Genomic DNA, 61,458 nt, shown 5'->3' with positions numbered 1-61,458 from the left:
TCTCTTCTTCTTGTGTCATAATAACTCGCTGCCATCTGCCTCCGTCACACACCGTCGCTTGTTTGCTCTGCCACAGAGGTCATGAAGGAAAAACAAAAAAAACGCTACAGTGCCCCCACCCCAACCCCCATCTCCATAACTCTCCTCGTGCCCTTATTCATCAATAAAAAGGCAAAGAACGAAGTATTTCCGAGACGTGGGACTTGCAGCAGTGTTCCGTCCCCTGCGACTTCATGTCACTGCATGGTTCTCATTGACGTGTCTCCTGCATCCAGGAGTGGCTTTACTGTTGCTGTAGCTCCTGCTGTGTAATCTTGTGTTTTGGTAGTCGCAGTAGTCTAGGCAGACGTCGGTCGTAGGCTACATGTGGAAACATTCATTTTCTTTATACGGACAGCTGCAAATGCTTTAAAAAAACAAAAAACAAACACACGACATGTCCTGTACTTACAACCAGATTGCATCTTCGGTGTGGCCTCATATCTTTCTGTTACTGTTTTATATTAAAGGAATAACTGACGACTGAATTTGATGTCGTGTTTATTTCGGTTTCCTAGCGGTACTAAAGCGGTGCTTTTTCAGAATCAAAAATGTGAGGAAAGGATCTGAAATAAATCTAGAGAAATGTCAATGACATCAGACATCAGTAAACTCATTAAAATGTTGCCTGACTAAAAAACAAAAAGTTCTTAGAAAGAACTGGGGAACAATAAAACTAGGCTTTCAAGTCTGTGTGAAAAGACACGTCTTCTTAAAGGTCCCATATTGTAGAAAGTGAGGTTTCCACGTCTTGTTTGATTATAAAGCAGCTCTAGGTGCTGTATAAATACTGTGAAAGTATCAAAACGCAGAAACTGCGCCTTTAAACGAGCTGTCAGGACTTCCTGTAAGGTTGTGATGTCACAACTACACAGTCACTATTCCTCCACAGCTACTCGGCAAGGAAACACAACAAAGGAATGTTTCACTTCACTTCCCATGACGCTCATAGAATGACTCTTATTCCATTAATAACATTAGCGGCTGTTTCCTGTTTCGCTTTGATTACTTCTCTCCTGTCTCAGGCTCAGATCCCCCCAACCCTCAGGGTGCTTCAAGCACATTCTGATGTGTACTCCCAGGGGTCCGTCTCAGATCCCAGAGATGATTTCTTTCAACGTTGTGTCGTCTGCATCAGGTTTTACTTTGATGACATTCAGAAATAAACAAATACAAGTTCTCTGTAACAATATTTTACTGCCCACACAATATACCAACTTGGATTTTCTCCCATACAGAACAAACAACAGTGTATGTAGGGTTCATTTAAAACTTAGGACTTCTCATAAATTAAAAGTGATGTGAAGGATCAGGGGAGGAGTCGCTCTACAATGTTCTCTCTGCAGCTCTCTCTCTGAGGGAAGAGCAGGTCCGACCACAACTGTCTCCGGGTGGGGGGGGGGGGGTCTGCTCTCAAGAGGTTTGGTGGTCCATCAGAACAGGGACTAGAACGGTCTCTGGAAGGTGATGGGGGGGGGGCGAACCCACGCTGCTCGGGCTGCGGAGGTTCGAGTCGTAGGAGCTGGGCGTCATTCCCACGATGCCATCGGTCTGGGGCGTCTCCGCACACAGGAAGTCGTCCTCGTCCTCCCTCGAGCACTGACAGACAAACGGTGAGCCACAACCACAGTTTTAAGTGACCATGACAGTCCAGATCCATGTCAGCGAGTACACAAGACTCCCATTTCATATTTCCATGTCTTCTTTTCATACATCAAAAACAAAATGAAGCGAAACTGACGTCCCTATTTTGGACTATTTCCTGACATTTTATAGACAAAATGCACTTCTTGAACATTGTTCAACCCCCTCTGTCATCTCACCTGTTGGCCTGATTTGGCGGGAAGCAGCTCTGTGTCTGCTAGTTCCTCCCAGACCTGGTGGAGTGGCTCAATCAGCTGACCAGACCTGCACACACACACACACAAACAGACCTGTGAGATCCTGCTTGTTTTGTTCGTGCAGTTTTGCTGCTCTGTCCGTCAAGTGTTCTCTGGACTGGACAGTCATTTCAGAACTTTTCACAAGTTAATGACAAAAATCCGGAGTCATGGAACGGTAACCTCCTGAATGTAATGTTAAAGTTAATGCAAACGGATCTGCGGCCACTGAGCTTGACCCTGTGGTGAGACTGTTTTGGCAGCCACTCTTTCACATTAGGTTTAACATTAATCTCACAGATTACAGTTCCAACGCGTTGGTCTTTCTAGAGGTTTGAGAGGTTCGGGTAAAGGCTGAACCGAGCCCGCCAGTGTACCTCTTGAGCAGGTAGGGGTCGAAGGGGAAGAAGCTGTCCAGAGGGTTGGTGTTGGTGGTCACGCTGTCTCCCCCTGCAGAGCTCCGGACCACCGGCAGTACGTGGCAGTTGTTCCTCTCTATGATGGTGTAGCAGAACACCACCTGATACTTCCTGCAACAACAACAATTTTTAATAATTGGCTGTGGGGGTAAAAGGTAACAGGACATGTTTTAAGTTAGCTAGACTATATGCCTATGTGCAATATCTCGACAGATAAAATGATGAAGCCTATATTAATGTGATTGCTAACCTAATTTGGTACAGAAAATGTAGTTATTACTGTCACTGAAAAATAACTGTTACTTTAAATTCTCATGTCGTCATTTACCTCAACTGCAGAGGGTACCGGGCCTTTATTTGAAGCAGGCCTATATTAGAGACAGGCCTTTTATTTCTCACTCGCTCTGTTGGATGACTATATATTTGGTCATATTTTTGTACGAAGCTTCCTTCTTTTCTGATCCGCTCCAGTCTGTCGTTATAAAGGGCCGGGAGAAGAGAAAATTAAAAAAATTTGCATTTCATTTGAATTAACTGGAAACAAAGCAGCATTACTAGTTTCACTAATTAGCACAGATTATGGACCCCAAAAAAAACTGAAAATCCAAACTGGATTGGATTTGACTCCGGAGCAATGATCCAGACATCTCCTGTTTTAAATGAGCTCTGTGACTTTACAACAAGAAACGTGAACCGTCGCTTCAAACAACGAGCTCGGACCCCTTGGCCCGGTTAACCCTTTCAGTAATCCATCCAGTGGTTCCCGACCTTTTTAGCTTGTGACCCATTAAACGATGCCGTGTCTCCTTGAGACCCCTCTTCACAGGTTTGTGCTGGTTGTCACTAACTGAACTGAGTGACTTTTCTTTTCATTGTTTTACTGAATAATTATTCAAAGTTGCATTATGTAGTAATTCACACAGCAAAGATTAGAGGAAAGTCCAAATGGAATATGATTTGGTGTAGCAGATATAATTAATCATGTAGTGACCCCTCAGATTCATCTTGGGAACCCCTTTGTGGGGGTCCCAACCCCCAAGTTGGGGACCGCTGATCTAGCCTATTCGAGCCTATTAAAGTCATTGTTTTAATGGACATTTCCATCATTCTGTGGTAGAAGAAGCTTGAAGAGCAATGGGAAAGTCCCAACTCAAGCAAACATGGAAGGTTTGGTTTTGTGAGGTCTGCGGGCGCAGGTGCCTCTGCAAACAAAAGATGCCGTCTGAGCCGGAGGAAAACCAGAACCCAACAGGGTGAACTGACGCCTGATGAAAACTGCTTGTCCCACCGTGAAAATAGGCCCCATCAGAGTTGGAATCACAGGTACTGGAGAGTCCCGGTGGCCTTGTGTTTAAGATATATGCCATGTTACTGTCTCCTCTCTCTTCCCCTTCATTACCTGTCTGCATCTCTACTGTAACCTATCCAATAAAGAGAATATACTGAGAAGGGACAGGGAATAACATGTCCAATTTAACAAACTACAACAAGAGAAGAGGGTTCGATTTCAAAAATCAGCTTCTACTCCAAACTGATGGCTACAGGCCGACAACAACTGGTGAAAAAAAGTTCTGTATTTGAGGTTTCAGTCCCATTTGTTTGTGTATTTGTTACCACGACACCTAAAAACTTGTCAACGGACTGCAGTGAAATCTGGAGGGATGGGCAACAGAGCAAGGAATGGACGGATTAGGTTTTTGTGCAGATCCAGGATTTTATTACATGTATAATTAGACCTTAATGACATTCATCAACACAGTTTCAGATTTTCTGCAAACCCTGCTTGGGTAGGCATGCTGGTGCAGTGGTTAGCACTGTCGCGCGGAAGGTGCTGGGTGTTCGATCCCTGGCTTCCACATGTCGGAGTGTCCTTGAGCAAGACACTGAACCCTGAAGTTGCGGACCCCTGGATCGGTGTAAACGTGCCGTGGACCGCTCGGCGGCCCGATCCTAAAGTTACAAACCGGTTGACTGAAGCTTTGATGCTGATTCTGCACAGCGCCTCCGCTCTCGTAAAAGGTCAAAGGTCAACGCGAGACTCTTGCGTCTCCTAACGTCAGCGTCATGTTGCTTGCGGAGGTAAAAACAAAACATCCAAGGAAATTCACACACACTGCAGTAAACATTTAGACTGCCACCTCGAGCTTCTAAGAGTCAGCTGCAGCTCTTTCTAAATTGAACGTGAGGCACAGTGTGGACAGTAAGAGGCATGCTGTAGCTGCACAACCAGAAGACAAATACCAGGTGTTTCCGTCTAATGTGCATGGCGAAATTTGCAGACGACACCACAGTGCTGGGACGAATCACTAGCAACGATGAGTCTGTATATAGGAGGGAGGTACAGAATTTGGCAGCCTGGTATACCGACCACAACCTGAGCCTCAACATCAAGAAGACCAAGGAGGTCAGTGTGGACTTCTGCAGGGAAAAGGTTCCGATCCATCCGAGCAAGAACAACCGGGACACATCCCACATGCCATAAGACTTCTTAACAACCAACCCCCCCCCATCAAGTGAAATGAACTGATTTAGCACCAAAGCCACTTTTTGCATTGTTGCACCCATTTAACTGCCTGATGTGCCTCGAAATTACAAATGATTACTTATTAACTTATTACTATTTATTGCTTTATTACTTTTAGATTGTTATTTATTTATTGACTACGGCTCTGGGGATGCTGTGCTGTCTCGTTGTTGTTATGACAATGACAATAAAGAACATTGAACTTTGAACTTCAACTTATTGGCTATTAATAGCATTGATAATGGGGATTGTGAGCTGTGACGTGCAGCAAAGCATAGCAAAGTGCCTGGTCAGCATTCACAGGATGAGAGAGAGATTAAAAAGGTCTGTCAGTGTTGAGAACTTCAACCACTGGAGGTCAGCAGATACATGATTTTCAGTTGACTGTAATTCCATTTTTACAGTGGGTGTGTCGGCCCCCTTCCCAGTGGCTGTGGTGCAGCTCATTTGTAGTGAGTGTTTGTGGATCATGAATATCTTCACTTTGTTTTTAACACGGCCTTCTCTGGTGTCGTGGCTGCATGTTTCATCCAGCCAGGTGTACCAGGACCACGATCCACAGGAACCTGTGAGACGACAAAGCATAAAGAAACTCCGGGGGAACAAATAAAGTTAGTAACATGCATTGGAGGGACATGAATGTGTAAAGATGGAGAGAGAGAGGAGGACAGCTCAGTGCATCATGGGACGTCCCCCAGCAGTCTAGGCCTATAGCAGCATAACTAGGGGGCTGGTCCAGGCAGGCCTGAGCCAGCCCCCAACTATAAGCGTTATCAAAAAGTTTTAAGCCTCCTCTTAAAAGTAGAGAGTGTGTCTGCCCCCCTGGACCCAAACTGGGAGCCGATTCCACAGGAGAGGAGCTTGATACCTGAAGGCTCTGGCTCCTGTTCTGCTTTTTTTTGGAAAGTAACAAATACATGGACTAGTTTGCTAGACTTAGTTGCATCTGGTTGAGACGGGATCTGCCTGATTTTTGCAATGTTACGTATGTATCAATACGTAACATTGCAAATCCTTCGATACTGTGTTTCTGAGGCATTCAGGGCCAAGAACAATAACTTCTGTCTTGTCCGAGTTCAACATCAGATAATTGCAGGTCATCCAGGTTTGCATGCTTGGAGCTTAGCTAACTGATGAGGTTCTTCTGGCTTGATCGACAGATATAACTGGGTCATCATCTCCATAACAATGAAAGTTTATGGAGTGTTTTCTAATAATATCGCCTAAAGGAAGCATATATAAGGTGAATAGAATTGGTCCAAGCACAGAACCTTGTGGAGCTCCATGACTGACTTTGGCGTGCATGGAGGATTCATCGTTAACGTGTACAAACTGAGGTCGATCTGTAGCACTTAAATAGGACCAGCTTAGTAAATGGTAAATGGTCTCACTTATTTAGCACTTTTCAACTTTTATGGTTCACAAAGTGCTTTACAGTCAAGTCACATTCACCCATTCACACACCGATGGCGACCGAGCTGCCATGCAAGGTGCTGGTTCAGTGTCTTGCTCAAGGACACTTCGACATGACGGGGGGAGTCGGAGATCGAACCCCAGTCTCTGTAGTAGGATTGAAAGCAGCACTAAGATCTAACCTAACAAGTACAGAGACAAGTCCCTTGTCTGATGCAGTTAGAAGGTCATTTGTAACTTTCACCAGTGCTGTCTCTGTGCTATGATGAGCTCTGAAACCTGGCTGAAAGTCCTCAAGCAACTTATTGTCATGTAGAAAATCACACAGCTGGTTGGCGACTGCTTTCTCAAGAATCTTGGAGAGAAAGGGAAGGTTAGATATAGGTCTATAGTTGGCTAAAACCTCTGGATCAAGAGTGGGCTTTTTAAGAAGAGGTTTAATTACAGCTACTTTAAAGGACTGTGGTACGTAGCCTGTTAATAAAGACAGATTGATCATGTCTAGTAAACAAGTGCTGACTAAAGGTAAAACCTCTTTAAGCAGCCAAGTTGGGATGGGGTCTAAGAGACAAGTTGATGGCTTAGATGAAGAAATGGTTATTTGGTGAAGGTCGATGGGAGAAAAGCAATCTAAATATACATCAGGTTTTACAGCCGTTTCCTGTTGAGATTCCTGTGTTTGAAGGTAAGATACCACCTGAAGACAGGAGGTGATCAATTCTGTCTCTAATACTTGTTATTAACTTACTTACTTAATTGTATTGTGTTTTCTTCTATTAATGATAAGTAATAGTATACTTTTTTACATTAAAAGAAAGAAACATATGATAAACACAACACATTGTTAAAGATTAAACCAGAGATTTGCAACCTTTGTGGATTGTGACCAGGAACTGGTCAGGGAGAGACCAGAGAGACATTTCCCCTCTAAGCCTCTCACTGTTTGATGCTCACAGAGGTTAAATGATGCAATATTAAAAAAAAAAAAAAAAAAAAAAAAGAGCAAATATTAGAAAAGGTCTAAATATGACTCCAGATTTGTGTATCAGAACTTTTTTCCTTCTTTCCCCTCCCATCAATCGTCTCACGACCCCTCGGATTTATCCTGTGACCCTTTGGAGGGTCGGGAACCACTGGACTAAACTATCTATCTGTACATAAAGTGGCTCAAACTATCTCCGCCTCCATCAACTGCAACAGTAAAATGCTGCTCTAACGCTGATGCTTCAGTATTAACAATCTAATAGTGTCATGCGGAGTACTTTTACTTTTGATACTTTTATTTTGAAGGCAGGACTTTTACTTGCAAGTGTTTTTAGATTGTCGTATTGGTACTTTTACTCAAGTAAGTAAAGGATCTGTGCTCTTCTTCTTCACCACTGGTTTTAACCTCCAGCATATTTCACTTTTTTCTTAAATTAGTACAAATTTTTTTAACCTACTTTTTTTTAATTTTTATTATTATTATGTAAGAATGTTACTAATCCTCCGGCAGGTGGATTAGTGCGATGCTGTGAGTCTGGATGGCGGGTGATGGGTGAGCTCGGTGGGTGTGGCTCTGATGAGAGCAGTTGTCCAGCAGCAGTCAGCCTGCTGTGGTCGGCGTCGGTCCAACGGGAGGCTTCAGGTAAGATGGAGATGACCATATAACATTTTATCGTTTAACACTTGTTTTATGTTGCTGATAAAATGACACTGATTTAGACAATGGTTCACACTATGGATCCGCTGCTTGTCAGACTTCAGAGTTCAGGCCTCTTGCACGTATTCTATTTTGATTTTGCAGATTTTGCAGGAAGGTTAAGTAACGAGAAGAGAAAACTGTATTTTAGAGTTAAAGGAAGAAAAGTATATTTTCAGTGCGTATAATCATAAAATAATAAGTAATAGTGGCATTATTCTATGTTTTTCTTATTGTCAACAAATCCCATGAAAAGACCGAAACCAACGATGAATATATTCTAACTAACAAGTATTGTGTGTGTGTGTGTGTGTGTGTGTGTGTGCCAAAGAGCTCCACTGACCTTTTTCCACAGCAGACATGTTGACACAGGTTCTATTGAATTGTCCCAGTCGTGAGAGTGTGACAGTGAGCTAACATGAGCAATGTCAGGACACCGAAACTGAAGCAGCTAAATGGAATTCAGACATCATTCATGTAATTATTTACCAGATTATGAGCCGCCCCTGAGCTGTTTCTACTGTCACATGTCAAATGCCTGTGGTGACATTTTATTTTTTCTTTTCATTTTGTTCACTATTTTGACTCAATCCCACATACACTGTCCTGCAGCCTCTAATAGAGTTGTTGCAGGGGTGACATGTTTTTGTAGGCAAACCTGGAAGTTAGCATCTCGTCTTCCCTCGACTGAAAGCTGATGGGATTGTTCCACGGGATTTTGGATTATTGCAGAAAATAAGCTCTGTGGCAAAACAAACAGTTTATGATACTCACACATTTTGTTCAGCAAGATAATCTTCACTAATGAACGCCACTTTTATGGTTTTGGAAGCGTAAATGGAATTGCCAGAAGTAAAAAGCTAACGTTACGGCTATAAAGGAACGACACCATGGTCGGGTCAAAACGTGGAAATTAACCACCGACCTTATTTCAGGCATCTAACCAAAACCCCATTCAAAAAAAACCCATCGACTTTCAGACGAGGGGACCGGAAGTGTAGAAATGCGGACTCATTTCTGGGTTTTAGGACTCATTCCTGCAGCACTCTATACTCACTAGGGCTTGCCTAGGTCCAGATCTTTGAATCCACCCACTCCACCGAGTCTGGCCTGAAAGAAACATGCTAATGTTTTACATAAACCTTGACTTGAGGTGGAATGTGTTATGGATATCGCTGGTACGGCCTGTATGCCTCTCTTCTTGTACCATTTCCCTTGTGTGATTGTGTGTGTGTGTGTGTGTGTGTGTGTGTTCTAACACGTGATATATATTTTTTTATGTGAAACTGCTTGTGCTGCTGTCTTGACCAGGACTCCCTGGAAGAAGAGATTTGGCAAAATAAATAAATAATAATAAAAAGAATAATGTCAGAATTTTCCTTTCAGACTTTGTTGTCAGTTGTATCCTGACCTGTGGCGTTATCTGTGATATGGTGCAACGTACTTCAACAGTGTCCCCTAGTGTGTCCGCAGCAGTCACTGTATCAACCATGGATCCTTCCTCCCAACATGGGGTGGGCACTGAGGTCTCCACAACACTCAAACCTCTCCAGGACGGGGAGTCGCCTCGCTGTCGTGGCTGTCTGGCTCTATCCTGCTGGCTCCTCTACTTCAAGCCAATCGTGACCATCAGCGTGGGCACACTGCTGTTTGGATCCGGCACAGCCCTGTCCCTGCTCTACTTCACCCGGGCGGGCAATGTTCCCTACCTGCTGGGGCCGCTGTTCCTCTCTGCGGGTCTGGTGTTCCTGGTTGCCGGCCTGGTCTGGATCCCCATGCTCAAACGGAGCCTGGAGCGCAAGGCGCTCACCGAGGTCAACCACGGCAAGGGGCACCAAGTGGAGCACAAACGTCACTGATGCGGAACCACCCGGGACCCCATGAACCACCTGCTTTGTGACAATCGCACCATGGGACACATCTTTGATTGAAATGACCACACAGGTGTGTTTTTGGAGCTGGACCCAGACCGACGACTAAAAAGTCAGGACACCTCTACCTCTGCCGCTGCTTCAATTTTGAGCATTCTTTATCTTCACTCCATCGTGCAGTCCGACACCACGTTTACGTCAAGCGGTTTCCTGTTGGTGGGCTAATCAGTCCACGCCATTTCCAGCCGGGGCCATAGCCAGCATTTTAGAAATGTCATCAAGTCCCCCCCCCCTCCTCCCCGAGACAAATCTGACCTCCCACCAAAAACGAAAGTCTCAAAATGCTTTTCATTATTTTGATTTTTTTGGTTATTTATTGAGACTATTCTGTCGTCTCCCGACACGAAGGTCTGTGTCCGGTGAAAAGCAAGTTTCCTTGTGGTTGCCACGGGGAGACCAACGTGGCAAGACCCTTTTATTTTGCCTTTCTATGCAATATCATAGCCATGTATGACTGCCCTCCACTTACTTACTTTCTTTCTCCATTTAAACTTGAATAAATAATGTCCCACCCAATTCAAACTACTACTGTTATTTATTTATTTTTATTGATATGAGGGGTTTTTAGTAGATCAGTATGTAAGTTATATTATCCACCACCTCCGACTAAGTTTATTACAACATTTTCACATTCTTAACATCTTGGGACACCAGATTTGAACCTGTTAGGACGTTAAAACTTGCTGGCATGTAATGACATAAAGACCGTGTGTGATGAATTAAACCTTCTTAATACCACCTACAAAGCTCTGATTGGCCACTTGTATCTCCAGTGAGCGCGACGATAGGCCTAACTTTAACCGCTGGGGGAAAAAAACAGTTAAGACGTGGCCAGTGATTCAGAGTTCTGGAGCCAGGCTGAAGGCGAGAATGAGGCTCGAAACCCCCCCTCTACATATGAAAACCATGCAGGTGAATGTGTGTTGTATATATATGTATCTCCTGTGGGCCTTTTCTCTATTTTATTTGATGACTATGTCAAACTCGTTAAAAAAAAAAAAAAAAAGGTTGGAATTTGTGTTTTGCCCATCTGTCTCCTTGTTGCTCTCTCATTATTTATTTATTCTCTGCTCACTGCGGCTGCTGGTGGGCCCGTGTAAGTCTTTCAGAACGGGATTACCGAGGCAGAGAAGTGCTGCTGGACACATCCATCATCTCTGATTGTTCCGGAGCTCCCAAACTCCACCCCTACACACACACACACACACACACACACACACACACACACACACACACAAAACTGACCTGAACTGACCTGACCTAATCTAACCTGCAGCGTGTCCATCTGTCTGTGTGCACTATGCAGATACAACAGAAAGCGTTGTAAAATATACTGAATGCACGTACTAATCTGCTCCACAACGAAAGAGGATTTATATTAGATTGGATTCGATTCAACTTGTTATTACACTGAGTGCCAGCGCAACAAAACGCACATACAGATAGATAGAATATGAAGTGCTCCACCTCAGCCGACTACAACAGCAAAAACTGCACTTGGACACTGAAGCATTAGTGATAATAATTCAATCTATAGAAAAGTATAACATTTTGCGTATGTTACTTAGATCACAGGCAGCTTAGAAAAGGAGACGGCTCAACTCAAGAGTCGCTTCCTGTATCAAGGCGTCACGTGGGTTTGACCACTGCCCCGCCCCCTTTCAGGAGACCAGCGACAGGTCTATTCGCTCCAATGGGAGAAGTGAACGTGAAGGGCAACCGGTCCGTGGCTGAGGCGAGAGGTTTTCTCAGACATCTCAGGCACTGTGGCGGAGTTGGTTCAGGCTCTTGATGATGCAGCGGTAGGAGCTGACGTGGATCCCAAGATATATATATATACGCTTGTGCCTTCTTGACCAGGGGGTCACGCTCGACAGGCCCTCAGAGATGTGGACGGACGGGAAATGAAAGCCCTCAGCTCTGCTAAAGTCTCGTTTGACTATAATGCCAGTCTGGGTGCTGTATAAATACTGTGAGAGGATCAGAACACAGAGAAATGAAACACAGCCCCGTATTCAGACCTTATTTAACACTGAAAGGGAATGAGGTCCTGTTACTTTGGCACGTGTCAATGCACAAGGTTGACGGTCGTTTAAACTACTTCCTGTTTCACGTCGGAACAGACTGTTACAGGCACGCCTCGCACTTTGGCACGCTGCTGCTTCCCTTTTTCCCCTCACCACACCTCACCAACCCCGGCCTCGGAAATGAATCAGCGGCCCCACAGCCTCTGCCACGGCTTGTGTGTGTGTGTGTGTTGTGTTGTCTCTCGGGGCTGGAGGCCGTAAGGAGTCTGGAGACTGGCAGCCTCTGTTTACCCTGCCAGTGTCGTTACACTTGTTAAAACAGATGAATCTCAGTTCATTAATAAGGTGTTTGCGTCCCTTATCTGCTGTGGTCCCACACATTCAACACTCACTTTACACGGGCAGTCAAGTCTGGGTTACCACTGGCACCGACGAATCAAATAGTCCATTCCAAGAACAGCAGGTGGTGCTTACAGCCCCTCCTCCAGCGGGGCACCACGCCCCCTCCCTCTTGCAGTCTGAGGGAGGCGACCTGAGCGGGGGCTGAGCGCCTCACCTGGCTCACCTTCCAGCCGCCCTGAAACCCGATGCCGCGGCACAAAGGCACTGGGAAATAAGCGGCGGGTACTGCCAGAGACCTCCGCGTCTCTTCGGGGGGCCACGGGCTACAACTGCACGTTGACATGGAACCAGTCTACCGGGGCCTGGGTCGCTGCGTGTGCTGTTTCTGGCTCGCAGTCGCCTTTGACATTGCGGGCCTGGCCGTCCTTCTCATCGGGGTGTTCGCGAACGTGTTCTTCTATGACCTGCTCATCTACGCGGGCGCCATCGTCATCTTCCTCAGCCTCATCTGGTGGGTGTTCTGGTACTCCGGGAACATCGAGGTGCCCCCGGCGGAGCTGGAGGACGACGTCGGGCTCCTGAAGAAGGACAAGGGCGGCTTGAGCGGCATCAGCGGCGCGGTGAGGCGCCTCTCCAGCCGCGTGTCCAGCGGCATCAGGAGCTCGCTGCGCAGGAACGGCGGGCCGTCCGGCGCACGCACGGACCGCGCGCCGAGGCCCGCCGGCGGGCCGCAGGTGGCCGTTGCTATGACAACGGTGACCCCGCGGGAGGATACCCCGAGCGCGGTCTCCTCTGTGGCGGGTGAGATGCCGCACACAACAACAGAGACTTCACCTACATAGCGCAGGGCGACAGGTGAGTCGGAATGACACGCGCTTCCTTGTGACCCCCCCCATCCCATCCCATGACGAGACAAATATTTTCTGCTTTCTTTTACATTGCCTGTCTTTTGAACACGTTCTGTAAATCTTACTGTCCCTTAGTGATGACCGAAAGGTTGTTTTAAAGGCCTCTTCACACTGAAAAAAAAATACAAATCCTTTTGTATTTGAATTTACTTTTCATTCATTTGTGTTTTACCCTAAACACTCTCAAATCCTAGAGATAAAAAAACAAACACAAAAACAGAAATACAATAAATATGACAAGCGTACTGTAAAAAACAAACAAAAAAACAACCATGTGTCATGTGTGTGTTTTTTCGTAGAATGTAAAATCCCCCTCAAGCCATTAAACCCCAGAAATAATATAATAAATGGGAATAATCCACATATGTGAATATCCACATGTCAGCAAAGTGAGGTTACTGTGTTGCATTTGTGTGTTCGATGTTAGATCAATATGAAACATAAAACAAAACACGTCTAAGACGTATCCTTGGGGGTTGTGGACACAAAAGGAATCATGTGTCCTGTTTTAAATGTATTCATTTTAAGAGGGTTTAACAGGATTACATTGTATAAATGATCCTTATATTGTACTATAACGTTGTAGAGTAGCAGAGTACAACTTCATTTTCTTTCGGTGTGATGTAGTTTAAATGAGGAACTGAAAGGACTACCTGTGGCAGTGAAACTTCTTATCACTGGATGAATCATTAACCGCGCTCCGCCGCTCGCTAAAAGACAAGCCCTTAGTTTAAACAATAGCCGGCCCACCTGAAACTTCCTCGAAACCCTCAGCAGCCACAGATTAAAGTAAAGGCCCGTGATGAGGATGCATGGAAAGGAAACTTTGTGATCACCTCAAAACCCTCTTCCGTTCTGCGTTCATGGTTTTAATAATGATGTTTCATCCACTTTCTACCCCACAGAGGCTCGACCGGAGCCGGCCCTTGCGGTGTCTTCAGCTGACTCCAGTTGATGCTCAACTTTTCTACTGTTTATGTGTGTGTGTGTGTTTTTTAATGAGAATTATTAATAATTGACGATGATAAGTGTTAGCAGTTGTTCAGTCTTTGTTAAATACTTTATTAAAATGTATATTTTCCTAATAAATGTTTTTAATCAGTATGGCGGCATGGATTGAGTCTGTTTTTAGATCAGCAGACATACTGTAGTTACAATTACGGACTTTCAGCAATTCACAGTGATGACCGAGCCCAGTCTGACAGGAAATCCATAGTTCAGAATATGAAACATGAATGGTATCTTTTTTTATCCTACTGTTTGTAGGAGGAGTCATAGAACTCAACCAGGGCAGTTTTTTGTAAATAAAAGAAACCAAAGCCCTAAAATCTGAACCAAAAGTAAACTGAAACTACAAAGGAGTGATGGCACTTTTTATGTGTCACACTGTAACCAATAGGGGGGTCGAATTGAAAGTACGAATCGAACAGACATGCAAAATGTGCTGCATAATTACGATCTCGTGGCTGCAAAACACATTTGCTTTCTTGTACCATGCATGCCGTGCATATTGCCTGCAAAACAAACTGAATTTAGAGCCACGCATTCCTCTGATGGATTTTTCCATTCAATTCCAGTCATATTTTAGATATTTTGAGTGATATTTGTGACTGTTTCAATTCGTGCATTTGTGTGTGCACATGGTGACTGCACCACTGCATTGTGATCCATTGAACAGTGAACATTATGTTATTTCAGTATCCAACAATATCTTACATCAGTGGGGTTGAATGACAAGGTATAGATTCACTGGCGGACAAGTTCCGCTTGAAAGAGATTTTGATTCATTTTTGCAATGCGCATACACATGATTTGTCTTGCGCCTCTCTAACGGGATGATTTCTGTCCACGCGGCGTCTTGCGGGGTTCCTCAAGGGTCCATCCTCGGTCCTATACTGTTTTCTAATTATACGCTGCCATTGGGTCGCATCATCAGCCAGAACAACGTTTCCTACCTTTTTTTCTATGCCGACAATATGCAATTTTACCTTTATTTGAATCCTGACAATCTGAACAGAGTATTGATTCCTCGTGACCGTGTTGTCATCCAGAGGTGGACGGACCAAAACGTCCTACAGTTGAATGTCAACAGAAACATTTTGTACAACGTTTTGTAACTTCCTGGTTAGAATACTGTAATACACCTTTCTCTAGCGAAGTCTAGAGACTAGCCAGTAAACGTAGAGGAGCATTTAGCAGCTGAAGAGTAAGATGTTTCCCTGACAGACTGAGCGGGGGGGGGGCAATCATCTGTGCTGACGTCAGGAAAAAACTTGGAAACTAAGTATTTACAGCAGTCCGAAGCCTGAGCTTTGGGCTCACAGGGATTACTTTTACATATATTATTTGAAGTTTTGCAACGTTTGGCATTGTAACATTACATATATGACAGAAAATAAGGGAAAGCATAATAGGTCCCCTTTAACTCATCCCACAAATGACTCTTGGTTGGGCAAATTTGGGGGGGGGGGTGGGGGTTTATTCACCTTGTCCACCTAATGTCATTTTTTCCCCCAAACTTATAAGTTGCTAAGAAGATTGTCTACCATCTGTTGAGTTTACATGTTTCAACATTCTTCTGTAACAAACGTATGAGCTGCCGAATGACTGAAATGTCCGGGTTGAGGGAGGTGGCCGTCCGGGACTGGATCAGGTCTAGGTTTATTACAACATGAATTACATCATGTGTTACTGAAAGGCAAACCATTTACTGCCATACTCAACCAGCTTAGGTATTCCATATTTTCATTAAACTGAATTATTGATGTCAATTCGTTGAATAAAGTCAATCATTCATGCACTGGAGGTGCACTGTGAGACAACCGCACAAAGCTGCCTGTGTGCCTGAAGCACAATGGAAACCGAAAGCCTACACCACTTTCCAAAACCCTGTAGAATTATTTTCTTTTTGCGGCCTAGAAATGAAAATCAATTTATTCAGACGTTCTTAAATGTTACGTGTCGCGAAATAACAACAGGTTATAAGCAGACACGCTCTTCGGGCAGTTCATAAAGCAGGTGCAGCTTCTGCTGTGATCAAGGGCGTAGGTTTTGTATCAACAATGAGGAGGCGGGGGGCACATATTAAGCGAGTGGTCTGAGGAAATTTTGAGCAAACAAACACTTCATTTGCTGCGTTCTGGTGGATTTTTTTGCTTTACATCTCTATGTAGAACTGGCATTGTGGTGCTGTATGCTCTCTTTCTTCCGTGTGTCTTGGATCAGGCTACCAGCTCATGTGGATTCAAGGTTTACGCTGTGACCCATTACCTTACCAAAGACTTATCATTTCTGTTAAGATACTATGTCACCGGTTACTTTGGACTCACTGATGCTTTCAGGGCACTCGTGCTTGTTGCAGCAGGGAGAACACAATGTAACTGTATAATGCGATCAATAAATGTGAGCGGATGACTTTTGGTATTGTTGTGAAATATAGAGGTGTAGGCGGCAGCAGGCTTCCTTGTTCCCACCCGTGTTGATAACACGTCTCAGTGTTCAACCTTTGGAACCAGTTGGCTTTTATTATTCTGCTGTTTCCTCTGACTGTAGCCATGCTTTGCTTCAATACGCTCTGCCTGCATTATGGATTCTGCAAAGAAGTCCATTCAACCACTTTATGCTGAAGGGGGATTAACAAATCTACTTTTAAATCCCTGGCTTAAGTTAACACATGAATAGAGTAGTGCATTAAATGTAACAAAAGGGTGTGCCACTTCTTTTTACTTTAATGACATCATCATGCTGTGTGGGGAAAAAACAAAACAAATAACTGAGCTAGAGAACGAGATGAGTTTTCCTGGTGAGTGGTGGGAGTTTTACGGGATGAAGCATACTGAATTTCATAGGGACTTTAATTATTTGTCGCTTACACTTACTATACTATACTTCATCAACAAGGGGAGGAGCGAGGAGCTGAAGGCAGCATGGACTGGGCCAACGAACTGAATCTGTTTTTTTTTTTTTAAACAGATTTGACCCTTGAGGAACTCCACATGATGACTTTTGTTCGCTCAAATTCACAATTACCAGCGGTCCCTAAAGTGGTCCCTATCTTGTCAATGTGATTGGAACCAATTAAGCACAGTGCGGCGTGCATTATTGTTATTTATATTAATAACCTTTTTTAGTTCCCAGTTATTGAAGTTTCTCTTTACAGATATCATAATGAACCTGGAGTTTTTACACTGGTCTTCATAGAGGCATTAATAACATTACAACTGAAATCATTGGCAGAAACTGAAGGTGGGGATGTAAGCGCCTGGGTGCTGGTGTCGGCAAAGGTGGTCATTTTAAAGAAGACACAGCAATGATCAGAAAGGGCAACGTTAAAAAAAGGGCAGATTCCCCAATATGGGGAATGTCCACAGGGTGGACAATCATTTAAGGGACACACACGAACTCTTCTTTTTTTTTATTAGATAAAAATATGATTTTTATCTTTTATTAACAAATGATCAATACACTTAAGTTGAGTGAAAATCTCATTTAACAAAATAATAATATGAAAACAATTTATATTTTATTATAAATATTACATTTTATGATTTTACTATATGTTAGTAGTGCATGGACCATAGCGAGATAGCATCCTCTTATACAGAGCATATTTTCTGGCTTGTGTTCATTGTTTCGTAACTCAAGCTTGTGGGAAGACTTTTTATGTTTATTCCTTTATTTATTTATTGAACAGTTTCTCATTCGCAAACATCGTGGCTTTGAGGACTTAAACTGAGACAAACAGGATCAGGTCCTCTTCAGTGGGTAGAGGAGGCTAAACCAATCAAAGTAGTGAAAGTACTACAAAGTATAAAATCAGGACAACCAATTTGAGAGGGTCCTTTAATTGAGGCATATATGATTTTATTGAATCTACAACATTTAGGAACAGATGTTCATTGCTGTTGGATACCAACCCATGTTGGAATAGGGGGAAATTAGGTTGCAGATACACTTGCTAAAAAAATGCATTAAAAATAATGCATAATATAATGATAATGATATTTTAGAAATTGGTTTTTTTGGGAGATCAGACACAAAATCAGTAATTCATTAGGGAATAATGACATCTTGGCAGGAATTTTGGAATAACGACACTAAGGGTAGAGATTATTACAAAATTCAAAAGTGAGTCAGAGTAAGAAGTAATAGAGGTGAATGCAGGAAATAAGAGGATATTTTTTTTCTAGGTTAAGATGAGGACACACAGGACTGAATTCTACTTTAGACATCATGAAAAAGACAGAGTAGGAGAAATGTGAAACTTACTAACTGTAAAGAAACTGTTGAACATGTGCTGATAGGTTGTGACTGAAGGGCAGAGTGGTAGATGGGGAGGGAGTGGAGCGTCAAAGGTCTGTTAGATACGGGGGAAAAAAACAAGTCCAGGTTCAAAGGGCTTTATTTATATATCTAAATGAAACAGGATTGATTTCCAGAGTATAACTTCTTTATAAATAATTGTATTTTTTTTTGTTGTTGTTGTTTATGTCCTTTTGGTTTGGTTTGTTTGAAAGGTTTTTGATGTTTTTAAGTCACGATGTTTACACCCCCCCGGTGCAGTAGGTGGCGACATGCAACATAAAATTGGTTTGTGGTCCGCCGGTAAAATAAAAGAAGAAGAAGAAGTATCCACTTCCGGAAGTGCGCAATTGTTTCCCTTCCTCCTGTGGAGATGGAGCCCACACATGCGTGTGCTTGTTTACAGCGTAGTCGGGCATTTCTTTACAAAACATTGTAGTAACTTTACAAAAACCACCAACATTATCGCTAAACATTCGGCTGTTTAACGAGCTTACGGAATAAAATGAGACCGCCGCGTCTTTTCCGGATCTTTTAGCGTGAAGACAGCTAACTTAGCTTTGCTAAAAACAAGCGTTGGCGTTTCTATGAGCGCAGTGAAATATGGAGGTAGACGGTCGGGACTTTTTGAACACTCCTCCTGTTAAGACCGTCAGGTTTGGAGGCAGCGTTGCGGAAACGTTAGCTAAGCATAAACAGGTGAGTGGCCGTTAACGTTAACCATTTGAACGCTGACCGAAGTGTTAATGATGAACACTAGCTCTTTGCTGCTAACTGTGAGCGCGTCTCTCCTTGTCCGAAGGGGGACTCGAGTGACTATGAACTGCTGAGGCATCAGCTGGCTGACCCCGAGATAAAGGTGCAGTGAAGCGTCAAGTTTGTTTTTGAGGTGACCCGAGATCTGGTGTAACTTTTTGTTCCTCGTTGAGCTCTCTCTCTCTCTCTCCGCTGACAGGACGCTCAGATCGTCAACTGGCTACAGGAGTTCAGGAGCTGTGTGACAGAGCTCACCAAGGACCACGAGCAGCTCATCTATACCATCCTGGTGAGTGCTTAGGTTCAACCGCAGGAGTGGACTAACCACCATGGGGACCTGTGCCATTAGCCCAAAACAGTCAGATTCTTGTAGAATAGTGTCTACAACGTTATATGTATATTGTATTATCCTGAAACTGCTCTCTGGTTGTGTGTGTTTTTTTTTTCTAGAGGCTTCCATGGGTGGGCCGGAGCCAGGCTGTGGTGGAGGAGTACATGGCCTTTCTCAGTAACCTGGTCTCAGCACAGACTGTCTACCTGTGTGCCTGCCTCAAGATGGTGGTCTCCCACTTCACTCCCAGTAGGTTTCCCCCAGACTGGTGTTTTAAAGTAATGAAATGATAATATGGTGCAAGTTTACCCCCAAAGGCAAAGGGGTGAACTTGGAGAAATAACTTGTGTGTGTGTGTGTGTTTTTCCAGAGAGAGTGACTATCTGTGAAGCAGGAGTCGACATCTCTGATTCAGATGACGAAGACGAGAGTAGGTGCCGTTCCTCTCATTTCAAATGAAATCAGCATATATGAAGTGCTTGTTTCAAACATAAGGGACTGTGAGTGTGTTTTTATGTCTGGCCGAGGTGTGTAAATTGGTGTTTTGCTGCTTGCTGATGTTTGGGGACGGTTCAGAGGGCAGTGAGAGGGTGTGAATACGAAGCAGGACGTCCTCCTTCTCAAAGTCTCTTTTTGAATACAAATTAACCCTCTACGGCCCCTTTTTTTTTTTTGCTTTGTTAAGACCTCCCCAGAAACTTCGATCAGTGTCACCAGGCGTTGCAGCTCATCACCAGATACGTCCCATCGTAAGTCGCTTATTATTCTGCCAGGTTTTTTTTTGTCGTCTCGTGTCTCGAAGAATTGGCTTCATACTCGGAGAGTGAAATGAACCAAACCAAATGAACCTTGTTTACTTCTTCAAATATGATACATGAGTCCATACCTGCTATATGCATGCTGGTCTGGAGACTTTCAACAGCCCTTTAGGGAATGTGGGGGGATATTTACTCCTATGTGTTTTAAAGGGGACCTATTATTCTCATATCCAGCTCTATATTTTCATTTTGTGACTCCACTGGAGCAGCTTTGCACGATTCACAGTTCAAAAAAGTCCTGATTTATCTCATACTGGCCCTTCATGTAGCCCCTCAGTTCACCCTCTGTCTGAAACAAGCCGCTTGAGTTTCGGTCCCCCCCCCCCCCCCCTTCAGGCCACTTTCTTCTGATTGGCCGTTCTGATTGGAGTTCCGGAAGTCTTTGGAAGAATTTCCAAAGGCAAACTGTAAACCTAACGTTACTAAACAACATTTACGTAAACATAAACATCACGTCTGTGCCTGGAGCAGAGATACCATATAAGGACATCCGTGCCTGTCTGACATCAGATAGGCCCGGCGGTTGAAAAAACTGAAACGGAGCGTTCAGAACAGTCTGAAGCCTGAGCTTTTGCCTCGCAGGGATTACGTTTACATACGTTTACCTCATTATTTGGCAATGTTTGGTATGAATATCCGACATTGTAACATTATACATATGACAGAAAATAAAGAAAAGCATAACAGGTCCTCTTTAAAACAACCAAATTGTTTACTAGAAATAAGTATTATGACTGTGTAGGCTGGCAAAAATCCGGTAAATTCGCACATATGTATATGTTTTTATATTGTGTTTTTATATACCATATTTAAAAATACACTATAGATATAGACAGCATGATCTTCATCGGATCTTCACAAACACTCATTTCCTGCCCTGGTGTCGTGCACTGCACTGTAAAGGTTTGTCCTCATCTTTCAGCACGAGTCGCTTTCTGATGCCCATCCTGCAGGAGAACTTCCCCTTCGTGCAGAAGTCCTCCAGGACACTGGTAAGAGACAACGGGGCGACGCCTCACACCGCACACGACTGCCAGAATGTGACGTAGTGACAGTTGGGATTCGTTGCACCGCGTCACACTTGAGAGGTGACCTAGTGGCCTCGAACAGCAGCGAGCGGTTGAATGAATGATCTACTGGTGACCTCGTCACAGAGAGAACGCACAGTTACTTCAGTGACATCGGGAAACAGACCACTTAGCCCGTGGGGAGGCAACGAAGAGGGTTCAGCCATTCCTAGGCAGCGAGTGGCATCTGATCAGTTTAGGCTGTTTGCAGTAACGCTGATCAGAAGTGCGTAGCAGTAAATTCTGATCTGCATCGCTGACACCGCAGTGCTTTTGTTGACCGCTAGTTTGTTGCTCTCTACAGGAGTGTTACGTCCACAACCTCTTGAGGGTGACCACGTACATACCGCCACTTAGACGAGACGTACTGGAGGTGATCGTCGGAAAGATGCTCAAACTGGACGTAAGTGGTTTTAAACTCATAAAATAATCGTGACTGTCTGCGCATTGTCTGTCTTTGTAAGCAATGCTACTTTTATAGAATTATTATGTATGTATGTATAATGGAAAATGAATTAAACAACTTTATGGCATCGCACCGAATCGTTCTGTATTGAAATGTGTCGTCCCTGAATCGTATCGTAGCCCATGTATCTTGATCTGTATCGGCGATGTCTTCCATGTGAAGATCTCCTCCTGTTCTTCACAGTGTGTGTGTGTGTGTGTGTTATATTTCAGGTGAGCGCTTTGCGGTCAGACATTGAGGAGGCAGAAGAGAATGCAGTGCAGGATCAGCGGAGTGAGGAGGGACTCTTTGACATGGTAACAGCCAGCACTGGTTCGCTGAGTCCTCTGGGGTTTTGGGGGGGAGATTTTTAGTTTGAAATGCTCAGTGATAAAGTAGATTATAAGTAAAGAATAGAAAAATTAAAAAAAATTGGCTGGCAGTTTCAGAAAGGACAGAATTGTGGAAGTAAATTTAACTATGCAAACATCCCCAAGGAGCATGACAGGAAGTGAAATACAAACCTTTCGAATTTCAATTGAATAACATTCTGAAAAAAAAAAATAGAACTGAACTTGTCCTCCAACAACTGAGATACAAGAACAAAGTGTGTGTGTGTGTGTGTGTCTGTCAGGACGAGGACATGTCAGCAGACCACCCCCCCAGGACGGCTGTGATGGCCCACCCGGTGGCTGAGAGGCTGGACACTCTGATGGCTGTTCTGATGGCTTACATCAAGGATGTCTGCCACGTCAACGGTAGCTGAATAACGCAGCCAATAACCGACCAGTAACAGGAAGGCTTTAGGGAGGCTCTGGCTGACTGAAATACGTTTGAGAGATAGAATTTAGGAGGTGTGCGTCCCCCCTCTATGAAGCGATCTGATACAGATCCAGATACATGGGCTGCGGTACGATTCAGGGACGACACATTTCAATACAGAGCGATTCGGTGCGACCTGACACTGTTCTTCCCATGAAATCCGAACGTCTTCCGAACTGGAGCTGTGATGGCGCGCTGTAAACTGCTTCGGACAAGTTTCGTTTTTTTTGCCTCGCAAGCAACTCCACGCTGACGTTCCTCTCGCGTCGATATCGATTTGTAAACTTCAGAATCGGGCCCACGGAGCGGTTCATGGTACGTTTAGATCGATCCACAGGCATCCATGTAGTCGCGTCTTTAACGTTAAACCCGGCTCCGGCTTTGTATCGGTGAATCGCGACACCCCCAATAGAATTGAAAGAAATTCTCACAATACATTTTAGAATCCTAGAGAATGTGAAATGTACTTTTTGGGTCCTGTGTAGTGAGTGTTTTTGGTTGTATGGTGTGTCATCCTCCTCAGTGGTCTGTCGTCTGTTCTCTCTCTCTCTCTCAGGCTCTCTGCATGTGGAAAGGACTAAGGAGATGTACCGAGATTTGTTGAGTGTGTTTGACAAGCTCATTCTGCCAACACATGCTTCCTGTCACGTCCAGTACACACTCTTTTACCTCTGCAGCTTCAGACTGGTCAGTACTTACCACGCTGCGCATGAGTGTGTGTGTGTGTGTGTGATGATAGGAAACAGCAGTCTGGTCTTCAGCAGTGAGACACGTGATCAGTTGGACTGAGGTCCGGTGATTTGTATGTTCTGCGTCCCAGGCCCTGGCCGAGGCCTTCCTGGATCACCTGTGGAAGATCCTGCAGAGCCCCTCTCAGCCTGCCGTCCTCCGCCAGGCTGCTGCTGGATACCTGGGGAGCTTCCTGGCCCGAGCCAAGTTCATCCCTTTGCTGTGAGTTCATTTCTGCTTCCAGAAACCATAGAAGTGAGCAGTTTACCCCCCCCCCCCCTCTTGGTGTCCTAATCCAGCGTCCTCCCCTTCCTGCAGCACTGTGCGGGCCTGCCTAGACCTGCTGCTCTCGTGGATCCATCGCTACATCGACAGCCAGGACAGCAGCGGCAGACAGGCCTGCTGCGACATCAGCCTGCACGGACCCTTCTACACCACATGCCAGGCCGTCTTCTACACACTCATCTTCAGACACACAGCCATGCTGGAGGGCAACATGAAGAAAGGTACACCCCTCTGAACTGCACCAACGTCAGCCCCTCAGCAGAGACACCACCCGCTGCTCTAACGTGACGAGTCACTGTGCCACTCTGAGGCTGCGAAATCGCCAGTCCTCCCATTCATTTTGAATGTGGGTAGTCGCTTTAGGCTGCAGCTGTGAAAATTTGAATTTGATTATCAAATAATTGTTGAAGTCAGTTTTGAGTAAAAAGTAATATTTACAGCTCAAAAATTCAAACATTAATGTACATTTTGTTCACTAAATGACTAAAAATGTGTTTTAGCATTTAATTTAATGTATAAACTGTTAAAAATAGTCGTGATGTTTTCAAATTGCTATGTTTTTCCAACAAACGGCCCAAAACTGGAAAACACGGCAGCAAATCCGCATCAAATAATAACATCAGACCATCAGAACCACTGAGTCCAGAGTCACCCTGTCTGTGTGTTTGTCAGGTCTGGAGTACCTGCAGAGCCTGAACCTGGAGCGGGTGGTGATGTGTCAGCTGAACCCCCTCAAAGTCTGCCTGCCCTCAGTCACCAGCATGTTTGCTGCCATCACCAGGTACCACACCCTGTCCCTGCTCTGTCAGGGTTTTTTTTTTTTTTTTGGACTCATCTTTGTCTCTTTCCTCTGCCCTCTCTTCTCCTGCTCTCTCTCCCCTCATCTGTCCCTCCCAGAGGTCTCCCGTCCTCTGATCCACGTGTCCTCTCTGTCTATCAAGGTGAACAAACACTTATATAATAATTATATGACAAACTATATGTTCTCAAATATAGGCCGGGGCGTGGTCGCCACGAGCAAATAAAAACTGCCCACAAATACAGGCCTGGCCAAAAAAAACAAAAAAACAAGGGTAGATAAACTCCTGGTTCCTGTCATATAATGACCGTGCCATCTAAACATAATGTACATTTCCATCTCTTTAATGAATAATATGAATATGATAATGCCCTTCTCAGCATTTGTTGTTCTGAATTTTGTAGTAACATACAAGTGCCACAAGATGGCAGCAGCTACATTTGAAGCACCATATAGGTTCATGTTCCTGCAAATGTTGCACAGTATAAAAACAATGCAGGACTTTTAATTTGAAACAGATACAGGAAGTATCGAGTTTGTATTGACAGCGTCATGCAGTAACAAAAATATAAGGATGGACTGGAGCGGATCAGAAAAGAAGGAAGCTTTGTACAAAAAAAAATGACCAAATATAGTCATCCAACAGAGCGCGTGAGAAATAAAAGGCCTGTCTCTAATATAGGCCTGCTTCAAATAAAGGCCGGGTACCCTCTGCAGTTGAGGTAAATGACGACATGAGAATTTAAAGTAACAGTTATTTTTCAGTGACAGTAATAACTACATTTTCTGTACCAAACTAGGTTAGCAATCACGTTACTATAGGCTTCATCATTTTATCTGTCGAGATATTGCACATAGGCGTGTAGCCTAGCTAACTTAAAACATGTCCTGTACCCTTTTACCCCCCCCAGTCATTTGCAGCAGCCAGCCAACTCTTTGTTGTTGTTGCAGGAAGTATCAGGTGGTGTTCTGCTACACCATCATCGAGAGGAACAACCGCCACGTACTGCCGGTGGTCCGGAGCTCTGCAGGGGGAGACAGCGTGACCACCAACACCAACCCTCTGGACAGCTTCTTCCCCTTCGACCCCTACCTGCTCAAGAGGTACACTGGCGGGCTCGGTTCAGCCTTTACCCGAACCTCTCAAACCTCTAGAAAGACCAACGCGTTGGAAATGTAATCTGTGAGATTAATGTTAAACCTAATGTGAAAGAGTGGCTGCCAAAACAGTCTCACCACAGGGTCAAGCTCAGTGGCCGCAGATCCGTTTGCATTAACTTTAACAGGTCTGTTTGTTTGTTTGTTTGTTTGTTTGTGTTTGTGTTTGTGTTTGTGTTTGTGTTTGTGTTTGTGTTTGTGTGTGTGTGTGTGTGTGTGTGTGTGTGTGTGTGTGTGTGTGAATGCAGGTCTGGTCAGCTGATTGAGCCACTCTACCAGGTCTGGGAGGAACTAGCAGACACAGAGCTGCTACCCGCCAAATCAGGCCAACAGGTGAGATGACAGAGGGGGTTGAACAATGTTCAAGAAGTGCATTTTGTCTATAAAATGTCAGGAAATAGTCCAAAATAGGGACGTCAGTTTCGCTTCATTTTGCTTTTGATAGCCCCAACACCCATAAATCAGTAACTAAACCGCTTACTTTTTAAGAAAAAAAACCCCACAAAATGACGTGAAATACAAGAGGCGCATTCCTTTTAGCTGGAGCCAGAGAACGGTTGTCATTTTACTTATTAATTGGTCGTCAAAACAGCTGTCAATTTTGTTTTCTGACAATCGACTCAACATCATCAATGTCAAAGCAACTGGCTCCACAACGTAGTATTTGTAGCCTCTGAACTGAGAGAACTAAATATATCCAGTTGGGAAGGTAGAGCATGAAATGAAATGTATGAAAAGCCATGGATATATGAAATGAGACTCTTGTGTACTCGTTGACATGGATCTGGACTGTCATGGTCACTTAAAACTGTGGTTGTGGCTCACCGTGTGTCTGTCAGTGCTCGAGGGAGGACGAGGACGACTTCCTGTGTGCGGAGACGCCCCAGACCGAGGGCATCGTGGGAATGACGCCCAGCTCCTACGACTCGAACCTCCGCAGCCCGAGCAGCGTGGGTTCGCCCCCAATCGCCTTCCAGAGACCGTTCTAGTCCCTGTTCTGATGGACCACCAAACCTCTTGAGAGTCCAGTAGCTTCTGAGGAGCAGACCCCCCCCCCCCCCCCCCCGGAGACAGTCGTGGTCGGACCTGCTCTTCCCTCACAGAGAGAGCTGCAGAGAGAACACTGTAGAGCGACTCCTCCCCTGATCCTTCACATGACTTTTAATTTATGAGAAGTCCTAAGTTTTAAATGAACCCTACATACACTGTTGTTTGTTCTGTATGGGAGAAAATCCAAGTTGGTATTTTGTGTGGGCAGTAAAATATTGTTACAGAGAACTTGTATTTGTTTATTTCTGAATGTCATCAGAGTAAAACCTGATGCAGACGACACAACGTTGAAAGAAATCATCTCTGGGATCTGAGACGGACCCCTGGGAGTACACATCAGAATGTGCTTGAAGCACCCTGAAGGTGGGGGGGTCTGAGCCTGAGACAGGAGAGAAGTAATCAAAGCGAAACAGGAAACAGCCACTAATGTTATTAATGCAATAAGAGTCATTCTATGAGCGTCATGGGAAGTGAAGTGAAACATTCCTTTGTTGTGTTTCCTTGCCGAGTAGCTGTGGAGGAATAGTGACTGTGTAGTTGTGACATCAGAATCTTACAGGAAGTCCTGACAGCTCGTTTAAAGGCACAGTTTCTGCGTTTTGATACTTTCACAGTATTTATACAGCATCTAGAGCTGCTTTATAATCAAACAAATCGTGGAAACCTCACTTTCTACAATATGGGACCTTTAAGAAGACGTGTCTTTTCAGACAGACTTGGAAACCTAGTTTTATTGTTCTCCAATTCTTTCTAAGAACTTTTTTTTTTAGTTAGGCTAAATTTTAATGAGTTTACTAATGTCATTGACATTTCTCTAGATTTATTTCAGATCCTTTCCTCACATTTTTGATTCTGAAAAAGCACCGCTTTAGTACCGCTAGGATACCGAAATGAACACGACATCAAATTCTGTCGTCAGTTATTCCTTTAATATAAAACAGTAACAGAAAGATATGAGGCCACACCGAAGATGCAATCTGGTTGTAAGTACAGGACATGTCGTGTGTGTGTGTTTTTTTTTTTCAAAAGTATTTGCAGCTGTCCGTATAAAGAAAATGAATGTTTCCACATGTAGCCTACGACCGACGTCTGCCTAGACTACTGCGACTACCAAAACACAAGATTACACAGCAGGAGCTACAGCAACAGTAAAGCCACTCCTGGATGCAGGAGACACGTCAATGAGAACCATGCAGTGACATGAAGTCGCAGGGGACGGAACACTGCTGCAAGTCCCACGTCTCGGAAATACTTCATTCTTTGCCTTTTTATTGATGAATAAGGGCACGAGGAGAGTTATGGAGATGGGGGGTAGCTTTTTTTTTTTTTTTTTAACTCCCTTCATGACCTCTGTGGCAGAGCAAACAAGCAACGGTGTGACAGAGGCAGATGGCAGCGAGTTATTATGACACAAGGAGAAGAAGAAGGGTTTTGTTGAACGGACCAGCTCTGGATTTTCCTTTCCAAGTAAACAAAGTCCTCCTTAACATGCTGTTGGCTCGCCTACGCCGTCGTCCATTCGTGGGTTCGACATCTGGGACTGATGCTGCCTCCAGCGCGCCCCCCGACGCTGCGGGTCAATCACAGTTGGACAGAAAAAAAGACTTTCAGTGCACACAGTAACAGTATTAATCAATCATCATTAATTGATTGATTGTCAAAATTGTTGCAAAAAGGATTCTATTATCTAATCAATTCATCGTGCAGTGGTCCAGTGTACCTTTGTCATCAGCAGGGGGGGTTCACACTCCTGCCACCAGCTCTTTGGCCTCCACAGCCAGTTGGAAGGCGGGATCAGGAAGTGGTGATGGGGTGTCGGGGCTGTCGGTGGCTGGGGACGACTTGTTGCTCCTGATATATAGAACACACACACACACACACACACACACACACACAGGAAGAGTGTTGCAGCAGGACTCTCACTGCAGAGGTAATAATAATAATAATAATGTGGCGTTCAGAGTCTCTTACCCGCCTTCTCCTCCAAACAGGCTGGGTGTCGTCAGCACTTTGTGGACGTTCTGAGGACTTGACCTCCTCGTAGTCCTGCTCCGCGCTGCCGGCCTGCCGCTGGCCCGCCTCGGCCTCGGCCGCCTGCAGGCGGCTCTTCAGGCGCGTGTTCTCCTCCACGGTCAGACATGCTTTCTGGGAAGGACAACAGAATGTTCCGAGGTGAATATCTTCGCCTGCTGGATTCAACCCGACTCTTCCGCTTTACATTTTGGGAGTAAATCTCTCTGGCATTTCAGCATCTACACTGGCCTCGGCTCGTGTCTCACCTCTGAGGTCTTCTGCAGCTCCTCCTCCAGGGCTTTCTTGCTGTGCTCCATGTCCTTCAGCATCACCTGCCAAGAGAGGCAGCAGATGAAGCCCAGGTTTTTTTTTTACAGCTGTGATCATCGGGTCAGTGGGTCTGAGCCTTCTGTGGCTGGATGAAGCCACGCTACATAGGAAACCTCTCCTTCTGGTTCACTTGGTGTGTCAGTTGTTTTCCAACCCGAGCTTTGGCTGTTTGGCGTCGTGCCACCTTGCATGCCGTGACAAACAGTTTAAAGCGCTGATCCTCAGTCTTTAATACTATTTATGGCCTACATCGTATTTGCATCTCATTGTTAGTGTGGCAGGTCCAACTTTCCCACCCTGGTTTGTTATGTCATGTAACTGACAGAAGTCTTGGTCTTCACTGATCTCTGCTCTCCTACAGCTGTGTCATAGTTGTATCTGCAACCACAGGGACAGCCACGTGATTCTGAACTCACGGAGGGAGACTGAATAGATAAAAACAGATACGATCTTCCTCAGCGACAACAAGTTCTGGTGCAGCCATGTTAGTTCATGACGATCTTCCCCCTGGCGTTTCGGGGGAATACTGCAACGGATCGCCCATTAAGCACAAACTCCTCCGTGCGATCTCAAAGCTCACGCGACATCTGCGGCTTCAGGGTCCAAACATGGACCAGTTTTTTTCCACAATGCTAACTGCCAGCATTTTACAGTCACGGTGGAAACACATGTTTTCAATATGTTTTGAATGCAAAAAATACTCGCTTCCTCCAGTGCGCTTCCTGGGCAAGATCCTTCAGCCCCAGGCTAGTAGCTGGTCTTAGGGCGAAAACAAACAATCAGATGCTCTCAGGATACCAAAAAACGGGATGTGTAATGATCCACAGATTAAAGTAGACATTTTTCTTTTTGTCAAAACAATCCCATGAAAATAACAAAACCAACAATGAACGAATCCTAATAACAAGTATATTGTGTACTCTGGGCCACAGAGCTCAATATTGTTGTCAACACATCAATCAGCACTGGGTGACACGTTCCTTTATTACCATGAACACACACACTGTAGTTTATTTATTTATTATGAACTTCATTCTGTTGATGGAAACACTCACCTGAGTGTCCTTCACCTGAGTTCCTCCCTGCTGCACTGCATCCACCTCAGTCGTGTTTTATCCAGGTATCCTCGTGGTCCTCCAGTCAGTGCTCAGGGGATACAGTGAGCATACTGAACTGAATGTGTCACGTTCCTCAAGTAACAATACGATTCATACTGTTGTTACCAATTTGTTAGCTGCGATTGATTGTAGGCTGTAGACAACAATCTGATGCAATTCATTCAGTCACAAATGTGGTTGCTACCATGGAAACATGACCAAAACAGAGGGAGATAACGTCAGAGTCCAAATCAACCATAGTCCATGAGAGTCCATGTGTCTGCTGGTTGCGTAAGTAGGAAACTGTGGGCTAACATGTTAACGTAAACAAGCCTGAAGTGTGTCTGTCAGATTGTTAGGGTGAACATTATTCCCTTTGCTACACCCTTCATCGCTCCTCCTCCTTCAATACCTGCAGTTTCGGGGTTTCGTTTTACTCCGCCTCGTTCCTTACCCGGTGACAGTCTCCTCCAGACAGCACCTCCTGGATGAAGACCGCGGGGCCGTCGGGCCTGTTGGAGCCTCCGCCCATGGTGATGCCCAAACTGCTGGACCGCGCCACTGAAATGAGCTGAATCACTCCTTCACCTGGATGACTGAGAACACAACGACACAATGACACGTCAGTATCTGAAGTAAAGAAAAAGGGCTCTGTTTTTTGTAAATGAAGTGGCCTAGTGTGCCACGGGCCTATGGTAGACATCAACCTTTATTATGCCTCCAGGGATACTCTACTAATTCTCCACAGTCACGCGCACTGAAAGTGATACATTGGCTGACATTAGCTTATCACATATATATCTGTATTGGTGTATATGTTGGCTACTAACAAGAAGAGACTGTGTTGCAGATATACCAAAGATATGTTCAGTATTCTTTAGAAATGTAGGGATCCTTATCAAAAATGTTTGCCAACTCAGTCTGTGAACAACAGGAGAGCAGTGTCGCGGTCGATGTGAATCCTGTGCACACTAATCTTACCTGAGGGAGCGCAGCATGGGCCCACTGTTGTTGTACATGTTCTGAGATCCTGCCGGGCTCAACAACAAGGGACTCTGGGAGCGAGACGAGGAACCAGACGATGTGCTATCCAGGTAGCGGCCTCCTTTGGAATGGCAAGAAAGAACGAAAACAGAAAAATATAGAGAACGGGTGAGTGCGGTCATTCAACCTGTGCTTCGCTGGGGGGTGTAACAACAATTAGAGATACACACTCGTTAAGTAATCATTTAGATGAGGGGTAGTAAGCAAACATGATGTTCTCTTGATGTGTGTTTTCACACATTTCAGACATACTGAACTGAAACAGAAGCCTTCAACAATGTGCTGCTGCTGCAAATGGCTCCTGCAGCGGCACTGAGGCTCTCCACTGAAAAGCTTGTGTCGTCCTGTTAAACATTTCTTAAGCCGGAGCAACTCCAAGCACCGAATAATACCCAATACGTTGACCAAAAACCAACTGCCCCAATATCCCCCAGACTTGTTGTTTTTTTTTTTTTTTTATCTACAGCCTGGGGTGAACATCTGCTTCTTTCCCATCCTCAGATTCAAAAGGTAAATGTCATAGCGGGGAGGTTATTCATGGTGAAATTCAGCAGTATACAAGGATTCTTTTTTCTCTTTGTTTTTTTCCCCCCTCCCCGCTCTGTAAGAAGATTGCCTTGTTTGTTTGTTTGAGGCACTGGAAATCCTCGCCACTCATGAGTGACATCACCGTCCTGTTGTACCAGGCCACGTGTGTCACACAAAGTTCATTACAAATGCAGGGGAAGATCAAGCCCTTTCCAGCAGATGGTGGTAATGCAACATTTACGGCTGCCGACTGCTGTTGAACTAGACAGACGATGAAGAAGAAGAAGAAGCCTTTGCTTTTGATCCAAGCCCCCAGGAAGTGCCCCATGCTTTGAAGCCAATTTGACATGCATGCATGAATACATTTTTTGGCCACTTGGGGGCAGCACAACAAGCTGTAACCGTAACAATGACATATTACAGAGTTGCAAAGTGGGAGGATCAATTTTGGGCGCCCTTGGATCCAGAAGTCCCATTCATTTTTCCCATAGCCAATCTTACGAGACTCACAGTTGGATCGGCTTGAAACTCCTGGTTGAAAATATCTAATGCTTTGATTGAAAGTCAAAGGTACGAGCCTGTGTACAATTCTGTAATAGCGGCTGCGGCTCATGGGTATTCCACTATTTTGACCAGTCTGCCATGCCAAAAATACGGAGAAAACATGATTTATCAGCATAAATGTACATAATCATGACATCGTCCAGGACAGTCCATTGTTTCTGTGTTCAGTAACATTGAGGAGATCGTTTAAAGAAAACATTCCAGTGGGAACACAGAAAGGGGAAAAATACTTCCAGAACCAGCGGCCCCTAACTAACTCTATGACCCTATAAAGTTAGATATGGTGAACATTTACACCTCCATTAGCATTTATTTATAGCAGTGTTTCTGTTCACCTGAAGAATATAAATCCAATATTCACTCACCTTTCAGCTCTCTGTCCCGAGAAAAATATCTTTTTCACTGCTAAATTCACCAGCTGGTTGCTGACTTTGTCAGCTGTTTGGCGCTGGGAAGGTAACATATAGTGGGTTTATCAGAACGGTCTTGCTGAACTTGCTGCTGCTGCTGAAAACGATGCTGATGAGAGCTGGTTAGACTGAACCGACACGGTAAAGTTGTGGGACATCAAACCGAAACAATGAGCTGAAAGACACTAAAACACTCTCTAGAGAAGAGTGTAACTGCAGAGGTAGGTGACAATTCTCTGTGGGTTTGTCCCCTTTCACACACACACACACACACACACTGTCATTTGATCCATTGTAACAATATACAAACACTGACTAGAAGGCTTTAGGCTTTAAGGCCGAGTATTTAAATGTTGTAACTCATGCAAAGCAGAAGCATCAGGTCACCTTTCTCGTACTAACCACATTATTGTTGTACATTAAACGCCGAAAGTCAAAGGCCGTTGCTATTTATTCCCACACAAACTTTGTGGTATCTTTGACCCCCCCCCACCGGGTTCACCGCCAGCCCGAATCCTGAACCCAGCCTCTCCTACCTCCATGCTCCACGTGCAGTCCGATCCAGACGTTGAGATTCCCTTCTAAAAGCTTACTGAGCTCAGCCAAGTCTGGCTCATTATGTACAGAGGCCAGGTCGGTGTGCGTCAACCTGCAGCAGCTCTGAGCTTCGGCCCAGGTCTTTGCCTCTTCAACAAGGATGTAGAGACGAGGGAAACACGCAGGCAGGAAACATAAGTCCTGTGATCACGATAAAGAGAATTCTTTTTGATGCGTTCAGTGAGAAACTCACTTCACACAGTTTGTGACAGGAGAGGCATGTTCAAGGAATGGGCCAGAACTTTGTTTCAGACTTCATCTCACACTCACCGAAACTTGTACAAGTTGCAGCAAACACATTTTAAAAAGCACACTTTAACAAGAAAAGTTCTACATTGAAAATGACACCTAAGTAAAAATATGTAAATATCATTAGCTAAATGTATCACAAGTAAAGGTACTAATAATGCAGAAAATGGCCCCTGTGAGTTTTACATGATCATGTACATACTACTCATCATAAATGCTAATGTTGTGACTGCTGTCGAGGTGGATCTTAATAAACGTTTTATATATCCTGTTAGGTAGTTTGAGCTGTAAGAATGCATCCTATTTTATACGTTTGCCATCTGTTTAGTATGTGAAATCTTTTTTTCCCAAAGATTTTTTTTCGATGTTTATTTAGAATATATACACACACATCTACGTCATATACATTTCCCGCATCAGACAGACCAGACCCAGACCCATCTTTTATCCTTCACCAACTGATCGTTCCACAATACGATCAGGGCCTTTAGATTCTTGCCAATTTATTATCATATCCCAGGCGTCATTATTGTCCTGTATTGTTGACCTGTTTTACATTGTAATAAAAACATTTTTTTTAAAAACACAAAGAAATCCCTCAAACCAAGTTTGAATTTAAAGTCCACGTTTACATGTGCTTGCAACACCTCTCCTCACATGACCTCCAATTCTTTCTTTCTTTCAAATTCTGCCTTTTCCATTTTCAAATGATAATGAAAAGAGTTTTTCCTGTGTAGTAGCGTAGGAGGGCATGTGGATTTCCACTGTTTTGAGTATGGGCTTCCTAAATTCAATTGATGAAAACGTAAAATGGGGTAAAAATGTATACAAATTGATGATGATCCAAAAATGTATTCTGGAACAATCCGAACAAAGATTGTCTAGATTGTCCACAGAATATGACTTTCTGTCAGTTCATTTATTATCTGTTTCTGAATAGAATAAAAATGTCTCTAAATTGCTCTGCTGTCAACATGAATGCAAATCCAAAGACTTCTGAGTTGCATACTTAGACATTAGACGAACCAGCTGTGTTTTACAAATCAGTCCATGGAATACATTTGCTTACATTCATTAAATCATCAAAAGTTGATCCCTCTATCCCTCCATGGAGACCAGCTTAATGGTACATTCAGAGGAGCTATCCGAGGAGTTGACATAGGCTCACTGAAAGTACTTTCTCCATATTGCTGGGGGGGTTTTTTGTACTATAAAGTTGACAGAATTAATGTTTTTATCATTTGAAAATATATATGAAAAGAGGTTTTGAGGATAGACTTCAACATGAATCCATTGCTCTTCTGTTGTGTTTCTAGTTATGTGGCATGGCAGGTAAAATGCTATAATTCTAGATCTGGCACATTCAATTCCCCCCTCCAACTTGTAAAAACCTTCCTTTTAATTGTAGTATTGTTTTCCGCCAAATAAAGTCTGTAACAATAGAATTTGCTTTTTTAAAGAATATTTTTGGTGGCGGTAATTGGTCCTGCAGAAAATAAAAGTAATAACCTTGTAAGCCACGACATTTTGAATGTATTGATTATTCCTGTAAAGTTTAGGGGAAGATTCATCCATTTCATTATTTTATTGAGAAGCAAAATACAATTTTCTTTATACATCTGTTGCTGATTGTCACTTCCCACACACATCCCAAGTATTTGATGCTGGTTGGCCACTTAAATGATTGCTGTAGGTCCTGTATTGTGTTTTTATGTTTCCCTTCTGCCATAATTTCTCTTTTCTCCGTATTAATTTTATAACCCGAGACCACTGAATATTCAGAAAAAACATTGAAGGCATTTCAAGTTAGGTGAATACATCAAAAGATCATCAGCAAATACATTAACTTTGTATTGATATTTACCTCGACTGACACCTGTAACTTTCGGTCTGATTCTTTCTGCAAGTGTTTGAATGACTTCAAGCTGCTGTGAGAGCTGTTGTGGGAGATGACATGAGATGTTGTAATAATGTTTGGATGAAAGCACAAAAGAAATCACATGATTTAACATGCGGGACCTAGTCCTGGCTCGACTGTTGTATGTAAATGTGTTGTGAAAGTACTATTGATGAACCCTCAGGTCATCAGAATGTACACGGCTAGTGAGGGGCCACTGCCTCTCCCAGTGAAATGGGCAAGGCAACTTCTGTCACTCCTCAGAATCAGAATCAGAATCAGAAACTGTTTATTGCCAAGTAACATACATTACAAGGAATTTGCTGTGGTCTGAAGGTGCTATTGTTTTGATAACAAATAAGTAGAATATAAAAGCTAAAATAACAATAAGAATAAAAATAAAAATAAGATAAGATAAATAACAACAGTGCAGTGACCAGAATAAAGTAAAGTAAAGTGTCCAGATAAAGTGTCCAGTAGGGGGTGGGTGCGTTAATGTAACGCAGTGGGGACAGGGGTGATGTACGTTAATATAACGTATAGCTTGTATAGCTTGTCGTAGTGTTCGGGGGGGTGTCAGTGAGAGTTTGTCAGGTTGACTGCAGAGGGGAAGAAACTGTTTTTGTGGCGGGAGGTTTTGGTCCTGATGGACCGCAGCCTCCTGCCAGAGGGGAGGGGGTCGAACAGATGGTGTCCGGGGTGGGAGGGGTCAGCAGCGATCTTCCTGGCTCTCCTCAGGGTCCTGGAGGAGTACAGGTCCTGAAGAGATGGGAGGTTGCAGCCGATCACCCTCTCTGCAGAGCGGATGATACGCTGCAGTCTGCGTCTGTCCTTGGTGGAGGCAGCAGCGTACCAGACGGTGATGGAGGAGGTGAGGATGGACTCTATGATGGCAGTGTAGAAGTGAACCAGCATTTTTTGTGGCAGGTTAAACTTCCTCAGCTGCCTCAGGAAGTACATCCTCTGTTGGGCTTTCTTGATGAGGGAGCTGATGTTCAGCTCCCACCGGAGGTCCTGGCTGATGATGGAGCCCAGGAAACGGAAGGACTCCACAGTGTCCACTGGAGAGTCACACAGGGTGATGGGGGCGGGTGGGGCTGCGCTCTTCCTAAAGTCAACAACCATCTCCACTGTCTTTGAAGCGTTAAGCTCCAGGTTGTTGCTGTTGCACCAGGTCACCAGGTGGTCAATCTCCCACCTGTAGGCAGACTCATCCTCACCAGAGATGAGTCCGATGAGGGTGGTGTCGTCCGCGAACTTCAGGAGCTTGACGGACTGGTGACTGGAGGTGCAGCTGTTGGTGTACAGGGAGAAGAGTAGTGGAGAAAGAACGCAGCCTTGAGGGGAGCCGGTGCTGATCGTCCGCGAGTCTGAGACGTGTTTCCCCAGCTTCACGTGCTGCTTCCTGTCAGACAGGAAATCTGTGATCCACCTGCAGGTGGGGTCAGGCACGTTGAGCTGGGAGAGCTTGTCCTGAAGAAGAGCCGGGACGATGGTGTTGAAGGCAGAGCTGAAGTCCACAAACAGGATCCTGGCATAGGATCCTGCGGAGTCCAGGTGCTGGAGGATGAAGTGTAGAGCCAGGTTGACGGCGTCGTCTACAGACCTGTTGGCTCTGTAGGCGAACTGCAGGGGGTCCAGCAGAGAGTCTGTGATGGATTTGAGGTGGGACAGGACCAGGCGTTCAAATGATTTCATGACCACAGAGGTCAGGGCGACGGGTCTGTAGTCATTTAATCCTGTGGGCCCTGGTTTTTTGGGGACGGGGATGATGGTGGAGGCCTTGAAGCAGGCTGGCACGTGGCATGTCTCCAGTGAGGTGTTGAAGATGTCCGTGAACACCGGAGACAGCTGATCGGCGCAGCGCTTCAGGCAGGATGGGGAGATGGAGTCTGGTCCAGCAGCTTTACGCGGGTTTTGTCTCTTGAAGAGTCTGTTCACATCTCTTTCAAGGACAAACAGAGGTGTCTCCTTTATGGATTTAAATAAGCTTCATAGTTTATAGTGCAGCTCCATTGACGGGGATGACTTTCTGTTTCACCTGGTGTGTGTCTTTGATGACTGAACCCTATTTGGACTGGATTTATTTCTCTAGGGGAGTTGGGGTGACTTCTACGCACGTACCTTTGCTGGTCAATCATTTTTATCCTCTTGAGCGTGTGTGAGTAATTTTTCACGAGTAAGTCAAACATGTTTTTGCTGATCTGGTAGATGGAAGCACACTGACACCAACATATAGGACTATTTGGGAACCAACATGAAGAGAGAAAAAAATAATGCCATCAGGAGAGGAAGACCCCGCAGACCTCATCAAATGGGCTGTTAAGTTAGCTACAGGAAGGTACTGATATTGTCTTTTGTGCCACGTTTTTTTTTTTTTTTTTGTTGCATATATTTTAAATATCAATTGGCTAGCTAAAGATTGGTGTGACAGTGGGAATATTAAAATGCTATCCCGCTCCTGCTCACCTGTTCTGGAGTTATTGTCAATCCCACCTACATCCCACCACATGCGAATACAGAAACCGCTCTGTCAGTCACTTGAACAGCTCACAGCTGCGCTCATTGTTTCTGGAGACTTCAATCAGGCTAACCTTCAGAGGGTTCGGCCTGACTTCCGTCAACATATTGACTGCGCGACAAGGTGAATAAACACTCTGGATCACTGCTACGCGCCGTTGAAAAATGGCTACAGAGTGGAATAGCTGCCGTGGTCGGGAAGCGCGACCATGTGGCCAACTCCCTGAGGTCAAAACGCTCAAGGACCTAGGTTTTAACACCTCACTGTGCATGTGGATCCTTGACTTCCTGACAGGTAGACCCCAGGTGGTTAGGGTGGGTGGAGACGCCTCCTCCAACCTCATCACTGGAGTATCGCAGGACTGCATTTTGAGCCTCCTGCTGTACTCCCTGTACACACACACGACTGTGTAGCCACTTTCAACTCTAACGGTACCATCAAGCTTGCTGCTGTGCTGTGGTGGGCCTGATGACAGATAACAATGAAAAGGCCTACCTGAAGGAAGTAAAGGACCTGTTGGGACAACAACCTACTCCTATGAAAATGTGTGAGGAAAAAAAACTATTACAATAAGTGCAACTGTTTTGGGCGGCTTTCAGACTGTCTGGGCCAACTACATCAACTTCTGTGCGGACTCCACTGTCCCAGCAAGGACTGTCCATTGTTATTCAAATAAGAAGCTATGGGTGACAAGGGACATCAAGGCTGCTTCCTGAATGCAAAGAAGAGGGCTTTCAGAGCTGGCAACAGGAAGGAGGTGAGAACGATCCAGGCAGACAGTCAGACACTCAGAATAAACAAGACTGATTCTTATTTCACCTGTCATATACTACCGCATTATTTATTCTTCAAATGTCACAAGTGCACATACGCAACAGAGCAACACATACATATATGCTGTATATACACACACACACATATACATTGTTTTTGTATATATATTTTTAAATTTTATTTTTCACTTAATTTCACTACAAACAAATACAGTGCAGTGTAAAGCAGGTGCAGTGAGAATGAACCAAAACTGAAAGATGCTATGAAGCTCTGTAGAGTTGAGGGGGAACTGCGGTGATCGTTTACGGTGGCTTCATCACTACAAGTGACCCCTTTCATATACAGGTAGTCATGTGATCGCTGGCATAAAAAACAAATGTTGATTATATTTGCTATATAAGTGACCTAAATGAATGAGCTCAACTCAACAAATCAATTATCATCGCCATTCATCTAATCCGTCTAATTTGCTCTATTTGCTAATAATAAGAACTTCATAATTCATTTACACATCATTTCACGAACTACACAAACAAATACATAAAAAGTAACAGGCAGAGAAATAAAAGAAAAAAATGACTCACAAGTTCGTCAATTACAATCGGTGCAGTTAAAGCAGTGTGGCGTTGTGTGAGAAATGAATGCGTAGATCATTTTACGGCATCATTGGAGGATACAGCTGTTCTTCTTCTCCTCCTCCTTCTTGTCTGTTCTTTTCTTGTGGAAGACCTTTCCATCAGGCTTCTCCACCCATCTCAGCTTGACGTCTTCACCCAGGCCGCGGTCCCTCAAGCTGTGACTGAACTGAGAAATATGAAAGGGGGGCAGGCAAATGACCAGACTGTCCAAACTCACAGCAACAGGTTAGTCCTATAGGGTCGCCCCTTGAAGTGGTACCTTTTTCGGCTCAGCTGACTGAATGAGGTAGCTTAAGCATAGTCTATAGGGAGGTAAAGTAAGGAAAGGCTGTGTGAGTAGGTGAGTACCTCTGTACCTTTGCAGGACACTATGTAGGGGGGGTTGCTGTAATGCCGATTTGGACCAAATAAGTACAAAAGTCAAAACAAACATCAGGGTTATATACTATATCCGGATTTCTTATGTTTGCATTTTGCAAGCCTTCAAAAAGTCTCTTGCCGTCAGGCTCAAACATCATTACCTTCTGCAAGATGTCTACCCTCAGCTCCTCCGCGTCCACAGAGGAGTCCGTTTTCTCCAGCACCACCCGCACCACCTGCTTCCACATCGCGTGAGCTGTTTCATATCAGGGAACAGAGAGAATTTACATGTTGGCAAATGTAAAATTGAACTGTAAAAATGAAAGGTAATAATCATGGGGTATCTGTGGATATTGGAATGTTAGAGTTTGAGTATTTGAGTATGCAAATCAGAACTCACCACTGTAACACACGAAGCTCTGCTGGCTGTCACAATGCTCGTTATTCCATTTGCCAAAATTTGAAACAGCACAAGAGTGTTTTTGTGTGTTGGACGGTGCACTGGGAGCCCAGTTACTAAACGACTGTGCGCTCCCGTCCGACCACTTCCACGAGTTTCTGTAGAGGCCGATCCATGCGTAGGAACTCTGGATCATCGTCTTCATCTGGTCATTCTCAGCTTGGTTCCTCACACTGGCCAGGTCAGTGTAGTGCTCCCTGCAGTAGCTCTGAGCCTCAGACCAGGTCTTGGACTCCCTCACAAAGATGAAGCTCGATGAAGTGCCCTCTGTACTATTACCTACCACATACAGACATCAGTGTTGTTACTGACGTTCCTCACCTCGGTTTAAGCTTGTAAGATCATGGGGTCACCCAAACTAGCACTAGCAGCTTTGTGGATGGTAATGTTGGTCAGTCGGTCACTTTGGTCCAGATGGAAATGTAACTGTTGGATGGGTTGGGAATAAATGTCGAATGGATTTCATGGAATTTGAGAGGCTAATGTTCCCCTCTGGGGAATTATGTGAATTGTAATAACTTTTGTTATCCCTTAACTTTCCATATAGTGCCACCAACAGGTCAACATATTAATTTCTAACTAATAACATTCCCATCAGTCTCAATTGTACCTTGTGTTTGGTGCTATTTAGCAAATTTAGGCATGCTAAACTAACGGCCAGTGTACACATACGGTTGTGTCACGCAACCAGAGGCCTGTACTACGAAGCAGGTTCAACATACCCAGGATACCTTTTCGTTATCTGGCCCCACTGAGCCAAACAACCACGATCCCACTAGGGCGGTCACACAACGGTGGTTATCACCTCGGTAAGTCAACCCCAGGGTTACCCAATCTAGCCATGAGCGCGTTCACGTGTTTGCAGCATCTGACCAATCGCAAGCATGGACAAGTCTACTGGCAGCAGAGCGGCATATTTTACAAATGAAGAGCAAACCGTAATATTAGACAGATATGAAGAAGTTAAACACATCATCCAGGCTGAAAGCAACACAGCTGCAGCTGCCAAATGCAGGAAGGACAGCTGGCAAAAAAAAAAAATCACCACTGTGTGAAGGCTTCTAAATATCACTGCCGCATCATTAGGGCACCAGATCTGACTGTAATTACTGTAATTGTATTGTATTAAATTAATGGAACTTCAACGATTGGTGATGCCATTTTCCAAGAGAATTGATTCTCGGATCGACTTTTATACGAGTCGATCCGTTGTCTCAAACCTAGCAGTTACCAAGTTACCAAGAAAGAGGCGAACGACCGTCGTAACCCTGAAAACCCAGGGTTAAGCCTGAAGTGACCACAGAGGCTGTGCTTGTGTGACTTGTGTGGCTGTTCTTACCTCTGTAGCAAATGAATTTGAGTGCCATTGTGCACAGGGTATCGGCCCATTCACCAGTACTTCCAATTTGAATACAAAGTGTGTGGAACTTTGGACCGCCATTGGGTTCATTAGTTTCCCACATCCTGAACTCAGCCTCTCCTTCACCATAGTAATCTTGATTTTCCAGGGACCACCTCCATGCTTCATGGTCAACGTGCAGTCCGATCCAGACATTGAGCTTGCCTTCTAAAAGTTTATTGAGCTCAGCCAAGTCTTTGTCATTACGTACGGAGGCCAGGTCGGTGTACTTCCCTCTGCAGTAGCCCCGAGCTTCAGCCCAGGTCTTTGCCTCTTCAACAAGGATGTAGAGGCGAGGAAAACACGCAGGCAGGAAACACAGTCCTGTGGCAATGATGGAGAATTACTTCGGTGCGTTCAGTGATAAACTTGCTTTGTGCGGTAACTCAGAATGGCAGAAATAAGAGAAGCACGACCGGACAAATAATAAGGCCACACACATGCAAAGTTGCATAATGAATTGAACCATATTTCTAATCCGCTTGCTCACTCTAGATTCAAGTCTTTTTCATGTCAATTTGCCTACATCAGCATCTCCATGAATGTCAAAATATCTAACTAAGGATCTTTGGATCTGATAGTTACTCATACTGACCTGATATGACCATCATTATGACTACAGGACCCTTCATGATGGACCACTGGACAGCTTGGTTGCACCTGTAGATGTGTTACTGTTAGTGTTACATGCTAAATCAGTGCCCCTTAAAACACACATCACTCCTTAAAACACACTTGGATATTGTTGCTTTTCATCCTTGATTCCGATGCTTTTATCGTTGTTCATTTGCTATTCCTTACTTTTTAAATGAGTTTTTGTCTGTTTGTTTGATTCATTCATCTTAAAGCCTCTGAAAACAAGTTGGAAAAAGGTGATGTCGTGTAATTCCGCGGACTAATCAAAGCCTAGCCACATGTGAATCATGACGTGGTGACAGCTGTGGGATGTTGCCAGACCCACACAGCCCTGATTGTTGCGTATCTTGTCATGAATATTGATGTCACATAGAAATATTCAACATTTGGAGCCAAGTTTTCAGGGCTCCTCTACAATATAGGCCCTCAAGATTAGATAACAATGTGGGTGTTGCCTTAAGGCTCATATCATTTCAGTTTGCAATGTGCTTCAGTGGCTCTAACAACAATAAGACTTTCAATTTCAATCAATTAAAGTACCAAAAAGGAATTACTGTGCAGTGAACCTGCAGCCTTTTGGTAATCCAGCCTTGTCTAACAATGAATTTGTCTCCCAGAAGTACTACTCATTTGTCCCTATTACCTTTTGAAAGGACACATAATTTCTGCCTTAATCATGTTCCCCGCCAACATTTTCTGTAGTGTAGAAAGTGCTACTTTTATGTCGGACGCGAGTCGTAAGGCGGTGCCTGGGGTGGGCGGTGGCTCTCCGCAAAGCGCAAGATTTGGATTCTGGAGACGGGTTGCCATCCTGACTCCAGATTGGTGGTTACGGCTTAGGCAACAAAAAGCCTTTGGTTTGAGTAGATACTGTAGTGGAACATTTAGTTTCAACAATTAAGCAAATCAGCAAATATGTTGAACGTATTTGCTGTTGCAAAGTAGTATATAAATAGTATGTAATTTCTAGCCGACAGGGTTGAGCCCATTGCATGATTCACGATCTCTAAAATCTATTCAAAATACCAAAGACCTCTGATTTGTCATCATTAGAGTTATATCAGGTATGGATGTTTTAGACAGCTGAAAACTACATGACATTTAATACACGTAAAGCCATCTGAAGGTACTCTAGAAGTCATGTCAGGCCAATTGTCCTTACCTGAAGTAAATGCCACTTGCTTTGTATCAAGCAGCTGAAACAAATATTCTGATGCCTCTCTCTGGTTGTGTCAAGAGCCGAGAATGAGGTTTCTTTGGAGCTGCGCCTCCAACTATATAGATCTGTTACCACAACCCCCCCCCCTTCACTTTTTTGTCACAATGTGAAGAGGATCAGATATCACAGCATGTTTTGTCTAGCTCAAATACTGCTGCTCTGTTGGGATCATCCCTGATTTTCATAGGACGTCCTTGAATGAAGAAACATTCATGTAAAGGTTTTGTGGCTATTTTTGAATTGTCTGGTCATCAGGAAGCACAAAGTAACACCAGTGAGTTGAGCAGCTGAGTTTGACATTGATCATACTTTATACATCATCATGTTACTGTGATCTCAGACTGTCGTCATTAGTGGCTGTGCAACCAAACACTGCAGAACTGACACACAGGCCCGTGTCGTACTTAGTTTCCAAGACAACCGTATTTTCTGCTTTCAGGCTGAAACGGAGATGAAACTCGTGTCATTTCTTTAAAAACAGTGTCTCTGAGAATCCCCTGCCCTCGTCCTCAATTGTTATTCGAGTGTGGGTTCATTTGTAAATGAAAACAGATCATTGACATGTAGTTTGCATGCCACAAAGAGTGCGGTTTACTCTCCCTTTTTATCATGAGCAGTTCATGCAACCAGTCGCATACAGACTGACTCATTTTCATTTATTTGTTAAAATATCCAAACTCTGTGACTAAAGTCTTTATGATGATTTTATGATTTTCACGATTTCTTTATTATTGAGAATACTCCTTACATACATCCTTTGGTATTATCTTGCCAATGAATGACATGACAAATTAACAAAGTAAAGCCGGATATAAAAATCGATTGCAGTGGTTGTGTTTTATACCGTCATAGACACACACACACACACACACACACACACACACACACACACACACACACATTAACGCTATTGTTGATGGGGATGATGGTGCCATGGCAATTTGTATGCTTTTGGGACTAAAGTGAACTGTGACATGTTTGTTCATCTCTTACAGTTTCTGGGGACGCGTGTGATGAAACCAAAAAGAGTTCTTAAAATCGATGTCAGGGGAGCAGCAACAGGAGATATGCAGCGGCCCAGGACGCAAGCTGTCATGGCGATTTTTCTTTAGAATAGGACGCATTTCACTGCTTGAAAACAGTGACATTGCAGAATTGTTTTGCACAGCACAGAATTTGAGTGAAATACAACCAAACCCACGTTTGGATCTGGTTAAATACAGTGTCATTTTTCCCAAAATCATGGTCAGTTAATGAAAATACCTCACGATGGTGTTCTAAACACTCAAGGACCTGCTGTTGCTCTTCAGGAGTGAGACAGGCACCGGAAAGGTCAACTGCGATGGATGGAGCTTACAGCTTCCTGTGTTGGGCTGGGATCAACTTGTTGTAGCTGGACCTCAAACATGGAATAAGATACGGAGTAGCATACGGAGTCACAGAGTAATGTAGAGAGTGCTCTAGTCACAGATGGGACATTGGCTCCAAACTGGAATTTAAATGATATTACAAACAATTTTTAGTGCCCTTCAACACATATCTTGCCCCAATCAAATTACCAGCACCAACATAGGTACAAAAACTTATTACCCCTGGAGAACTCTGTGTAGTGGGGTGCTGTAATGACAATTCTGACCAAATAACAAGTCAAAAATGGAAGCTAAAAATGTAATTCACTGTTTGTGTAACATAGTTAAACAGGTTAAATCCTGCTAAATGGGACAACATCCCCCCCCCCCCCCCCCCCCCCCCCCACCTGCCTGGCCATTCAAGACGCAACTGTCCAGAGGGGAGACAACCTCTCCGTTCCCAGCAGCGTGTGGGGGCGGACAGCGCAAATCAAGTGAGTGAGCCCCCCGCCTTGGATCACTGCTGATGGAAAGTCTCTATCGCCTATGTGTTGAGTGTGTTCTCTGTATTAAGAACATTCCTAAACCTGTCACTAAGAAACAACTGATGTCCTTCCTTGGCATGTGTTCTTATTGTAGGACTTTCATTACTAATTATGCCCTTTTGGAAACACCGCTCAGTGCCTTGATCCATGGTAAAGGCCTGCAATCACATGACCACCTAACTTGGGCTCCTGAAGCCGAGAAAGCTTTCACTAACATGAAACTACATAATATCCATGTCTCATGGTGTGATGAAACTGTTGACACACTGGCCCAAGCTCTCCATCAAGGACGGGCTGTTGAATGCCAAAATCCTCCAAGGCCTCCACGACTCAGCAGGTCATCGGGGGCAAGCTCGCACACTTTCTCTCACCAGGCAGAGGTTCTTTTGGATAGGGATGGGGCGTGACATCAACGATCACGTGAGGAACTGCTTTCGCTGTGTGGTTGGAAAGACCCAAGAGCCCAACGACCGTGCCCCTCTTGAAAGCATTTGCACCTCTGAACTGATGGAACTAGTGTGTATCGACTTTTGGACCGCTGAGCAGGCTGAAAAGAAGTTTGTTGATGTTTTAGTTGTCACAGATGACTTTTCCAAACTGCCCCACGTTTTCCCATGCAAAAATCAGTCAGCAAAGCAGGTTGCCCGTCATGTCTGGAACGACTTTTTCTGTATATATGGTTGCCCTAAACACATCCATTTGGATCAAGGAGCCAATTTCATGAGTGCCACCATCTGCAGCTGACTTTCTCTTCAGACAGTTTACATTTAGCTTTAGGTAGTTCAATGTGTTTCACCTTTGCTCTGTAGTTGCCTAGCTTGTACTTCAGGCCGTTGTGCCAACCGTATAAACCATTGAAGGATACTGGGTCCCTCAAACATGGGTGCTTTGTGACCAGGGCCTCAGCAAGCAGCTCCCTTTGCGCTTGTGAAGGATAGGCAGTGTAGACAAAGATGCAGTCTTTGTCCAGAATGTTGGATTTTACTGCAGGACAGCTGAGTAGGGTTCCATCTTTTCTGTAAGCTTCATTTGCAGCTTGTAGAAGAAGAATCTTAGTGTCAAAGGAGAAGGTCAGTATCTCAAACTGAGCTGGCCAAGACACAGAACGGAGGGAGGAGGTGCTCCCTGGAGAAGACAGAATTATGATATCACTGGATGTAGTGGAACTGGAACCAACATCTTCAGATAACCCCGCACAACTGCTCTCGAAGCTCTCTTGGAGTCCTTTAACATTCAAAGAATCCTCCAGTGTCAATGTGATCACTGGTTCAACAAGAGCCACCTTGATGGTGTCATTGTTCTTTATTTCGTTCTGTTTCTGGATGACTTGTATCAACTTCCAAATCTCATTCTCAAACAAATCACAGGTTGGTTGTATGCAAGGGTCATTCAGGAATTGATGGGTGCCAAGTTAAATGTTAATGAGTTACTTCACTGTTCTGATCTTCAATTTAAACCACAATTTGAGTCTGTTATAGTGTAAACGCACAAGCATTCAGAAACAGCTAAATTGAGCTTCTCCAAGCAAAAAATAGAGGGTGATTTCATAACACGTGCATCTACTATTTAAGTCTGTTGCATTAAAAAAAAAAAAGCCAAACGCTCTCCTGACTCTATCCAAGGGCAGGTTTCTCTCCGGTCTGGCTGAGCGTAACACAAACACTTGCTAGCCACTTGATATTGTTAGCTTGAAATGACCCTAGCAGCGACTATTTTACAGCCACCTGCCAAGCTTAGCTTCCTTTAGGCGATATTATTAGAAAACACTCCATAAACTGTCATTGTTATGGAGATGATGACCCAGTTATATCTGTCGATCAAACCAGAAGAACCTCATCAGTTAGCTAAGCTCCAAGCATGCCTTGAGGACATAAAGACCTGGATGACCTGCAATTATCTGATGTTGAACTCGGACAAGACAGAAGTTATTGTTCTTGGCCCTAAACGCCTCAGAAACACAGTATCTAAGGATTTGCAATGTTACGTATTGATACATATGCAACATTGCAAAAATCAGGCAGATCCTGTCTCAACCAGATGCAAGTCTAGCAAACTAGTCCATGTATTTGTTACTTCTGGGCTGGATTATTGCAATTCCTTATTATCAGGCCGTCCCAATAAGTCCTTGAAGACTCTCCAAAAGCAGAACAGGAGCCAGAGCCTTCAGCTATCAAGCTCCTCTCCTGTGGAATCGGCTCCCAGTTTGGGTCTGGAAGGCAGACACACTCTCTACTTTTAAGAGTAGGCTTAAAACTTTGCTTTTTGATGACGCTTATAGTTAGGGGCTGGCTCAGGCCTGCCTGGACCAGCCCCCTAGTTATGCTGCTATATTCCTAGACTGCTGGGGGACTTCCCATGATGCACTGAGCTTTCTTCCTCTCCCTCTCCATCTTTACACATTCATGTCCCTCCAATGCATGTTACTAACTTTACATCTTCCCCGGAGTTTCTTTGTGCTTTGTCGTCTCGCAGGTTCCCGTGGATCATGGTCCTGGTACGCCTGGCTGCTGCCACCATGGGCCCGCCTGACTCTCATTGCTACAGTTATTATTATTAGTCATATTTCTGTTTTTATTACATCTGCAATGGCTATTATTAGTGCTGCTATACATGTCTACATGTCGGTCTGTCTGTCTGTCTGTCTCTCTCTCTCTCTCTCTCTGTCTCACAGCATTTAAAGCCCATTGAGAGGTGACCCTGGATCATCAAAACTATCATTCAGATGACATTTGAGGGAAAAGGGCGCCTAATTTCACTAAACAGGATCCTTAATTCATCATTACTTGAATCGTTTCCTTGCATCAAGTAGCCTATGCCAGTTCTGACTTGGTGTCTCATAATTGTGACTTAATAAATCAGAAATTTCACTTCACATAATTTAGATTTACCATGATTCATTCATTCATTTGTTTATTTACCCATTCATTTCTTTTCCTCGTGGTAGTGATCAGAGGGCTGTGGATGAAACATGCAGCCACGAAACCAGAGAAGGCCGTGTTAAAAACAAAGTGAAGATATTCATGATCCACAAACACTCACTACAAATGAGGTGCACTTGGAAGGGGGCCGACACCTCCACTGTAAAAATGGAATTACAGTCACAGCAACTGAAAATCATGTGGTTGAAGTTTTCAACAGAGCACGCTTCTCAGATTGAAACTTTCAGCCACAAGAGGTCAGTGAAACAGTGCCTTTCAGCCTGGTATCAAATCACCCTTTTCTCTTTCCTCAAGTGTCTGGTCCAAGAACATTTACCACCACATTAACAAATCCTCTACACTCCTCAGTCTGTAGCTGGTGTCTGTCCACGTCACCCCTTCTCCTACCGGTGAATCTGAATAGCCGCAAATTGTTAGAGGTGGGGTGTTGTTGGAAATGCAGTGGAGGATAAATAAAATGTTAAATAGTCGAATGTTATGGGAGGCCTCGGGATGCACATTATAAAATGACATCAATACAAATATGTGTGTGAAACACTGACAGACCTTTTTAATCTCTCTCTCATCCTGTGAATGCTGACCACGCACTTTGCTATGCTTTGTGCACGTCACAGCTCACAATCCCCATTATCAACGCTATTAATAGCCAATAAGCTATCAATGGTTCATTTTACTCACACTGTGATGCCAGCTATACAACAACTCCACTATTCAGACCTCTCCCTGAAGTAAAAGTACTGGCATTATTAATATCTATGTAGTACTATTGTGTGCTATTTTTAAAGACGGTATTAACAGAAAAATCTGTTATGAAAGGTTAAAAGAAGAAGAGTGGCTCCTGTCTGATTGCTATATTGTTGTGTATATTGGATTGGGGTGTTTTTTCTGGTTCATTGTGACAATAAGAAATAAGAATAAGAAATATTTAGATATTTGGCTTTATTTTTTTCTAAGTAGCAATACAACACTATAAAAAAATACTCAGTAACAGGTAAAAGAACTGCATTGAAAATCTGGCTTCAGCCAGGTATTAGCCAAGCAATGTATAAGTAAAAGCCATTCGGTGGTCTATTATTATATTATTCTTATTGATGTAATAACATACAATAGTACATATGGGTATGCTTTTTAATATATAGTACAGAATATGGTAAACTGGTTGTGTAGCTACAGTATGTCTCTTACTGTCCACACTTAGAGACTCCATTTTAGTATTTCAAGTGGTGTATTCATCGCGTGTGGGTCGAAATAAAGTAACATTGTCATCTCTCTCTCTCTCTCTCTCTCTCTCTCTCTCTCTCTCTCTCTCTGCGGAGGAGCGCCGCGTGCGAACTGTGAGCGAGCGCGTCGAAGATGCCACGCGCGTCGCGTGGCGTGACGCAGCAAGAGCAGCGCGGAGTCGCAGAAGAGTGGGTGGGTGAACGTGTGGAGGTAAACGCAGTTCAGTCATTGCTGGTTTCGGGCTTTTTGACCTTATTTATTGTGTAATACAACAACAACAACAAAAAAAAAAAAAATACGCGGCGGCTTTAACCTGGCGGCGTATTATTAGCCTCCTCGCGCGCGCACAGATGTGTCAGCACGAGAGACTGCGGTAAAGCCCGCCGCTCTTCGCGAGTTCCGTCCTATAACGGAAACTTTAATTCATCTGGATGAGTTCATGGATTTGCTTGCTTTGAGACGGAGGTTTATCTCACGAGAGCTCGTCTAAGCCACCCGTCTATCCATTCGGTGTAGGAAGTTCCGCAGAAGAAGAAGAAGAAGAAGAAGAAGAAGGAGCGGGCGAACAGCGCAGCCACGTCCAGCTCCCCTTCAGTTAGCCATCCCCGTTCTCGTTATGGTGCGAGGCAGCGACCCGGTCTCTCTGTAAACAAGGACAGACCTCGCACCCATTCCGGTCCTTCAACAGTGTTATGCTCGGCCGTCAAATTAGCAGCCGACCAGTACAGAAAACCGGCTTTCTGCCTTTCACATGGGCGAAGACGAGGAGCGGTTCTGCGCCCCGATTCGCCACGGAGGAAGCGGAGAAAACGGAGACAGCGGAGCGTCCCTGGACCCGGACAGAGAGAGGAGATACGCGGAGCTGTTCAAGCAGCTGGACTTGAATAAAGATGGCAGGGTTGACATCAATGAGCTGAGGACCGGGCTGGCAGCTCGCGGTTTGCACCGGGGAGAGGCAGAGGAGGTGAGGCTCTGGGAGAGACAGTGAAACAGGCTGATGACAGGTGTACACACACACACACACACACACACACAGGCTAAACCTCCAGCCGGCTCTGTCCCATTCGCAGCTGCTTTATTGGCATGCAGTAAATATTGGACTAGCCTGTAGCAAGACATTTACACTATATTTTATATAAAAATAACATAAAGGTAGCAGAGAACGGAGCTACAACATAATATGCAGCCGTTAACATGTTAAATCAACTCACTTCAGTCCAACCTATGAAGAGGGGAGGAGCCTGCGTATGTATTTTTTTCTTCCCTATGGTCATTACTCATATTAATGTAGTATCTCTGTAGTGGCAAAGGTTTCTCTTTTTGTGTCAGCGAAGTATCAGCACACTAAAAGAAAATCAACACCTTGCATTTGTCTTCTGGTTGTGTAGTTACAGCATGTCTCTTACTGTCCACACTGTGCCTCACGTTCAATTTAGAAAGAGCTGCAGCTGACTCTTAGAAGCTTGAGGTGGCAGTCTAAATGTTTACTGCAGTGTGTGTGAATTTCCTTGGATGTAAAAAAAAAAAAGAAAAGAAAAAAGAACAGAATATAAAGCCACTGCTTTGAACTATCTCTGAAGCGAGGTACTTGGGGTATACAACAAAATCATAAACGCTTCTTAGAGACAGGGCGACCCACTTTTGTTGTCAGCTGCCGAGCAACGATGGCCTCACATTCAACCACCCGAATGCCAAAGCACATTGTAAAACTCTACGTCTCGTTTGTAAAGCACAACTTCAGTTTTTGAGGCAGCAGATCTGTCCATTTGCAAAGTTCACTGCTCAATTGTAATTTCACGTAGGACGGCAGAAAACATGAGAAATGAAAAACAAAAAAAAAAGTTACATCATCTTCAATTCGTCTTGGAATCCTAAAGAGACCGAAACAATCCCTGTCTGTTTTAGGATGTTATAATACGAGATTAGCTGTAATGTAATGAGAACATTTAGAGGTGATTTGTATATTTTGTTTTTTTATTTATTTTAGGAACTCCGTCAAAGTCCCCATAAATGATGAAAAAGGATTTCATGCTAATGCTAATAGAAATGACTGATAAACTTACATCATTTCAAGCAGGAGAAGAGCTTTCGGCCCCATCTTTTAAGGGGGTGGTGATGCCATGAGCTGCACAGGGATTACCCCCCCCCCCCCGATGGAGTCTAGACACTGATTGTGGTGGTGTTGAAGTGGTGGAGAGCAATGGCTGAAGATCTGGATGGACGAGCTCACCGGAAGGATGTTAAGAGTCAAGAGAAAGGAACAGTTTTAAACTTTGACAGCAGCGAGATGATTGGCTCACAGAGGCCAGACAGAAATCAGTCAGTTGGGAATGTGGGAACTGTGATCAAGGAATTTTGGGATAGCAATATCTTGCTAGGCTAAAGGACATGGGAGAGGAAGCACCGAAGCTCATCCTTTAACATTTTGAGAATTCAACCCGCTCTTCTCACGGCTACCAAGACCCTTCTCCTGAGTCAGTTCACTCACTTAGGAGCCCTCCTCATTACATTAAAAGGCCTTTTTCTCCAATACACCCACTGAGCTGAAATGCTGCTCAATAAAGTATGAGAGCCCTGAGGGCAGTGTTTGTGTGGGGTTACACTCTTGTTTCTCTCCACTGCAACCAAGGCAGCCACCGCAGTGTCACTCACCGCCACAGGACTTTTTTGCGTGGCAACCAAAAGTAAAACAAAATTGTTCCATTCCAGTCTTCCAAACTATTGCTTCAGGTTTCAAACCAAGTTTCATTTTTTTTTCAAAAACATGGCTTCATAAAATGTGTATGTACGAGATACAAAGTGAAAATTGTGACTTGGTATCTCATAATTTTGGCTTTGTAGTACATTCGACTCAGTGTCTCATCATTTAGACTTCCTATCTTGTGATTTTCACCTTGTAAAACTCATAATTTTGATTTATCACGTAAGAATTATGACTTTAAAAAGCAACCACTTCAGCTTCAACTAAGGATTTTGACTAGTATCTTATACTAAAATTAAGTTTTAGGGTTAGCCCTCACCTCTGAATTTTTGTAACTAGGCAATGGGACATTTCAACATGGACGCCTGTGAAACTAGACTGGCCGAGCAGTCATCTCAAGCGCCTCTACGACCCCCTCCGTGAGAGACCACAGTGACGGCCACATGATTCTGAACTCATGGGGAGAGACCGCCACCACATTTAATAGATAAAAAACAGACACATTCTTCCTCAGCGACAACAAGGTCTAGTGCAGAGTGCAGCCATGTTTGTTTATGATGTTCGCTTTTTATTTTACGCCCCCCTACCCCCGGCGTTTTGGAGAATACTGCAACAGATCGCCCGTTAAGCATAAACGCCTCCGTGCGATCTCAAAGCTCACGCGACACCTGCGGCGGCCTGCTCGCGCGAGCATAAACAAGGCTTAAGCCATGACAGTGTGACACTGAGCCAGCATGAACAATACCAGGACCCTGAAAACTGACGTAGCCAAATGGAATTCAGCCATCACTTCATTTTATTTTTGACTGACAGTCATAGTCAAAAAAGTGTCATTTCCTGTTTGTTACTTCCTTAATATTCATATATTATTCTCATCTTATGTTTATCAACAGACAAAAGGGACCGTCAACATTAGTACATCCAGCAGGGTTAGGTTACATCATCAGTATGCAGGATGGGGTTTTTGAAACCTTTGCCTCAGACTACAGAAGGTAACTGTGGTATCGACCGTTTTCATTTGCCTTTAAATAGCAATAATACCATAAAATAGTGCAGTCAAACCCCCTCAGGTGAGGCTGTCATTTCATGTCATTAATGAGCCTCTTTTCAGGTCAATCACTCAATTCGTGTAGTCTGGTTATAACACCATGACAAACCCGCCCCAGTCTGCAGAGGAATCCAACCCTTTGCAGATGAATATTTCAGCAGTCTGTATCTGTAAAACAAACCTGCTACGCTGCCGACCTTTGGCGCTCGCACCACTATATGATAGTAGTGTATCATTGTCACTCTACTGTGTGCATTTGCAAATGCGTACGACATGTTTTACGCACAAATCCGGCATTCATCAGTATTTTCTCACCCGAACGTGTTCGTGCCCTGAGAACACATTTAGAAACAGCCTCAAACGATGAAGGCCAGGCCGTCTCCGAAACTGTAAACACACACCTTTTAACTACATTCATAACATAGTAAAACTGTAGTCATTAAAAAAAAAAAGGCTTTAATAGACAGCAATTTTTCAAACTGTTCATTTGTATTAAATAACCATGAGAGTCCTAGCTTATAATGGAGTTTATGAGAACGTCCATATTGAAATGTAACAGTTGCTCGATCCAACAACCGTCTTTAAAACATCAGACTAATTTCACTATCACGCTGTGTTAATGCTACGCAAGAGGGGAACGAAGCTGTTACCAGCGATTCGGTAGTCCACAATGTCTGTCTGGACAAACAAACATGTTGTACCAGCCACCGTGAATATCAGCCTGGTGCGGAGCATACTGCTCGGGGTAGTGCTGCTCATCAGGGGTCAACACCTGGTTTGAACCCTACGGTTGTACTAAATTCTACAGAAGAAAGTAATTTTATGTAAGCAAAATGTAAGTTGTTTTTTTTAAAATAATGAACAATATCCTTTAGGAGGTGTTCGTCTCTCCTCTTTGAAACGATCTGATACAGATCTAGATACATGGGCTATGATACGATTCAGGGACGACACATTTGCGATCTGATACAGTTCTTAACATTCGTTCATTTTCCATTATACATTAAAATAAGCCAATTCTATAAAAGTATCATACCACCATGCCGTCTCACCAGCTGAATGTTGTAGATGTGTTGTGCTACTTAATCGCTGCTCTGCAGACCTTACAAATGGCCAGACTTCCGTCCAACCGTCCTTTCTTCTCATGAAATCCAAACAGTCTTCCAAACTGCAGATGCGATGGTGCGCTGTAAACCGCGTCGGACATGTTTTGTTTTTTACCTCGCAAGCAACACGACGTCGACATTACAAGATGCAAGACTCTCGCGTTGACCTTTGACCTTTTTAGGTCAGCGGAGGCGCTGTGCAGAATCAGCATCAAAGCTTCAGTCAACTGGTTTGTAACTTTAGGATCGGGCCGGCGAGCGGTCCACGGCACGTTTAGACCGATCCAGGGGTCCGCGTATCGATCTATCCTTACATCCCTAATATCTTTGTTTCTGATTGGCTGTTGCTCTGAGCATCCATAATCAATCACAATCACTTGAGAGCTGCTCTAGAAGGCTCCTCCTTCACTGTCAGTAAGCTGCTTGACACTTTGTCTTATTCTTCGCACTCAGCAAATAACTTTTCTTACTCCTAAATTGACTCCTATAGAGCAACAAATGTTGTCATGACCTATGTAAGCATTTTCCGATCTGCCCCCCCGGGGATCAATAAAGTATTTCTGATTGTGATTCACAGGCAACATGCAAGAGTTTGGATAGGCACTAAATGGTAAATGGTCTTCACTTTGCCCTTTTCAACCTTAAAGGTTCCCAAAGCGCTTCACAGTTCAGGTCTCATTCACACACCGATGGCTGCCATGCAAGCTGCTGGCCTCCATCGGGGGAAACTTCAGGGTTCAGTGTATTGCTCAAGGACACTCCGACATGTGGAAGCCAGGGATCGAACCCCCAGCACCTTCCGCGCGACAGTGCTAACCACTGCACCAGCATGCCCGCCCAAGCAGGGTTTGCAAAAAATCTGAAACTGTGTGCATTAAGGTCTAATTATACGCAAACCCCTCCAAAGAAATGAGGGGCCAGCCAAACGTAATTCACTTCACATGAGTGTCCTCATTCCCAAAGTCTAAAACTCGAACTGGTTCTCACAAGTTCAGAAGTACAAAAGCTCACACAGTGGCGTGGGGTAATTAGCTGAAAGCACTCCTTTGACTTTTAAGGGCTCTTCAAACTGCGCCCCAACTACAGGACATTTTTGTACATCTGAGGATTGAGAGGCCGTTTAAAATATCTATAAAAACTTAAAGGCACTTGTGACCGGTTGCTACATAACGTGAAACGTTGAGGGCAAATTGCACAAAGAAATGCTTTGAAAAAAATCCTGGATCTGCACAGAAACCTAATCCGTCCATTCCTTGCTCTGTTGCCCAACCCTCCAGATTTCACTGCAGTCCGTTGACAAGTTTTTAGGTGTTGTGGTAACAAATACACAAACAAATGGGACTGAAAACACAACCTCCTCAAATACAGAACTTTTTTTCACCAGTTGTTGTCGGCCTGTAGCCATCAGTTTGGAGCAGAAGCTGATTTTTTAAATCGAACCCTCTTCTCTTGTTGTAGTTTGTTAAATTGGACATTATTCCCTGTCCCTTCTCAGTATATATACTCTTTATTGGATAGGTTACAGTAGAGATGCAGACAGGTAATGACAGGTAATGCAGACAGTTCACCCTGTTGGGTTCTGGTTTTCCTCCGGCTCAGACGGCATCTTTTGTTTGCAGAGGCACCTGCGCCCGCAGACCTCTCCAAAATCACAAACCAAACCTTCCATGTTTGCTTGAGTTGTGACTTTCCCATTGCTCTTCAAGCTTCTTCTACCACAGAATGATGGAAATGTCCATCAAACAATGACTTTAATAGGCTCGAATAGGCTAGATCAGTGGTTCCCAACTTGGGGGTTGGGACCCCCACAAAGGGGTTCGCAAGATGAATCTGAGGGGTCACTACATGATTAAGAAGATAGGACAGCAGAAAAACATATATCTGCTACACCAAATCATATTCCATTTGGACTTTCCTCTAATCTTTGCTGTGTGAATTACTGCATCACGCAACTTTTAATAATTATTGAGTAAAACAACGAAAAGAAAAGTCACTCTTTGGTTCAGTTGGTGACAACCAGCACAAACCTGTGAAGAGGGGTCTCAAGGAGACACGGCATCGTTTAATGGGTCACAAGCTAAAAAGGTCCGGGACCACTGGATGGATTACTGAAAGGGTTAACCGGGCCAAGGGGTCCGAGCTCGTTGTTTGAAGCGACGGTTCACGTTTCTTGTCGTAAAATCACAGAGCTCATTTAAAACAGGAGAGTCAAATCCAATCCAGTTTGGATTTTTAGGTTTTTCTGAGGTCCATAATCGGTGCTTATTAGTGAAACTAGAGATGCTGCTTTGTTTCCAGTTAATTCAAATGAAGTGCTAATTTAATCAAGAGAGCATCACATGAAAACACTGGAGTGTCAAATCACTCAATGCACTTTACGAAAAAGAAGAAAAAAAACACACAATCACAGAGGTAGAAGAGAATACCAATATGAAATATATAAAACAACAACACAAAGATTACGCTGATCTGTTCGCTGATGTCATGTTGCATGTTTTGAGGCTGATGAAGACCTTTAAACAGTCGCCGCTGAACAAAACACCAAAATAAATTGGACTAATGCAGTTTTTTTGGTCATTTAAATGTTAACACACCAGTTACTGTGCTTGTACCTCAGTCAAGGCAGAGAAAAGTAACTGTTATATGAGTGTGTTTTTGCACCCTTATGTGCACAAGAACTAGTACTTGTATTCTTTCTCTCTCTTTCTCTCTGTGTCCTAATCGAGAGAGGAGAGGTTATGTTTGCAGCCAGGTAAGACGTGGTTTACTTCTTGACTTTCACAGGGAGCACAGTGCCTTACATTCTGTCCTCTTCTTTCCTCCCTTGTGTATCTGTTGCACTCTCTATACACCCCCCCCCCCCCTCCTCCCTGGCCCATGTCACTTCCATGCCGTCTACATTACCAACACACCCTCATCTGTAACACATCATCTCCACCATCACCTGCTCCATCCCACCTTCGCCCGTCTGTCCTCCCTGCTGAATGGCTGACAGTCTTCCCTCTGCCACCACAGATAGTCCTGGAGAGCGACATCAACCACGATGGTTTGCTGGACTTCCAGGAGTTCTCCCAGTACCTGCGGGCGCACGAGAAGAGGCTGTGGCTCATGTTCCACAGTCTTGACCGCAACCACGATGGTGTGGGCACACTAAACACACACACACACACACACACACTTAAGTTCTCGGCCACTTCCTGCTTCTTGTTTTCCAGTGATGCACATAAAACACGTGGAATATCATCTTCTGTGTGAACATTTCTCTTCGGTCTTGTAGGTCGAATCGATGTGGGGGAGATCCAGCACTCACTGCACAAGCTCGGAGTGAAGGTCACCGTCGAGCAGGCCTCCAAAATACTGCAGAGGTACAGTGTGTGTGTGTGTGAGAGAGAGAGAAACAGAGCACAATAAAAGACAAATAGAAAATCTCAGAAAAAAACTCTTTAAAGCTACAGTAGGCAATATTACTGAATTATAATTTGGGTTGAAATAACTAATTGTATAATTTCCCCCCCGGGGATCAATAAAGTATTTCTGATTCTGATTGTAATTGTGACCAGCGCACGTCACGAACAACATTTAACAACAATTAAAGGGCTCCATTAAAAATATGTGTGTCTGTGAGCACCAGCCCTCTTTTTTAAAAAACTGGACCAGGTCTGAATCAAACCACCAATCAAGAACAACGTATAAATGTAAATGTACAAACAGGACAAATGTATTACATTAGAATAGAACAGAAAAAGAACAAGAGAATAAGACTGTGCTGCTGTATGTACTCTAATGCTCTCTCTCTCCCAGTATGGACAGGGACGGCACTATGACCATTGACTGGATTGAATGGCGCGAACACTTCCTGTTCAACCCTTTCCACAACATGGAGGAGATCGTCCACCACTGGAAACACTCCCACGTGAGTCAGAAGGTTCCGGTTAATGATGGCGACTGTGATAACATCCTGACAGCATGAATGAATTGACTTTCCCTTTGACGTTGTCACAGATGTTTGACATCGGGGAACATCTGACGGTGCCAGATGAGTTCTCAGAGCAGGAGCGGCGGTCAGGTCTGGTGTGGAGGCAGCTGGTTGCCGGAGCGATGGCAGGGGCTGTGTCCCGGACAGGAACTGCTCCCCTGGACCGCCTGAAAGTCTTCCTGCAGGTGGGTCATTTCACTGCCACTCCCGCTGAACACACAAAGTTTAAGGGCCCATATTATGCTCATTTTCCAGCTCTATATTTTTATTCTGGGACTCAACTAGAGCAGCTTTGCATGATTCACAGTTCAAAAAAGTCCTCATTTCTCTTCTCCCAGCCCTTTATGCAGCCCTTCAGTTCACCCTCTGTCTGAAACAAGCCATTTTAGACAAACTGAACAACCTCTTGGTGGGTGGAGCAGATGGGTTAGGGTGCTGGGGGACTTTCTACAATATGGGACCTTTAAAGATCAATGATGAAGGAACTTTTTAAGCATTGTAATGTAAACTATATATTATACATTGTTTATAATAATGTCTCAGGCTAGCGGGAAATGCTGTTTTGTTTAATTCCTGTGTAAAACTGAGAAACAGATGCCAGACATCAACTGAAATACAGCCACTGGTGGATGTTTGTACAACATTATATTCACTAACAGAGTGCGAAGCTATGCATGCGCTAGATATTCACTTCCACTCACTTACAGAAATGAAAACAAAGCACACGGTGGGTAGTTCATGTGGGTGGTTGGAGCGTTCCAAGCTAAAACACAGAGCACGGTTGGCTCTGCCCGTGTTGAAAGCTTAAAATGTCAGCAGCCATTTAGGTAACAGAGGGATGACTGGCACTGATCAGCAGCACTCGAAAACCTCCTACTCCATTTTATACAAAGATCCAATGAAACATGACTAATTCATTACTGATTAAAGGTTTAAACCCAGATAAATATCCAGTGTCTCCTCACACTAGCATTATATAGCGTGGTTTAATTGTCAACGGGTGTTAAAGCAGCTCAATATTTTTATTTTAATGAATCAAAAGGCTACTTGTTTATGAAAGGAGACATATGCTCTGTGTCTGCTGGAGGTGTATATTAAGGTAATAATATGTCAACAATACACTCAAAGTCAAGTAACACCAAAATGGAAACCACTACGTAACAAACAGATTTTATTTCGGTTTTGCCTTTTGCGACTGAGTGGCAGCCCGCAAGAGGCAAACAAAGTTTATACTTGACCAAATACTTGACTGTGGTCCAAGTCAGCAAAAGAAGATGAATCTGTAACGGTTGTCTTACCAAAGAGGAAAAAGAGAGTTTACCCGCACTCTGAATTTTACAAGCTCCCCAAATTTTCATTGATTCAACGTTTCTGCCCACAAGGTCTCGATCAGGCAAACCTGAAGAACACCATCGCGGCAATTAAGACTTCGGGAGCTCGCAAATTTCAATGTGAACGTTTCCTTTTCCTTTGTATTATATTTTTCTGTCCTGCACCTGTAACCAACTGGGGGTTGGATGTGCACATTAGCCTCCGGTAACATTTCAAACTTGACTGACCTGGCAGCCTTTCTGTGTCCAGGTGCACGGCTCTACGTCTCGAGGGATTAATCTGTGGTTCGGACTGAGGGGGATGGTCCAGGAGGGAGGCGTCTTCTCACTCTGGAGGGGAAACGGCATCAATGTCCTCAAGATTGCCCCTGAATCTGCCATTAAATTTATGGCATATGAACAGGTCAGTGCGTTCCAATCCATCAACGGCAATCTGCTAGCCTGCTTGCTTAATCTTGGAGCGTAAAATTGAAATAATTGTACATTTAGGGCCAAAGGTAATGGTTCCCAGACCACAGATAAAGTGAATGAACCCTGCATCATTTTCATACATGTGAGGATAATCAGATTCCGTGTATACCTTTGCGCTTCCTTTCTCTCATGTCGCATTATATCACCACCTCTCTTCTGTGCCTTCCCAACATTTTCTTACATGCCTTATTCCTTCCCCTCCTCCTGTTCCTTCTCTTACTCTAGATCAAGTGGCTGATCCGAGGCAGTAAAGAGGGAGGCAGTTTAAGGGTGCAAGAGAGGTTCATCGCTGGCTCTCTGGCGGGCCTTACTGCCCAGACCATCATCTACCCCATGGAGGTCAGTTGGAAATTTGTGCTATTGCAAAGTTACAGTTCTTAATGTACCTCACCAATGCTCATCAGCTCTGCATATAGTCACCAAAAGAATGAGGTTGCAGATACAAGGGGCCAAAATTTGTCTCTTGAAGGGTTTCTGGGCTCACCTTTAGGGACAGGGTGAGGGGCCTGGACATCTGGAAGGAGCTCAGAGTAGAACCTGCTGTTTTGAGTTGAGTTGATTCAGGCGTCTGGAGTTTTGCTGGGCACGTCCAACTGGGAGGAGACCCTGGGGCTATCCAGAACACGATGGAGGGATTATATCATTTCCCAGAAGAAGCTGGAAGATGTGGCTAAGTAGAGGAATGACTACCATGACCCAGACCCAGATAAGCAGCAGAACATGGATGGAACTGAAGTCCGACTGAAAAATAATCTCTTGTTCCTATCCGTCCTCACTCTTTTAACGATTGTTTTCATTGCATTCTTCTATCTTCTTCAACCTTCCCCTGTCCCCCTCTGTTGGGTAGGTGCTGAAGACTCGTCTTACATTAAGGAAGACAGGACAATACTCAGGTATGGCTGATTGTGCAAGACAGATCCTGAGGACGGAGGGAGTCCGGGCTTTCTACAGGGGCTACCTGCCAAATACACTGGGCATCATCCCCTATGCTGGCATTGACTTGGCTGTGTATGAGGTGTGTGTACATGTGTCTACAGTGTGGAATTCAGCCACTCTCACACCAAATACGCTGTATTGGAAATCACACAAGATAACTATAGAGGGTTGGTGAATTGAACTAGGAAAAAATATAATTTTAGGTTATTAGATTGCTGGTTTGAGGAATAAATATCAACCTCCCAAGTAGGAACTCATTGTTCTATATTTTTCTTGTTGTCAATGAATCCCTTGAAAAGACATAAAATCACTTTAATTTACGTTTAGGAAAATATGTGCATCTCTGTTAGCCAGATCACAAATCTGATTACGCC

The 61,458-nt window shown here is 44.1% G+C and overlaps 4 protein-coding genes across 5 annotated transcripts in view; 3 read left to right on the top strand and 1 right to left on the bottom strand.

Annotated features, from left to right (window-relative positions):
• Nucleotides 1-1,452: 1,452 nt before the first annotated feature.
• LOC139299867 (RNA polymerase I-specific transcription initiation factor RRN3-like) lies at nucleotides 1,453-4,404 on the bottom strand. The gene is made up of 4 exons (XM_070922805.1): nucleotides 4,394-4,404; nucleotides 2,297-2,449; nucleotides 1,863-1,947; nucleotides 1,453-1,638 (listed from the first exon to the last, which is right to left on the bottom strand). The coding sequence occupies exons 1-4, from the start codon at nucleotides 4,402-4,404 to the stop codon at nucleotides 1,453-1,455; spliced, it is 435 nt and encodes a 144-aa protein (XP_070778906.1).
• Nucleotides 4,405-12,548: 8,144 nt separating this feature from the next.
• LOC139300799 (transmembrane protein 238) lies at nucleotides 12,549-14,202 on the top strand. Its single transcript, XM_070923987.1, has 2 exons — nucleotides 12,549-13,111; nucleotides 14,070-14,202. The coding sequence occupies exon 1, from the start codon at nucleotides 12,598-12,600 to the stop codon at nucleotides 13,096-13,098; it is 501 nt and encodes a 166-aa protein (XP_070780088.1). The 5' UTR covers nucleotides 12,549-12,597; the 3' UTR covers nucleotides 13,099-13,111; nucleotides 14,070-14,202.
• A 4,723-nt stretch (nucleotides 14,203-18,925) lies between these two features.
• On the top strand, nucleotides 18,926-26,953 carry rrn3 (RRN3 homolog, RNA polymerase I transcription factor). 2 transcript variants are annotated; one of them, XM_070923042.1, is made up of 18 exons: nucleotides 18,926-19,164; nucleotides 19,268-19,324; nucleotides 19,421-19,510; nucleotides 19,672-19,801; nucleotides 19,923-19,982; nucleotides 20,238-20,301; nucleotides 21,293-21,362; nucleotides 21,742-21,840; nucleotides 22,116-22,199; nucleotides 22,517-22,640; nucleotides 23,261-23,391; nucleotides 23,525-23,655; nucleotides 23,752-23,939; nucleotides 24,391-24,499; nucleotides 25,469-25,621; nucleotides 25,924-26,008; nucleotides 26,043-26,053; nucleotides 26,523-26,953. In XM_070923042.1, exons 1-18 carry the CDS (start codon nucleotides 19,069-19,071, stop codon nucleotides 26,662-26,664), a joined length of 1,824 nt encoding a protein of 607 aa, XP_070779143.1. In that variant the 5' UTR covers nucleotides 18,926-19,068; the 3' UTR covers nucleotides 26,665-26,953. The 2 variants fall into 2 exon arrangements, with proteins under 2 accessions (XP_070779143.1, XP_070779141.1); XM_070923040.1 differs by lacking the exon at nucleotides 26,043-26,053 and having other exon boundaries at nucleotides 26,515-26,953.
• A 23,313-nt stretch (nucleotides 26,954-50,266) lies between these two features.
• LOC139299862 (mitochondrial adenyl nucleotide antiporter SLC25A23-like) overlaps nucleotides 50,267-61,458 on the top strand; it is a 12,276-nt gene continuing 1,084 nt past the window's right edge. The window contains exons 1-8 of the mRNA XM_070922799.1: nucleotides 50,267-50,479; nucleotides 57,386-57,509; nucleotides 57,648-57,735; nucleotides 58,172-58,283; nucleotides 58,373-58,531; nucleotides 59,928-60,080; nucleotides 60,374-60,487; nucleotides 60,996-61,163. Coding sequence (XP_070778900.1) covers nucleotides 50,267-50,479; nucleotides 57,386-57,509; nucleotides 57,648-57,735; nucleotides 58,172-58,283; nucleotides 58,373-58,531; nucleotides 59,928-60,080; nucleotides 60,374-60,487; nucleotides 60,996-61,163 — 1,131 coding nt within the window. The remainder of the gene's footprint in view (nucleotides 50,480-57,385; nucleotides 57,510-57,647; nucleotides 57,736-58,171; nucleotides 58,284-58,372; nucleotides 58,532-59,927; nucleotides 60,081-60,373; nucleotides 60,488-60,995; nucleotides 61,164-61,458) is intronic.

The sequence above is a fragment of the Enoplosus armatus genome, chromosome 17, assembly GCF_043641665.1.
Source record: "Enoplosus armatus isolate fEnoArm2 chromosome 17, fEnoArm2.hap1, whole genome shotgun sequence".
Taxonomy (NCBI): Eukaryota; Metazoa; Chordata; class Actinopteri; order Centrarchiformes; family Enoplosidae; genus Enoplosus; species Enoplosus armatus.
The sequence above is the reverse complement of the archived record's forward strand: the minus strand, read 5'-3'. Positions and strand labels throughout refer to the sequence as shown.

Excerpts from the sequence above, each read along its gene's own strand:
- LOC139299867 (XM_070922805.1), bottom strand. Across the intron at positions 1,948-2,296 it reads GACCCCTACCTGCTCAAGAG|GTCTGGTCAGCTGATTGAGC; the intron begins GTACACTGGCGG and ends GTGTGTGTGCAG. Across the intron at positions 1,639-1,862 it reads CCGCCAAATCAGGCCAACAG|TGCTCGAGGGAGGACGAGGA; the intron begins GTGAGATGACAG and ends TTTGTCTGTCAG.
- LOC139300799 (XM_070923987.1), top strand. The coding sequence starts at position 12,598 with ATGGAACCAGTCTACCGGGGCCTGGGTCGCTGCGTGTGCTGTTTCTGG.
- rrn3 (XM_070923042.1), top strand. The coding sequence starts at position 19,069 with ATGGAGGTAGACGGTCGGGACTTTTTGAACACTCCTCCTGTTAAGACC. Across the intron at positions 23,392-23,524 it reads ACCTCTGCAGCTTCAGACTG|GCCCTGGCCGAGGCCTTCCT; the intron begins GTCAGTACTTAC and ends TCTGCGTCCCAG. Across the intron at positions 23,656-23,751 it reads GCCAAGTTCATCCCTTTGCT|CACTGTGCGGGCCTGCCTAG; the intron begins GTGAGTTCATTT and ends CCCTTCCTGCAG.